The following is a 72089-nucleotide window of genomic DNA, read 5'->3' on the forward strand; positions in this document are numbered from 1 at the left end:
ATGTTTCTTCTCCTTACTCTCAAGAAGCTTGCCCTAAATTATACTGTGCTCAAAACCAGTAACATTGTGCTAATAGCAAACATAGTGTGCTATAATGTGGTGAGCCTTTGACTTGAAATCAGAAGACATGGTTTCTATGCTTTATTTTACCAATTATTAGCAGTGTGACCCTGAGCAAGTCATTTTTACAACTAAGTGTTGTGAGTACCTGGTATGACCCATCCTATTATGATTTGCATGGCTCTTCACATATTTGACCTCATTCTGTCCTCACAACAATCTCCTGAGGTAGGCAGTACAGAAATTGATATCCCATTTTAAAGATGAGAAAACTGAGAAACAGTTTAAGTGGTTTGACTATATTTATCAAATTGGTAAGTGTTAAAGCACTAGCCCTGGATTCAGGAGGACCTGAGTTCAAATCCGGCCTAAAACACTTGACACTTACTAGTTGTGTGACCATGGGCAAGTCACTTAACTCTCATTGCCCCACAAAAAAAAATTGAAAAAAAATTGGTAAGTAGAAAATTTTATATGAGGACAGTAGAATGTATGTTCTCTAAAGTTAGGAATGGCCTTATTTTTGTCTTTCTATCCCTAGAACCTAGTAGAGGGCCTTGAATAAATGTTTAGTGAATTTGATTTAATGGCTTGGAACCTAGTTCTTCTGTATCCAAATTCAGTGTTACCTAAATCATATCATAGTGAGTCTCATATCTTGCACTTGACCCCAATCCACTTGGCCAATTTGACTTAACCTGTACCTCTACTTAAAGGTCCTCACTGCTTCTTTCCTTTCTGTTTGCACTGCCCAGAGTTAAATTCTTCTCCTTTATTTTGCTATTAGCAGCCTCTTACGCTCTATTGTTTTACTATCCTAACAGCTCTGATATTTGAATTCTTTAAAAGGAAACTCATAATTCAACCCCAAGAAGCCTTCCTTGTCTGTAGGGATTATATCAAGCACATTACCATCATATCTCACTCTGGGTCAATCCATCCATTTGGATACTAAGTGCTATGTTCCTACCATTGCAGTTATCTTTAAACATGGATACATCATATGTTATGACTAAAGATCACAATAAATATTCTTTTAATGGTTAAATGAACACCAAACTGCTTATCAGGAAAGAACCACTACAAAATTTATAAATAAGGATTATAATTGTACTTCTATGTTGAAGAAGGACCGTTTTGTTAACTTAAGTAAGAAATAGCCTATACTTTGCCTACAGAAGGTGTAGGTATCAGTGTTGCCTAGGTCTTTGCTTGAAAAAATCAAATGTACTTATAAATATTCAAATTTATTATCACTTACATATGGGTGTGAATGTCTTTAATTAAGGCAAAACATTTTACAGTTAAAGAGAGAAATTATCTTGAAAACAGAAGCACAGAAATAACCCCAATTAATAATATTGCTAATTGATCTTTCTAACTCTGAGAATTAGTCAACCATCATGACAGATTTAAATTATCCTGGCTCACAAGGAAAAGCAATTCTGCGAATAATCAAAAATGGCAGATGATATAAAAATTGTATTTGGTTAAGGAATGCCTCCATGTTTACCTTTCTCATGATATTTTCCTTAAATTAATTGAGGAAATTGTAAGTCATAGTACAAAAGAACACTGGTCTGCCATGAAAAAAACTGGGCTCTGACCCCGGCTAGCCACATAACTGTAGGCGAATCACTTCTCTCCTGGCTTCCTGATCTTTATGTATTAAATGAATAAGTGTGCATTATGCACTGGAGCAGAAGAGAGGTGATTGGACATGTATTTTTTGTTTTTTGTAGTCTACCCTCTATCAGTCTATTCTTTGAGGACAGAGACAGCACCTACTACAACAAAGATAATCACGATGGTCTGTATTTGCACATATTCTCTATAGCTTACAAAGCATTTTTCTTGACAATATCCTTGTAAGGTAGGTACGATAGCCAACATGACCAAACACATGAATGAAACAGCCCCTCATCTCAGGGGGTTTATGTTCTCAATGAAGAATATTTTAATAAAGATAATAATTAACAATTACTGAACACTTCATTTCCCAAAGTATCTCACATAACATTATTTCCTTTGTTCATCATAAATGCTGTTGAGGGGTATTAATATTATTATGTATGAGGAAGTTATGTGGAGGCAATAGAGGTTAAGTGACTTGTCCAGAGTCACACAGTTAGTAAGGTTAGAACTTAGATCCCTCTAACTCCTGGGCTGGTGCTCTATCTACTGTATTACCCGGCTTCCCCCTCTCTCTTTCTTTAGAACTCAGTTCAAGCACCATCTTCACCAGGAAAGTCCTTCCTGATCTCCCCAAGTCCTACTGTCCTCTCTCCAAAACTGTCTTTTACTTAACCCTGTTGTATTTTCACTTTATTCTTAAACCGTATTTATTTATATATGCACTTTTTTTTCTCCCGAATTACAATATATATGAGTTTGTGGCAAACGGAATTTGTATCACTCTTTGTACTTGTATCCCTAGAGCCTAGAAAGGTGCCTGGCAAATAGGAGGCATTGAAGAAATACCTTTTGGTGTATTGATTGACTAGGAAATTGCTTGGGGGCACTGAGAGATTAACTGACTTACCAAAAGTCATTTAGCCCATATATGAATGAGGCAGGAATTGAACCCAGGTCTTCCAGCCTGTAAGACTGGTTCTCTACTACAGGTAAGTTCTGATTAATCCAAATAATAAATAAAACAGTTGCACTATTTTGTGTTGTGCATTTCCATTGGGCTGGAACCAATTATTGAAGTTTATATAACTCTAACTTTGAAAAGTGTCAATTTGAATAACAGGCAAACACTTCATGGGATTCATTATTTACACTAATCAGGAGCTGGTTTTGCTTCATGTTGCTTCTTCAGATGAAGATGCTGAGGCTCAGAGGTGAATTACTTGAGTCACACACCTGTGAAGTGTTGCAGGTGGCCCTAGGATCCAGGTATTCAGATGCCCAGGCCAATGCTCTTGGTATTTAATACACTGCCTCGCCTGACACCAAACATAGTTGAGGCAGTGTGGCTTGGTGGAGGGAGCACTGGACTTGGATTCAAGAAGACTTTGGACTAATCTTGTCTCCGCTACTTCCTAGCTATGGGATCCATAGTCAATCACTTATACCTTCCTTCTGGGCCTTGAGTTTCTTCATCTTTAAAATTAGAGTCTAGGAGTCAGTGACCTCCAGTGTTCATTCTAGCCCTGAATCTATAATCCTAGTGCTTTTCATTTATAGAAAGTTGTTTAATTATATATTATTGCCCACCAATTTTTTCCCTCAACTTCTCTATCATTGTTTTAATTACAACTTTCCACTTGATTGTGAACCTTTTCTATGAGGTTAATATCTTGGTCAGGCTGACTTATGTGCAGGAAGATTAGGTGACTGTTTTAAATGTGGTATGACTTTAAAATAAAAGGGAAGGCCCCTCACCTTAAAAAGACCTCTGCATATTGCTCCTGTCTGAAATTCCATCAGTTGGTGATTCATTCTTGGTGTTAAGGTTTGTCCCTCTTAAAATGTCAGCATCCCTGCTAATGGAGCACATTCAACTGTTGTCTGTAAATTGAATTAAAAGTCAGGGTTCCTAAGCCTAACTCTCAGTTTTCTCCTCTGTAAAATGGGTTTGGGAGGTTTAGAGTAGATCAGGGATTTGCATCCAGGGGTCAGTGAAAGTTAAAAAAAAAATTGATAATGATGTTTCAAAACAATTAGTTTCCCTTGTAATTCTAATGTTTTATGTTATACCTATAAGGGCATTATTCTAAGAAGGGGTCTATAGACTTTCCTGGAGTGCCAAAGGGGCTCATGACACAAAAAAGTTTCCAAATTACTGGATTTGATGGTGTCTAAGATATATTCCTGTCCCATCATCCTATGTTCTAAGATCCTTTCCAGTGTTAAAATTCATATTCTGTATATTAACATTGTATGATCCTTAGGTGATATTTTGATGGTAGAATAGAGGTTTAGAGCATGACACTTAACCCTTCAAAAGATGTCAAGACACCTTTCTACTTCCCTTGGGGTGATATCTTCAGAGACAGGGTCAGGGGCTGTTAAGGATACAATATGGCAATGTGTTAAAGAGATCTGGGGGAAACTAGGTGGCATAGTGTATAAAGAAAGCACCGGGGGCAGCTAGGTGGCGCAGTGGATAGAGCACCAGCCCTGAAGTCAGGAGTACCTGAGTTCAAATCTGGCCTCAGACACTTGACACTTACTGACTGTGTGACCTGGACAAGTCACTTAACTCCCATTGCCAAGAGAGAGAGAGAGAGAGAGAGAGAGATCTGGATTATGAATCAAGATGAATACTACATTTTGGTCCAGAATTCCTCACTAACCTCCTATGTGTCTTTTGGCAAATTATCTCCCCACTCAGTATCTGTTGCCCCATTTTAAAAATAAGAAAGTTGGACTAAGTGATTTCTAGGGTCCCTTCTGCCTCTAACATTTGATGAGTCTATGGCAGGGGTCCTTAACAATTTTCCATGTTATCTCCTCCTCTGGCAGTCCAGTGAAACCTGTGGTCCCTTCACAGAAGAATACTCTTAAATGTACGATATAAAATACATAGGTTCACAAAGGCAACCAATTGTATTCAAATAAAGTGATCAAAATATGTATTTTTAAAAGTCCATGGAACTCAAGTTAAGAACTCCTCCTGGTCTGTTAGACAAATTCTGATGACAACATGTCTGTGGCCCAGTATGATCACTTGATTTAAAGGAGTTTCAAAGAAGAGTTTCTCTCTTAACCTTCTTCCTAGGTATGAAGAATGAATGATTCTTCAAGCATCATATTTGAAAAATCATGAAATCTCTGAGTCAGAAGGGACCTCAGAGGCCAGCTAATCCATTCTGGCCTTGAATAAGATTCCCATCTAAACCAGGGCTTCTTAAACTTTTTCCACGCATAACCCCTTTTTGCCTGAGAAATTTTTACACAACCCTGAGCATATAGGTATATAAAATAGGTATATATAACCTTGTACTGTTGCCAAATTATTCTTGATCCCTACATTCAGTTATGACACCCCATGTGGGGTTGAGACTCACAGTTTAAGGAGCTTTGATCTATATCACAGCTAGATACTAACCTGGCCTCTACCTACAGACTTTCATTGAAGTAGTGGTAAGAGGGAGGAGGACCCACTATTCTGAATAGTGGCCTATTCCACTTCAGGAGAGTGCTAATATTTAAGATGTTTTTCCTAACATTTATCCTAATGTCTGCCTCTCGATAATTCCACTCAGGGATCCTAGCTGTGGCCTCCAGGACCAAGCAGGACAAATCTAATCCTTCCTCTGTATGACATACTAGAAGCCATCTATCACACCCCTCCTGCTTCTTCTTGTCTCCAGGCTGAAGGTCCCTAGTCCTTTCTGCCGGGCTTCCTGTGCAGATGTGGGATTCATTCAGCCCCTAGCCACTTTATCCTAATTGTGCCCATAGAGGGGAGCATGGAAAGGATTCTACTTCCTGCCCCCAATGGTGAATGGCAATGGCTGCCAAAGGTCATGTTGAAGTGCAGATTAAAAAGCACTTCAACTCTCATTTGAGGAGAGGGAGCAAGGGGCCCTCTCACTGCATCGAAATCATACAAGGGAGGTTTAATGACCTCTGCTCTGCTGCTTGTGAAAGGGGGGCGGGGGAAAGCAATTTACTTGTGTCTGTTTCAGGGGGAAAATAGCCTTGAGCTAAAGTTATTGATGCTGGGTATTTGTGTAGGGTTGTAAGACAGATTAGGACATCAGCAAATAAGGTCAGAGGAGCAGAGTGTATTACTGGTAAAAATGGGTGGCATAAATAGGACAGAGCTTTCTGTAACTGCATATGAACCTTGAAGCCAGTGGATTATTTTTTAATGGCTCTGGTGCAAAATGAATCATTTTCCATAAGTCCCTAAAGCTGTGGAAGATTTTTTTGTCATATTGATATTATTGCCCTCTTCTTTATCTTCATCATCATCCTTATCATCCTCGTCTTCCTCGTCCTCCCTATCTCACATTTCCATAGCACTTTATTATAAAAAGTTATTTGACATCTATTACTTTGGTTCATTCTCACAGCAGTCTTATGAGGGAGGTAGTCCAAGGATCTTTCTGCCCATTTTACAGATGAGGGATCTAAAGCTTATGGAGCAAAAGTGACTTGTTCGAGGCCAACACTAGAACCCAGTTCTCCTGACACCAAATCTGTTGTTCTTTCCATTACACCATCCATGCTTCCCAAAATGTGTATAAAATAGATGATAAAGAAAATGCAGGAAATTTGACCAGAGTTATATTTGTGGCAATGTAGCATGGAGAAAAGAATAGTGTTCCTGACTTTGCTGTTTACTACCTTTGTAACAAGATACTTTACTTTCTCAAACAAGGACATTGAACTAGAGCAGAGGTATCAAACTCAAATGGAAATGGCCAATAAACCATATATAAAGATCCCTGGGGGCTGTATGTTGACTGAGACTAGCATAGAGTAACATTATCTATGTTTTATTATATTTTATTTATTTTGTTAACTACTTCCTGGTTACATTTTTATCTGGTTCAAGGGCAGAGTCTCTGACAGCTCTGAACCAGATGACTTTGAAGGTCCTTTCCATTGATCTGTGGTTCTATAATGAACAGGAGTACCCAAAAAGTGTACCCCCAAAAAAAGGTATAAATATAAGAGTACTAAGTCAGGTGATCTAAGTTCTGGGTCTCAGTTTCCCTATTTGTAAAAATGAGGGATATTAGACTAAATGATGCCCAAGGTCTCTTCCTGACTTTTTATTCTGTTATCTGTTAACTGGGATATGTATACAAACTTATAGGTTTGAGATTCTAAAATCAATGGTGAGGTTCCTCTCCATGTACCTAGATGGATCATTCTTGGTTGTAGGCCATTTTATACACCTCCACAGAAACCCAGACAGTAATAGAATAGCTCAATGAAAAAGTCCAAGGGTCCTCATCACAGAGTGCCTATATGGACATTTACCAGTTGGTATTCCCTTTGCCAACCTGGATCTCATTATAAACCCCATTGCCTACATGGGAATAATGTTAATGGGTCTGTCCCATGGCCTGTCTAGCCTACAATGGTGTCTCAGTAAGACCTGGTAGAGAGAACCAGAGATTTAAAGTTAGGAAATCTGCATTAAGATTTCAGTTCTGACATGGACTAGCAATGCAACCTTTGAAAAGTCCATTCACTTTTCTGAGTCTCAGTTTACTCATCTGTGAAATGGAGATGATAGTACTAACTACTACCTACCTTACAAGGTTGTTGAGTAGAAAATGCTTTAAAGGGCTAAAGAAACCTGATCTATCCTTATAAAAGACCAAGGGACAATAGGAACTAGTCAGGTACATGTCTACATTTTACCATTCCCTTTCCTCACTTTAAAAGTGTCATATCAGCTGATGAGTGTTTGTGTGTGTGTGTGTGTGTGTGTGTGTGTGTGAGAGAGAGAGAGAGAGAGAGAGAGAGAGAGAGAGAGAGAGAGAATAATTGTCTAAGAAGGTTTAAAATAAACTATTATACAGGGTCCAGAGGCAGAGAAGCCATATTATGTGATGCAAAGAACAAAGCTGTGACCTCATTTTTATTTCCTTTATCATCAAGAGACTCTGGTATTCAGGGTTTTGTAAAAGTCTCAGTGTAGTTTTAACCTTTAATGGCTTAAATGCATACATATATAATCACATACATCATATACAGATATATCTACCCATATCTATATAGACATATAAATAGATATGTACATATCTGTATATCTGCATATATACTTTTATAATTAGCTATATTATATATGCTTATATATAAGAAATTTCAGGTATATATGAAAATATATTATAAAATTCTATGTGCATATACATATACACACAAGATTTTATATATCCTATATGTGAAGTTGCAGGTTGTGGCATTATATATACACACTTTTATACATCTCTACTACACTTCAGTCCCCTCTACCAAGACCTCCAAGAGACTCAGAGCTTCTTATCACGCAATGCCTATATGGCCCATGGCCAAGCACTTACTAGTCTATATAATACACTAGACTACATTTCTCACACACACGTGCATGTATGTATTGATATAGAGATATGGAAAAAAGATAGAAATAGAGATGGAGATAGAGATAGAAATAGAGATAGATATAGATATAGATATAGATATAGAGATAGAGATAGAGATAGAGATAGGGATAGATAGAGATAGAGATAGAGATAGAGATAGAGATAGAGATAGAGATAGAGATAGAGATAGAGATAGAGATAGAGATAGAGATAGAGATAGAGATAGAGATAGAGATAGGGATAGGGATAGGGATAGGGATAGAGATAGAGATAGAGATAGAGATAGAGATAGAGATAGAGATAGAGATAGAGATAGAGATAGGGATAGAGATAGGGATAGAGATAGGGATAGAGAGAGAGATAGAGAGAGAGATAGAGAGAGAGAGAGAGAGAGAGGTGTATTTGTTTGTATGTTTATATGTGTAAGTATATAGATAGAGATTTATCTATCACACACATACACATGTTTTATTTCACCCATCTATAATTCTTAATTATTATCCCATTTTTGTCCTCCGTTTTGTGGCTAACCTTGGAAACATAGTCTACAATAGGTATCTCCATTTCCTCTCCTCTCACTCTCTTAACTTCCTACAGTCTGACTCCTAACCTCATCATTTAATTGAAACAACTCTTTCCAAAGTTACTAGTAATTTCTCAATTGCCAACTCTAATGGCCTTTTCCCAGTTCTCATCCTTTGTAACCTCTCTCTAGCCTTCAAGACTGTCAATCACCCTCTTTTCCTTAAAATTCTCTTCTCTCTAAGGCTTTCGTTATTATTCTTTCCTCAGTTTTCTCCTACCTGTTAGAACACTCCTTAGTTTCCTTTGTTGGATCTTTATCCAGGTCATACCTGCTAAACATGGTTGTCCCTGAAGTCTCTGTAGGGGGCCCTCATTTGATGATCTCATCAGCTTCCATGGGTTCTGTTATCATCACATGCAAATGATTCTCAAATCTATTCATCTAGCCTTAATTTCTGTCCTGACCTTCAGATTTGAATCTGCAAATGCATAATGAATATGGCAAACTGGATGCCCTGTAGTCACCTTAAACTCAACATGTTCAAAGCTGAACTCATCTACTTTCCCTCTTCTTCCCCCAAATCCCCTCTTCTTAATTCCCCTGTTACCAAGAGTACTACCATCCTCTTCCCAGTCATCCAACCCTCAATTTAGCCATAATCTTCATCTCCCAGCTCTCTTTCCCTTCCCCCTATCTAATCAGTTGCCAAGTCCTGTTGACTTTACCTTCATGGCATCTGTTGTATAAGCCACTTTCTCTTAGGCTGCTATCACCCTTGTGCTGGCCCTCATAATCTCATACCTGGACTGATTTGATAACCTTCCAGTTGGTCTCTCTGCCTCAAGTCTCTCCCACTCCAGTCCAACCTTCTTCCTAAAGTGAAAGTCTGACCATCTTATGCTTCCTATTCATTAAATTCCAGTAGTTCCCTAATATTTACAAGATCAAATATAAAGTCCACTTTTGGGTTTTTAAAATCCTCTAAATCCTTGCCTCTTCCTATCTTTTCAGATTTCTTATACCCCTTCATGGACTCTCTGACCCAATGATACTGCCACTCCCACCCCCAAGCCCCATTACTTGCACAAGATACTCCATCTACAAACTCTGTTCATTTTCACAGCTTCTCTTCTATGCCTGGAATTCTCTCCTTCCTCATCTCTATCTCCTGGCTTCCCTGACTTCTTTCAGATCAGAGGTAACATCTATAAGAAAGACTTTCCCTGGTGGCACAGTGGATAAAGTACCAGTCCTGGATTCAGGAAGACCTGAGTTCAAATCTGGCCTCAGAAACTTGACACTTACTAGCTGGGTGACCTGGGGCAAGTCACTTAACCCCCTTTGCCCTACAAAAAACAAAAACAAACAAACCAAAAAGAAAGACTTTCCCAATACTCCTTAATGCTATTGCTTTCCCTCTGAGATCATCTCCAATCTGTCCTATTTTTTGTTTGTACATATCTCTTTCCAAGTTGTGTACCCCATTAGACTGTGAGCTCCTTGAGGACAGGGGCTTTATTTTATTTTTCTTTCTATCCCCAAGGCTCACATGCAGTAGAGCCTTACAGGCTTGTATTGGTCTGATCAGCCACAGCCAGACACATGATACCTTGACTCCAACATAGTGATGTCAATTTGGTCCTCTTCCAGACCAAAGGACAATAACTACCATGCCTGGGGCTTAGCATGGTATCTTGGCATATAGTAGTAAATGTTTAGTAAATGTTTGACAACTTCAGTATTAGCATCTCTTTGTTTATAATGAGCAAACTGAGACTTAAAGAGTTAAATGACTTGGTAGGCATGGAGCCTTTTCCCTTGACTACAAAACTAGCAGAAAGCACCCAAGACAAAGTCAGGGTATCTGTGATTCAGTTCTAGATCTATTACATATCAACCTTGCGACCATCAATCCTTCTCTAGGCTTCATGGGGGAAAAGAATTCTTTTACAGCCTGTCTCCAAGGATTGAGATTATTGAGTTTTTTGAAAATCTTCATGTGCCTTATAATGTCCATCTTTCTGCTTGGGTCATTTTCTTTGGCTGTTCCCCATGCTTGGGACTCTCTCCCTCCTCATTTTCACATTCATGTTCCCTATCTTCTTTTAGGTCTAGTTCAAATCCCACCTTCCACAAGAAGCATGTCAGGGACCCTTTATTTCAAGTCCCCTTACTCTGCTGATTATTTCTCATCTATCATGCATGTGTCTTGTTTATACATAATTGTGTGTTTGTTGTCTCCCCCATTATACTGAGAGCTCCTCTCCAGGGCAGAGCCGTTTTTGTTTGTTTTTGTTTTGTTGCTGCTGTTGTTTTGTTTTTGCCTTTCTTTGTATCCCCAGTGCTAACCTAGTGCCTGAAACAAATGCTGGTTGATAGACTGAGGAATTTGAGCTGGATGATCCCTGACGTCCCTTGCAACTGTAATATGCCGTGCTGTGATGTCACTTTCAACTTTGGTGTTCTTGATTGTAAGGCTCCCCACCAACTCCAACATTCTCTCCTCTAAGATACTATTTCACCATTATCACATCTTGATTCCTCCAGTTGCCAGTGTTCTTCTTGATTCCAAATTTATTTTGTGTCCACTCTGTATATATGTCTATCTACTTATTGGTATACTCGTTGGCTCTCTCAACAGAATGAAGGCTCCTTGAAATATAGAATGCTTTTATTTTTGTGTTCATATACCCAAAGCTTAACACAGTGCCTGGCACATGGCAATCACAATGCCAGTTGAATGAATCAAATCTCTCATGCTTGGTTGTAATGTTCTTTTCAGTTCTGATATTCTAGATTATAAAAGCTCCTTCCAGATATACTATTTAATGAAAATGATTATTTTTTAAAAATAATAATTTAATTAAGCTGTTTCTTTTCCCTGCTTCTCAACCCACCCCTCCCTCATCCTTAATCTCACTCAATTCTACTTGGTCCTGTCTAAGCATGGTATTATATTATTACTAGTACTCTTGCTAATCACTACTGTTTATATTTGGATAACAAAGCAAACACTGTCATAGCCCTGTGAAATAGGTAATCCATGTGTAATTAAAGCCTGATTGAAAAGTAAGGCTCAGAGAGTTGTCACTTGCCCAAGGTCATAGAATCACTAGTTTAGCTCACACATATCTCCTAACATGGGTAGTCAATATAATATAGAAGAATGAGTGCTGAATTTGGAATTACAGAGCCCAAGTTGAAATTCTGGCTCTGCTATTTACTGTGGGACCTTGTACATGTCTCCTTACCTCTGCAGAATTCAGTTTCTTTGTAAAGTCAAGGGGAGGGGTCAGATAAAATGACTTCTAAGGCCCCTTCCAGCTATGTATCTATGATGTGGTTCAGTACCGTGTCTTCTTGATTCTATAGGTTTGGGTCTCTGTCTAAATTAACTTATAGTACACTGAAAGAGAAGAGTATGGTTAATTGTATATGAGAATAGAGTTTTTAAAGAGACTTACTTCTGAATGCATTGAAGAGCTTTATTGCTTCTGAGATGATTCTGTCCTTTCTCTAGCTGTTAATATACCTTTTCCCAACCTCAGATCAAATTTCAGCCTGTTGCCCATATCCTTTCTTCCTCATCCTATTTTTTAATTATCACTCATACTCTCTGACAAGCCAGGGAGCTTGCCCACAAACCTCACAAGGAATCGGGCTTCTGGGTAGCACCTATTTGTCTGAACTATTTCTTGAAACATGGTGTAAATGAAATACCAGGCTCCAGGGGGAGAACTCTGGTGAGAGCCTTTGGGCTCTCCAACAAATGCCAGGCATGATGGCCATTTCCTCTTTGACTCAGAGCCTGTCATTGGCAGCTCTGAATACTGTTAACATCATCTTTTTTCTTTATTACTTATCAGGCAAAGACTGACCAGAGTGTGGACCAAGCCAGGGAGTTTCACCAAGTAGGATAAGACTAGGAAATCAGGCAAAATTTTTTTCAGGTAGGTTGATTCAAAGGAGACTAGATAAGAGCAAGAAAACCACAGAGTGTTAAAGTTAGAAAGAACTGCAGAAATAATTGAATTCATATCCTCCCTTTCTTGACCATAATACAATTCTGGAAACTGAGGCTCAAAGTAATTCAATGATTTGCCCAAGTTTGCAGTGGTGGCAGGTGGGAACCATTAGTCTACCAAGATGGGGCTCCCTCCACTATTCCATGCTTACAACTGAAGGGAAGGAGCAAGACTCTTTTTAGCCTGCCATCTTGGTTAAGGAACATCTTTTGATCCAATCAATTGTTCATTTGGGCTATTTAGTGCTTCCATTAGCTGTCCTGCTACCAATGCCATGTTTTTCTCCCTTGTACCATCTCCCTTTGCATCTGAACTCCAAAAGCCATGTCCCATCCCCTGGGGCAGTCCATTTTAGAGCTCCTTTCCTGAAACTAAATGGCCCCTAGACCCTCTTTCATACTCTATTGAGCACTTAAGCTGAGATATCTGCCAATCACTCTTTTCTGCCTTCCCTACACCCTTCCATCTCTTCCTCTGGGCAATTTGCAAACCATGAAGATCTTTAGGAATGGGAGTTATTATTATACCCTCCACTTACCAAAAAAAAAAAAAAAAAAAAAGATAACAACAAGCTAGTGACTCCCCAGGCACAAGATAGCTTTCAGAAAATACACTGTTTTTTTAAATTGTGAAACCAGGGATCTAGAAACCCCTTTTTGAAGGGACATCCTGGGTCATGACCGACTCAGAGTCATCATGTCAGAGTGGAAAGACCGACAAAAACTTTCCATTGTTGACTGTCTAGAGTGTGACTGCAATCACGACTCTACAAACTCAGGCTACAGGGGAACCCAAGCAAGAGCTGAGTGTAAGAACACCACGCTCCATTTTTAAAGAGGAGGAAAGAAGTTGCAGGGATGCTGTGTGGGGGACAGAGTCCTGGGTTTAGACCTAGGAAGAGTGCAAGTCATTAGGATGACCCTTTGGCTTCATAGCTAAGGGATTACAGATGCCAGCCTTGGACCAAAGGGTATTGGGGACATTTGCTATCTGTGTGACCATGACGAAGTCACTCTCTGAAACTTGTGTGTCTCATATATAAATGAAGGAGTGAAGCAAGATGCCCTGGGAGGTCCCTTTCAGCTCTAGATCTCTGCTCCTATGATCTATGATCTATGATCTCTAGGGGCCTATCAAGCACCCAGAATTGAATTTAACAAATGTTAAGCCCTTCTTATGTAAAAATCACTGCACTAACAAAGATAACAAATTTAAACCAGCCCCCTGCCTTCATTGGGCTTACCATGTAGTAGAAGAATCAATTTAGGTTTTTAAAATGAATTTTATTAATATATATATTTTTTGGTTTTAGATCATCTGCATTTCCCAATACAACTCTTCTTCCCCTCTCTCAAAGAGCCATTTTATAACGCAGAATGTTTTTTAAGGAAAAAAGAAAAGTTCAAAATTAATATAGCCTTGTAAAATCTAGCATTGTCTGAAGTGATTTAGATCCACACTCCTCCACTTCTGGCAAGAGGGAAGGGAGCTGGGGCATCTAGGTGGCACAGTGGATAGCCCTAGAGTCAGGAGGGCTTTAGTTCAAATGTATACTCAGACATTGATGAACTGTGTCACCCTGGGCAAATCACTTAACCCTGATGACCCCCCCCCTCCAAAAAAAGGGAGATATTTTTGCACAACTACTGGTGGAGAAGGGTTAACATGACCATTATACTTTTGTAGGGTTCAGTGTCCATTGTTTTGTTTTCCTTGCTCTTTCCTTTGGCATTGCCTTGGGATCCATTGTTTGGTTCACTTTGCATTAGATTCTTTTTTTGTTTTTGGTTTTTTTGGTGAGGCAATTGGGGTTAAGTGACTTGCCCAGGGTCACACAGCTAGTAAGTGTCAAGTGTCTGAGGCCGGATTTGAACTCAGGTCCTCCTGAATCCAGGGCTGGTGCTCTATCCACTGTGCCACCTAGCTGCCCCTGAATTAGATTCTAAAAATTAGAAGGGCCACTTTAAATGAATCAGAACAGAAAAGATAGGGAGGAAGAGTTAAGAAAATCCTTCTAAGTCAGTATCCAGAAACACTGTGGTGTGATCAGGGTGACATCAGTCAGGACAGACAGCCTGAATCCCCCATTTAGAATTCTTATGGAGTAAAGAGATAGGTGAATCTTTCTCATCCATAGAATCCAGGATAAAAACTAGATATTGTCCTAATCTACAGTCAATGGATAAAGAAAGATTGTTTCAGTGGGCAGGGTAGAAGAGGGTGATAGCTGTCAAAGAGGTTCTGAAAGGAAATCTAAGAGTTAGGCAACTGGACTCCAGAAGGTCTCTGGGACCTGCAACTTTGTGGTTCTTGAGACCTAGAACAAAGAACTAAGACTAACATGGGAAAGTTGCCAAAATGACAAATCCAAAACTGATGTAAAAAAAAAAATCTCCTAACATTCAGAAGGCAGCAGTGGGGGAAAAATAGTGAGTTTGGAGCCTGAGGACCTGAAGTCAAGTTGCTTGTTACCTGTGGAATTCTGGCAAATCATTTAACTTCTCTGGGCTTTCGTTTTCTATCTGCTGAGATAGGGTTTAAAGTAGGTGACAGGCGGTACATTTGGTGCTAAATTTGTGATCTTATGATCCTATGCAAAAGTGGAATGAGCTACAGGGAGACAAAATAGGGGGAATTTGGACTCTTCACCCTCTCCCCCCCCCCAGGTGTATGACCAGGGGTCAAGGATGGCATACAGGGAATACTTATTTACCTACAAACTAGCCAAGATGCCTCTGAGGTCCCTTCTATCCCTGAGATTATGACTATTGATTTTATACAAAAACTGAGAAAACAACATCAAGTGAAGGAAGGGGGTCATTTCTACATCGACAGATGATCCTCAGAGCAGTATAGCCCACTCTCATTGCTGCTGAGCTCTAGTCTTGCAGCAACTAATAAATGACTTTTTTTTTTGTTTCTATTTATTTATTTGTTAATTAATTAATTCATCCATTTATTTACTTATTTGTCTAGCTATATATTCATTTGTTTATTTATTTATTTGTTTGTTTTAGTGGGGCAGTGAGGGTTAAGTGACTTGCCCAGGGTCACACAGCTAGTAAACATCAAGTGTCTGAGGCCAGATTTGAAATCCTCCTCCTGAATCCAAGACTGGTGCTTCATCCACTGTGCCACCTAGGTACCCCTCTAACAGAAGACTTGGATCTCTCTAACTGTATGTCCCATAGGCATCCCAAACCTCAATCATCATCATCATCATCAACCTGTCTGAAACAGAACTCATTTTCTTTCCTCCCAAATCCTCCCATCTTCTGAACTTCCCTATTACTGTGAAGGATACTACCATTCTCCCCATCACCCAGGCTTGTAACCTTGGTGTCATTCTCAACTCACCCTCACTCCCACAATACATCTACCTTCTTGCCAAATCTTGTCCTTTCTACTGTAAGAACAATATTCCCATATACTCCCTCCTTGGCACTCAGCCACCACCCTGGTTTGGGTGCTCGCCACCTCTGGAAGGGACTACTGCAGTGGTCATCTAATTGGTCACCCTGTTTCAAGTGTTCCCACACTCCAATCCATCCTCCATTCAGTTGCCAAAACCATTTGCCTAAAGCTTTAGAAGATGACCCTTCCACTCCTCCCTCAACTCAATTAACTCCAATGTCTCCCTATTATCTCAAGGATTAAATGTTTAAAGTATTCAATTGGGAATACTTTATCTTCATCATCAAGCCCCTTCCTGTCTCCCATAAACTCTGTGATCAGGCCAAACTGACCTACCTCCTGGTCCTTATATGGGACACTCCATCCCCCATCTCTGTTCCTGTGAACTGACTGCCTCTCATACCTGGAATGCTCTCTCTTCCTCTGCCTCTTAACTTCCCTGGCTCCTTTCAAGCTTTCGCTGAAATCTTGCCTTCTGCAGGAGGCCCATCATTGTCTCCACAGCTGTGAGTGCTTTTTCTTGGAGGTTACCCCCCTCCCCACCTTCTCTGTGTATATCTTGTATGTACCTAGCAATATACCTATTGCTTCCCACATTAGACCATGGTGAGCAGCACTTGTTTTTACCTTTCTTTATAACCCCAGGCTTAGTGTAATGCCTGGTACCAGGTAAGCACTTAATAAATGCTTTTTAATTGATTGTTTGATTTAAACAAAGACGGGGTGAACCAACACCAAGTTCAACAGTAGCAATGTGCTGCTTTCTTAACTGTTTGATCTAGAATAGAATGAAAACAGATGGAAATTTTATTTAATTTCTTTTCAGTTCCTGGTAGAAGCAACTTTGTGGATGGAGAGCTGGAGATGGAGTTCAGAAATCAGGATGGTCTGGGTTCAAATATGGACTGGATCAAAAGTCCTTTCACCTCGGTGGAGTTATCAAAAGATCATCTGTCTTGGTGGTGCCTATCTTTGTGGGTGTGACAGTTTCTGGTGCCAAAAAAAAAAAAAAAGTCGTGAGGCAAATTATATTTTGAAAGTACTTGAGGATCCCAGCATTTTAAAAGGATGCTAAGCTAAATAAAGTGAAGGCTCCTTTTGAAATGCAAATCACCACCTCAGTCCCTTCTAAATGGAAACTTCTGTACTTATCAAATTCTAATCAGTATCAGGGAATTAAGAGGATGCCTGAGTTAGTAAAAAAGAGCACTAGACTAGGAGTCTGGAGACCTAGGTTTGCTTAATTATTCTGCTACCTATTAGCTATGTGACCGTGGATAAATCATTTAACAGTCTCTGAGTCTTGGTTTCCTCATGTATAAAATAACTCACAATTATACAAGGTGTCAGACAGCTAGGTGGTGTAGCAGATAGAGAGCTGGGCCTGGAGCACAGAAGACTTATCTTCCTCAGTTCAAATCTGGTCTCAGACAGTTACTAGCTGTGTGATCCTGGGCAAGTCACTTAACCTTTTTTGCCTCAGTTTCCTCATCTGTAAAATGAACTGGAAAAGGAAATGGCAAAATCACTCTAGCTAGAAAAGCCCAAGTGGGGTCACGCAAGAGTTGGCACACGACTGAAAATTACTAAACAACAAGAGCACACAAGGTATTGCCAAAGTCAGTGTAGTGAGACACCCTGTATAGTAATGTTTTTGTTTTTATCCAGGCCTATGATTTTAACAGTGTAAGAAATGCCTTATATGGAAACTCAGCCTACCAAAGAAGATAAGCAGCCCATTTGTAAAATAATCTGATCACTGGGGTGGCTAGGTAGCGCAGTGGATAAAGCACCAGCCCTGGATTCAGGAGTACCTGAGTTCAAATCTGGCTTTAGACACTTTACACTTACTAGCTGTGTGACCCTGGGCAAGTCACTTAACCCCCATTGCCCTGCAAAAAAAAAAAAATAATAATAATCTGATCACTGATTAAGAGCTAAAAGGGACCTTAGAAAACATAAAATACAACTCACACTTTTTACAGATAAGGAAACTGAGGCCTAGGGGCAGCTAGATGGTGAAGTGGATAGAGCACCAGCCCTGGAGTCTGGAGTACCTGAGTTCAAATCCGGTCTCAGACACCTAACACTTACTAGCTGTGTGACCCTGGGCAAGTCTCTTAACCCCAATTGCCTCACTGAAAAAAAAAAAAGAAAGGAAACTGAGGCCTAGAGAGGTTAAATGACTTGCCTAAGAGCACAGAGGTAGTGAGTAGCAGGGTTTAGATTTCAATTTTTTAGATTTGAAATTTTTAGATTTGAATCCAGATATTCTAATTATAAAAGTCCAGAGCACTTTCTACCATGTCACATTACAATCTTAAGGTAGAATGTGTCAGAGCTAGGCCTTGAAAACATCTGGACTATAATGCTGTCCCTCATCTTCCATGCCATGTGATATGTCTCTATGATAAGAGATAACATTCACACAGCAATTTGTAGATTGTAAGATGCTTCATATACCTGGTTTCATTTGATTTTCTACCCCCTCTCAAATAACAACTCTATGAGACAGATGCTGCAAATACTATTATCTTCATTTACAGAGGAGGAAACTGAGGTTCAGGGAGATGAAGTCATTTCTTCATAGTCACACAGTTAACTAGTAGCATAGCCAGAATTTGGACCTAGGTATCCCTGACTTCAAGTCCAACATTTAAGGTTTACAAAGTATTTGGCTCACAAAACTGTAAGGGAGGTAATAATTTGCCCAGCGTTACTTGGCTAATAAGAGTCAGAGCTAGGAATTTCAGGTGATCTTTGTATTATACCAGGCAACTGAACTAGACCAGGACTTCTTAAACTTTTTCACTCATGACTCCTTTTCACCACAGAAATTTTATGTGACCTTGGATATACAGTTACATAAAACAGGTATACATAACCTTTTACTGTTGCCAAATTTTTTGAGACCCCCACATTCAGTTACACAACCCCATATGGGGCCCACAGTATAAGAAGCCTTGAATTAGACAAGTTCTAAAGTCCCACAGAAATCTGACTATAAGTCTATGATTCTATAACCACAATACTTCCTCAATGAAGATTTTCCTCTATCATCATTTTGTATAAGGCAGAATTTAACAGTAAATTAGTTTACTGATTCACCTAATCTTTATTTATAATGGGATATGTTCAGACTCTGGAAGACCTCATTTTGAGTCCTACTTCTGCTTTCCCCACACCATGCAGCACGTTTTGGGGGCACATCATAAATATTTATCATCCATCTAAACTTTAGAAGCTGAAGAACCTCTAATCCAGCTTTTTCCTCAACTAATTAGATGGTAATAATAATCATCCTCATTCTATCATATTACCCCTACCAACCCCCAATCTCAAAATCCTCTCTTTCTCAACTATCATTCCTTCTTCACCTGATTCTCCAGTGACCATCTTCAGTTCCTTAACCATCTTGTTCCTTCCCTTTCAGACATTCTTGTTAATGTCCTTCTTGAAAGGTGATGCCCAGAACTGAATTTCATATTGTAGATAAGCTTTGGCCAGGGCAGAGTATAGTAGAACTGTCACCTTCTTCTATCAGCTCCATAGAAATAAAGCTGAATTTATGAAGATCTTGGGGCATAGTGTGTGGAACAAAATGCTTTAGGGTGACAACCACATAAAGAGCCATCCTATCTCCCATCTGGGAGAGAGAGGTCTACAATGTTTCCCCAAGATGACTTAGAACAGGGAGCTTTTATTTTGTTTCCATAAGTTGGCTCACCAACTATTATGTCCAGGCATGGAGTTAAAAAATTAATGTTGAGGCAATGTGGTACTGTGGAAAGAGCACCATACTAGAAATTGAGACTTGTGGTCTAATGTTTTCTTTGTTATTAAGAAGCTGTGGGGGGCAGATAGGTGGCACAGTGGACAAAACACCGTCCCTGGATTCAGGAGGGTCTGAGTTCAAATCCAGCCTCAGACACCTGACACTTACTAGCTGTGTGACCCTGGGCAAGTCATTTAACCCTCATTGCCCCATAAAATTTTTTTAAAAATTAAAAATGAAAATGAAATTAAGAGGCTGTGTAACTTTGGTCAAGACATTTTACTTCTCTGTGACTCATCTTTCTCATCTGTTAAATGGAACCATAATATCTACACTGATTGTCTTAGAGGCTTGCTGTCAGGGTAAAACAAGTTATCTGAAAGCACTTGATATTATGTTCAACACCATATAAATAATTTTTTCCTTAGTTCATCCCAATGAAGTAACATAGATCCTTTCACATAGTAGAATAATATCTTGAATTAATGAAAAAATAATCACTGATTGTTGATGAGAAGACATTGAAAAGAAAGTTGGACTTTGAGTCAGAGGATTTGGGTTTGCATCTTGGCTCTTGGACTTACTACCTGTGTGATGTTAGAAAAATGCCTTAACCTTTCTGTGTCTCACTTTATTTATAGAGTGAAGGGCTTGGACTAGAAATTTCTTTCTAGCTTTAAATCTGTGATTCTATTTCCCATTTGAGGTTGATTGCTATGCAATAAAATTAATTTGTGTCAATTAAAAATATTTATCAAATTCCTACTATATATAAAACATTGAAGTAAGTCTACAGTCTATCATGATACTAATTAAATTCTAGCAGAAATTCCACGCTATACCCATTTCTTCATTTAACTAGAAGAATATATGATATGTGTTGTAAGTAAGAAAAATATTATATCTTTGATGCTGATATTCTACCAGTGATGTGGTATGGAGAAGGGAATAAGCATTTATATAGTATCTACTAAGTGCCAAACTCACACAAGGCAAGTGCTCACATGGAAGACTGAAGAAATGATAGAAGAACACTCTCAAGGTTTCTCTGATGAACTTTGGAATTGATTGTGAGACATGGGAGACACTGGCAAAGGACTGTCCAGCATGACACACCCTCATCAAAGAAGGTGTTGTGCTCTATGAGCAAAGCAGAATTTTGGTAGCTCAAAAGAAAAACGAGATGCACAATTTAGGGACATCTCCACACCAAATGTTCGCGTGGATTATTTGTGCCTGACCTGTGACAGAACCTTTTGAGCTTGTACTGGTCTAATCATTCACAGTCGGACACATTATACATTGACCCCACATAGTTATATCATGTCGGTCCCCTCTGAGAACAAAGGACAACAATCAACCAAGTTCCAGGCACAGAGCATAGAGCTTTTTACAAATATTATCTGATTGAATCCTCAGAAAAACCCTACCAAGTATTGATGCTATTATCTTATGGATCCAAATAATGGAATAATCTGATCTCAGGAGAATACAAACAGCAGGCGATTGATGAATCTGAAGAAGGATAAAAAGATGCGTGGGGCCCAAGGAGGTTGCCAGAAGTCACCATTGCTAACTTACAGGGAAGAAGTGGGATAAATAGCAAATGAGTTTATCTTAGGTAAAGCGTTTTACAAAACATAAAGCTATTTTATAAAGGCTAGCTGTTAAAAACATCAAGAATATCATGGGACTGGACAAGGAGGTAGGTTTGCTGTAGTGAGGAGATAATAAGAGACAGATGGCTAGTCTGAGCATTACCCTGGTATCTGCATATCTGTACAAGAATCAGAGGATGGTTTTCAGTAGATCAGATGGATGTTCTGTGGAGGACAAGAATAAGAATTGCTCAGGATGAGAAGGCATGGAGGAGCTATGATCTAATCATGACAGTGGATGACCATACGGATGAAATCAGGGCTCCATCATAACTTCAAAGTAAGTTAGGGCCCAAACCAGGAAATCAGACAATAACAAGAAAGGGAAAAACCCAGCAATTTTAGGGATCAACGTTCTTCATATGCTTTGTGTATATGTTTATAGGCGTCAAGGTCAACCACTGCATCTCAGTTCATGGACATTTTCCTGACTTTTGTTTTTCTAGTAAACATCGGTGACTCTGGAAGGGTGAGGCTGATGACTGTACATCTCTGCCTTATTGGCCAATCCACACACAAGCCAAGACATCACCCTGTGATGTCATTGGTCCTCTTGGAAAATGAAGAACGAACACTATATGTGTATGGAAATGATAATCATGTCAACTTAAGTAAGACCTCCATGCAAATTCATTTTATATGGCAAAATTCAAACATAGATGTAAGAATCCAAACACATTATCATCTACTAATAGGCACTTCTTACTTTAATGAAGGTAGGAGACATTTGTTAAAACAAACCACTGATTAGATTTGACAATAAAAATGAAAATGGGGTCCAAATTATGGGCTTTGCTAATTGTTCTTCCTGGTTGCAGCCATTAGTCTTCATTTTGCCTTTAGCTGTGACAGATATAATCTGTGATGGTCAGCTATTTGCTTTTATTTCAGGAATAATGTATCTGTTTCTTGCTTTAGAACGAGAGCAATAAACTGTTTCCTGGGAATTGCTGGCATTATTCTTAATTTGTTTCTTACACTTAACTACATTAGGGAAGATTTAGGTTAGATATAAAGCAACAATGGTTGTTTTTTTTAACTGGCAAACCAAAGGAGGTTTATGGAATCTCTACCTCCATAATCCTTTAAAAACAGTAGATTCTCATCTGCCTGGAACTGATTAGGCCTGTCCTGAATGATGGCTTGTGTCTTTATGATGTATTCCAACTTGGACCCTGAATGCTGATGTTTTATAGTCTAAGGTCCCTTCTAGTTTTAACATTCTATGTTCAAAGTTTCCTTCTAAGTTGACAAGCATTTATTAAGTGCCTACTGTGAGAAAATTATTAATAATGGAGTGTTTGGGGGACTCAGAGACTCTCTCCCCCCTCCCTCCCCCCCACACAGGAACTCTGGCTGGTTTTGCAGGGCCAGTCCAGAGTCAGGAGAATTTCGAAAGAAATGTAGATTGACCTTGCTGACTCCCTAAAGGAATAGATTTGAATGATGCTAGCTAGACAATTAGCTTGAAGCAGTGTGTTAGGGGTTGCCTCTCCTCTGGACTGCAGGGAGCTTAGGCTCTCTTGGCATGGGCTTCTAGAGGAGCAGCCACGTGGCCCACTCTATCCTCTATCCTACGTAGGGCTTCTGAACTTTTGGAGACATGTGCTCTCTATTTACTAATATTTAATATGCTTTAATAAATGCTTAATACCCCAAACTGGTGCTATAGCCTCTAATTTCTAAGTAACAATATATTAAAAACCCCAGGTAAATTCCGTAAAACTTGGGACAGAGGTAGGAACCCTCATAAAATTTCAAATGATACACTACTATGTGCTGGTTACTGTTCTTAGGTTTTGGGGATACAAAGAAAGGCAAGAGCCAGGCCCTTATCTCATTTTAATGGGGCAGCTAGGTGACACAGTGGATAAAGCACTGGCCCTGGATTCAGGAGGACCTGAGTTCAAATCCAGCCTCAGACACTTGACACTTACTAGCTATGTGACCCTGGGCAAGTTACTTAACCCTCATTGCCCCACCAAAAAAAAAAAAAAAGAATGAAATGAATGAATCATTTTAATGGGGAAGAGACAACATTTATAATTCAAATTTATTGGTTTGCTGGACTTGAGGGTGGTCCATAAGCAGTATGTGCTGAAGTCAGAGGTCAGAGGACAGACCCTTTGAGGGGAAAGGCTTTCAGGTAGGTCTGGTTTTAGGTGAGTTAATTTCCTTTAGGGAGTCAGCAAGGTCAATCTACATTTCTTTTGAAATTCTCCTGACTCTGGGCTGGCCCAGCAAAACCAGCCAGAGTTCCTGTTTGTGTGCATGTTGGGTGGGGAGGGGGGGTGAGTCTCTGAGTCCCCCAAACACCCCATTATTAATAATTTTCTCACAGTAGGTACTTAATAAATGCTTGTTAACTTAGAAGGAACTTTTGAGGGGCAGCTAGGTGGTGCAGTAGATAAAGCTCCAGCCCTGGATTCAGGAGGATGTGAGGTCAAATCTGGCCTCAGACACTTGACACTTACTAGCTGTGTGACCCAGGGAAGTCCCTTAACCCTCATTGCCCTGAAAAAAAAAAAAAAAGGAACGCTAGGTGGCGCAGTGGATAAAGCACCGGCCCTGGAGTCAGGAGTACCTGAGTTCAAATCCAGCCTCAGACACTTAACACTTACTAGCTGTGTGACCCTGAGCAAGTCACTTAACCCCAATTGCCTCACTAAAAAAACAAAAAACAACAAAAAACAACAAAAAACAAGAAGGAACCTTTGAACATAGAATGTTAATGTTTTTGCCCAAATTAGGATTTTAACTGATGCTTGAAGAAGCCAGGATGCACAGAGCAGGAAAAAGAGAATGACAGGCCTGAGAGACAGACAGTAAAAATGCATGTTGTTGAGTGATGGGGTATCTTTGTGAGGAACACCAAGGAGGCCTGTGTCACTGGATTGCAAAGTACATGACTGTGAGTAAAGTATAAGAAGGTTGGAAAGGATGGAAGCAGCCAGGTCATAAAAGGCTTTATACAAAAAATGTTATATCTGATCCTGAAGGTGGAAGGGAGCTACTGGGATTTATTGGATGGAGGGAGAGGGCTATGACATGTGCTTTAGGAAGATCACTTTGCTAGCCAAATAGAATCTGAACTGAGGTGAGGAGAGAGTTCAGGCAGTCAGAAAGAGTAATCAAGCGAATCTCAGCTCTCACATTCTCAGTCAATACGTCCCTTCCAGCTCCAAAATTCTTTGCTCCTATAATTTGGTGACATTTGAAATTTCCTTTCTTGGAATGGAATTCTATGGGATTTTCCTCTAGTTTCTGTTTCTACCCTCACCCCCACCCCCACCCCAGGAAATCTACAATAGCAGAAATAGCTGAGTAATATAGGACAAAATAATTCTTATAGAATGTAAAAGTTCTTGGAAATAATTCTAGGATTTTAAATTGTTATGACTTGAAGTTACAAATCACCTTATTTACATAATTTCATTTAATAGAATTTAGAGCTGGAAGGGATCTTAGAAATTGTCTAGTCAAATTCCTTCATTTTGTCAGCAATCTAAAGTAATGTGCCCAAAGTCATATGCCTTGTAAGAAGCAGGTCCCGGATTAGAACCGTTTTTTTTTTTCTGATTCCATATCTCACATTTTTTTTCTATTATACCAAGCCACTCTTCTTAAATAGATGGTTATAGCCAATATGATTTATCCCCTAGTGTTGACCTTTTGTTGATGAGCCTTTCCACCCTTAACTAGGCTGTTCATTGGACAAGAGACACATAGTCCATAGCTGAAGCACTTCCATCTTGGCAGAAACCTTCAGGATTTATGTTTTGTTGACAGAGCATTTTGAGACCCCAGTATCACCTCCACCCTATTGTGAGGCATAAACAATTTATCTTTACCAACCATATTTTATAAATTATATGATTACTGTTAGACTTATCAGCCCAAAGGACAAATACATGACTAATGGCAGGGAGGTATAGTAGGAAGAATACTGTTCCAAAAAAGGAGAAGATTAGGGCAATATCTTATTACTTGCCATATCTGTTACCTTGGAAAGTCAATTTCCTGGAGACCTAATTCCCCTAATTCCCCCATCCTTAAAGAAAGAATAATAAAACCTATGCATCATACAATCAAAGGCTATGGCCAAAGATCCAATCAGGATGGATTTGAAAGTGCTTTGTAAACAGTAAGAGAAAGGGATTTGAGTTTATGGAGATAATCAAGTGTTAGTGTCATCTGAATAAGGAGTGGCTAAGGTACTGATTGCTAAGGAATAGGAAGAACTGGGGAGTAGGATGTGGGGAACAGCATAGGAGTATTGGGCAGGAAACACTTCACTGAATGGGAAAGCTTCATGGATGATTTGGAATTTCACAAGGCTCTTGAGAGAAAGAGAGAGAAGACTTGCTTAGGTTGGCAGGGAATGGATTCTAAGTATTTGAAGGTTTCATTGTGAGTGGGAAATTGGAAAAAGGAAGCAGCCTCATTCAGAGCTTGCTACACTGATGGCTGGTTTTTGCATTATGTTATATTTAGTCACAAAGAGACACACAAAACCTAGAATTTTATTTTTAAACCTGTAGAACAATGGGATGAATTGTGTCCTACATACAGGTGCCAAACACTCAGTATATGAACATTGAACATTACATTCTCAGCTCAGACATAAACTATCTTGCAGGTCTTTGGTTAAGTCATTTCACAACCCCGGGCCTCAGTTTCTCCATCTGTAAAATTGGAAAGAGTAGTGGCATGACAATAATGGGTTCAGGACTGGATTTAGCTTCAGGAAGAGCTATGCTAGAGTCCTTATTAACTAGGAATAAGGACTATGAGGAAAGCACTTAACCTCTCCAAGCCCCAGGAAACTCTTTAAGGTTGGAAATTAACAAGTAAAAACAAAAACATTAAGAGTGATGGGACTAGTTTAATAGGAAGCTTTCATTCCACTGAGGAACAAAAGGGAAAGAGAGACAGAGACACAGACAGAAAGAGATAGAGACAAAGTCAGAAACAGAGACCTAGACAGAGAGAGACAGAGAGAGACAGAGACAGAGACAGACACAGACACAGAGACAGACACAGAAACACAGACACAGAGACAGAGACGGAGACAGAGACAGAGAAAGATATAGAGATGTGTGTATATACAGAATAAATATAGAATGAAAATAGTAATTCTGGGAGGGAGGGCAGTAACAGCTAGAGAGATGGGATTAGAAAAAGGCTTAATGTAGAAGGTAACTTGTATAGGTAGAGCAAGTATTGTTAAAATGAAAATCAGGGAGGTTGGATGACTTGCCTGTGTTTACCACCTAAGGAAAAAAGTCAAATTTAATTCAACCTTGGTTTCTTCTCTCTTTAATCCCATCATTCCTTGCATTACTTCAAGATATTTTTTTGTTCCCCTAGGACCAACTGAACTATGGAGGAAGAGGCAGGGAGGTGAGTCAGTGAATAGAGCACTGGGCCTAAAGTTAGGAAGACTTGAGTTTAAATCGGGCCTCAGACACTTACTAGCAGTGTGACCCTGGGCAAGCAAGTCCTCTGTTTGCCTTAACCCATTAGAAAAGGAAATGGTGAACACTCCATTACTTTGCCAAGAAAACCCTGAGGAGTACACAGTCCACAGGGTCCTGAAGAATTGGAGATGAAAAACACTATACTGTGGATGGTGTGCTCTGTTAGGGATTGTGAAAGATAAAAACAAGGCTCAAATATTAAAATGGAATAGAATATCGTATATTGGAAGGGACCTTGGCCTCTTTCCTATACTATTCAAAGCCTTTCATACTCAGGAAGGGCGAAAAGTAAAGAAACTTTGAAAGCTTGTACACATTGAAAATAGAGGTCGGTCGCGGCGGCGGATCGCGAGGAACCGGAGGAGCTGGGGCTGGAGCCTGGGCCGGGCCGGAAGGCTGAGACCGAGGTGCAGCAAGAGCAGTGGCGGCAGCGGCGGCGCCAGCGCCAGCGCCAGCAGGAGGCCCCGAGATGTCGAGCAAGAAGAAGAAATACAACGCGCTCTTCCCGCCGGCCAGAATCAAGAAGATCATGCAGACAGACGAGGAGATTGGCAAGGTGGCAGCCGCGGGACCTGTAATCATCTCCCGGGCATTAGAACTGTTTTTGGAATCGCTGCTCAAGAAAGCCTGTCAAGTGACCCAATCTCGCAATGCCAAGACCATGACCATCTCCCACCTGAAACAGTGTATTGAATTGGAGCAGCGGTTTGATTTCTTGAAGGACCTGGTGGCGGCTGTGCCTGACATGCAAGGAGATGAGGAAGACAGTTACCTGGATGGAGAAAAAGGAACCCGAAGGGGCCGGAAGCCTGGGAGTAGCCGGAAAAATGGTGGTGCTGGGGGAAAGGGGAAAGATAAGAAGCAGTCTGGGACGGACTCGGAGCAGGAGGATGATTCTGAAGACACAGAGACAGACTTGGAGGAAGAGATGCCACAGGCCCCACCCCAATCTAGCGGGCCTACGGCCCAGTTCCAGACACTTTGAGACTCATTGCTCTAGAGCTGTACCAGCAAAGGCTGATTGGCTACTAATAGGAATATTGTATAAGCAATGCAAGCCTTAGGTAAGTGCTTTAGAGGGGAATCCTCTGGCCCTTTCCGACTCTGAGAGTCTATGAGTTCATGATTCTTTTTGCATTTCAGTTTGCAGGGAAGGTCTCAAGAAAGCTAGTGTGTTATTTTCATATATGCTTTCTTTCTTACTGACCCCCACCTTTGAATTTTAATAACAGAGCCTGAGTCACTAAAAGGTTTTCATTCAGGCTCAGTGACTTCAAAAGCCCATGACCCTGGCTAAGTCACTTAACTTTTTTGATCCTGCTTCCCCATTTGCAAAATGAGGATAAAAATATTAACAAGGCCCAATTCACAGGATGGTTGTTCAGATCGGACTTTGGGAGTTGCAAAAGGCCATAGAAATGTGAGTTACCATTATAAATTCATTATGTGAAAGGTTGCAAATCCAAACATTTTCTTCTCTGAACGCTTTCCTGAAGGTTAATGAAATACATGTTTTTCAAATCCCTGTGGTTAGTGTTAATTAGAAATAAACATACACCTTCAGCTTTGATCTCTCCTAATGAGAAAGCCAGATAACTTAACTTTAAAGCCCTTATTTCTCCTCAGCTCCCAGTCGGGGCCAAGGAATCTGAAAACAATTCCTTTTCTTCTATAAAGAGTCAATAGGGGATAGCTAGGTGACAGTGGATAAAGGACCAGCCCTGGATTCAGGAGGGCCTGAGTTCAAATTACGCCTCAGACACTTGGCACTTACTAGCTGTGTGACCCTGAGCAAGTCACTTAACCCTCATTGACCGAGAAAAAGAAAAGTCAATAGCAAGCAGGAAACAGAGGTAGGAAGAAGGAAATACAATTTATTTAGCACCTACTGTGTGCTGTGCCTTGTGTTAAGAGCTTTCTAAATGTTTACTCATTTGGTCCTCACAAGAATTCTAGGAGGTAAGTACTATTATTATACCCATTTTACAGTTAAGGAAATGGAGGCAGACATTTGCCTTGGGTCACTGTGAGGAAAATACTTTATTGTTTATTAATATTAACCCAGCTTATATTAATTATTAATTATATTAATTAATTAATATATTAATCCAGCTTTATGCAACTTGAAATTGTCTAAGCCAAATCTTGCCACAAACAGCTAGTCAGAGTCTGAGACAAAGTTTGGACTCTGGATTCCTTGCCCCAAGCCCAGCTCTCTACCTGCTGCCCCACCTAGCTAACTCTAAACAGGGAAAGAAGAGGACTATCTGTGAATCACTGCACTACCAGTATTTGATAGAGCGAGGGGGGAGTTCCCTTTCAATCTCTCTTGTTTACTAGATCACTTTTTTATTCGGTGATATTGAGCAAGTTCCCTGTTCTTTGTGGATATCAGGGTCTTCTTCTGAAAAAATGAGGGACTTAGACTAGCTCCTACAATTCTTTCTAGCTCTAAATTCTTGGACTCTTAAGCAAGGGCAATGCATTTAAGTGTGTTGGCTCTGATACCTTGAATCCCACAATGACAAGGAGAATGGCTGAAATCATTTCAGAGTCACTAAATTACCTTTTTTTTAAAATGTGGAAAACAGAGAAGGGTTTGAAGTATGGAAGGCAGCAAGGCAGTGCAGTGGATAGAGCCTTGGGCATGGAGTCAAGAAAACTTGAGTTCAAATCCAGCCTCAGACACTTACTAGGTGTGTGACCCTGGGCAAGTCACTTAACCCTGTTTGCCTCAGTTTCTTCATCTGTAAAATGATATAGAGAAGGAAATAGCAAATCGTTCTGGTATCTTTCCCAAGAAAATCTCAAATGGAGTCATGAAAAGTCAGGTATGACTGAAATAATAACTGAAGTATGGAGATTGATAAACCTAGTGCCTGTAACATATTAATACCAATCATTTACAAAACTCCACTCATTTATAATTGCTTTTAAGAGTCTTTAGGGGGAAAAAAAGCTGAAGTTCCAAGGGATGGAAATGTTCCACTCTAGGGAAAAGATAATATATGGTCTGGTATTATGTCAGCAAGACCTGAGTTCAAATCCCATATCTGTCCCATACTAGCTATATAACCCTGGGCGGGTTACATAACTTCTGAGAACTCCAAGAGAAGTTCATATGCTGCAAAATAATTGTCATTGGAATTGGTAGGAGGACTTTATTTACTGGAAATTCCTGACATCGTTCCAGGCCAAAGAAAAAAAAAAGAAAGAGGTGAGAGGGAGAGTGAAAGAGACAGAGACAAAGAGACAGAGAGACAGAGACAGAGAGATAGAGACAGAGAGACAGGGAAAGATAGAGAGACAGAGGGAGACAGACAGAAGGAGAGAGAAGAGAGAAGAGAAGAAGAAGGAAAAGGAGGAGGAGGAAAAGAAGGAGAAAGAAGAGGAGGAGGAAGAAAGAGGGAGGGAAGAAAAAATGTAAGGAAGGAGTGAGGATAGAGGGGAAAAAAGGAAAAAAAACAATAAACAAACGCTTGGGATGATTACAATGTGTACTGTGATAGGTCCTCTTTTCTGAAAGAGAAAATTAGTACATTTTGTTTCTTTGAAAAGTAAGGGGGAAAAGTAAGGGAAAGAGGTTATACATTTCCTTCCTTCATATGTAGGAAAAGATTAATGAAGTGGTTCTTAACTCAGGGTCCGATGAACATTTTTTGTTATAATTGCATTCACACACACACACACACACACACAAACACACATACACATATATACAGTATGTGTGTGTATATGTGTGCGAGTGGGATATATGTGTGTGGGTATGCATGTGTGTATATAAATATAAAAATATATTTGTAATTCTATGCTTTTTTGCATTTAAAAACATTATTTGAGAAGAGGTCCCTATTATTTTAGTAAAATGCCAAAGGAGCTCAGATTTCAGAAGGGAATAGATTGACTTTTACTGATACTTCTAGCAATGCTTAACTGCATTTCTAATGTGGCCAATTGATCTCTTCTATCAAAAGGTGGGCATTAGTTGTTTAGTTAGTCCATAGAGTTGATGAAAGAGGTTACAATCAGATTATATAAGGATTGGTTGAAAGAACTGAGCATTCTTAACTTGAGCAAGAGAAGAGAGGAGGATTTGGGAAGATGATGATCATTGTTTTAGGAGAACGAGGGATTAGCCCAATTCTTTTTTTTTTTTTTTGTGAGGTGTTAACGGCTAAAATTCTAGCTAAACTGTCTAAAATATCTAATGAGTGGTCGCCAATAAATTATAAGCTTTAGCAAGAGTTAGACTTTTAAGCATTTATTAAGGAGAATAAGAATTTGGTAAAGAGAGAGAAAAAGGCCTAGATTCCTATCTATTAAAGGGAGAGCACATTTCTAGCTCCCTTCTCCGCCAGCGTCCAAAGGAAAGAGGGGCGAGACTGAGCGCCAGTCTCTTCCTTCCTCCTCCCACTAGCCCGCGTCACTTCCTGACTCCTGGTCTTGCCCTCAAAGACCTTCCCTTCATGGGCAGAACTCCTCTACAGTAAGTATCCAGCAGGTGGCGTTATTCCAATCGTTACAGAGGCAATTGGGGTTAAGTGACTTGCCCAGGGTCACACAGTTAGTAAGTGTTAAGTGTCTGAGGCTGGATTTGAACTCAGGTACTCCTGACTACAGGCTGGTGCTTTATCCACTGTGCCACCTAGCTGCCCCGATTAGCCCAATTCTCTTTGGTTCCGAAGAGAGCAAATAGGTGCAATTAGTGAAGGTTATAAGGAGATAGATTTTGGCCCAGTATGTAGACCATCCTACATACACACACACACACACACACACACACACACACATATATAAAATGAATTTAAATATATATGTGTGTGTATATGTATATATACACACATATATGTATGTATATCCATACATATCTGTATCCATACACATATGCACATATACATGTACATATGTATATTTGTATTTATGGATATATACATACACATACATATATTATCTCTATATACATACACATATATTAAAAATTATTTGAAAAGAGATCTCCACTATGAAGTAGTGAGTTCTCTATCATCTGAGATCAAGGAAAGAACAGGAGGCACAGGCTGGACCAAATGGTGAACTTTCACACCCACAGGAAAAGAGGAGCTTTTCACCTTAGGTGGCTCATTCCTTTGGTGAAGCAGGAGGAGGAAAGAGGAAAGAGTTGTTTTCTCTTTCTACCCCTGGGGATGAAATTGGGGCAGAAGGCTCAAGGGCTAGTAGTTTTGAGAATTTGTGTCATCTTGGCCTTATGAGACTAGATACCAGATTCAGTGTGTTTTATATACCTGATTCCAGAGTGGAAACGAGAAGGGAACAGTGTTCATTACAAGGTAACCCCTATGCTGGGCTGTTTTAGAACTCTTCTGAAAAGCAGTCAAAAGGGGTAATACAAAGTCTTTTCACACTTTGCCTCATCACTTTTACCAGGATTTTGCTCTAGTCCTGGTTTGAGAAAAGGACTGACTACCTGTGATGTGAATTCTAAAGCTAACAGACATTCATAGTTGTGATTATCATTCTGAAAGGTGAAGAAAAAAGGCATTTATACTCTTTGCCTAATCTGTGTTTGTCAGTGTCTGCTTTCTACCAGAGAGTATGTAGGGCACAGTAAATGAAGCCTCTAGAAAGGGCTGCTTTGGCGTTTAGGTGAAATCCTAAGGTTTTCAGGCTGTAGGGAAGCAAGTTCTAAGTGTAGCCAACAGGAAGTTTTTGTACTAGTTTTTCTCCTTCTGATTGACTGGTGCCTCCAAATAGAAGCACTACCTAAGGCAGTTTCTAGACAGATGTCATGGAGCTGTTGTAGTTCCTGTTCAACTCTTCATGACCTCATTTGGGGTTTTATTGGCAGAGATACTGGAGTGATTTGCCATTTCCTTCTCCAGCTCATTTGACAGATGAGGAAACTGAGACAAACAGGGTTAAGTGACATACGGAGGGTTACACATGTAGTAAGTGTCTGAGACCACATTTGAATCCTGGAAGAGGATTCTCCCTGACTCCAGGCCAAGCACCCTATTCATTGCACCACCTATCTGCCTGATATCGCACAGAGGATGACTCTATTTTCTAAAAGCAAAATTAAGGCAGAGATCCTTATCACCTCTCTCCTGGACTACCACAGAAGCCTTTTAATTGAGCTATTGACTTCTAATCTCTTCATACTGCAATATCCCCATTGAAGTGCCCAAAGACTCTCCCTAAAACACAAGTCTTACCATGTTACTTCTATGGTTAAGAATTTTCAGTGGCTCCTTCTTCACATTTTACCTGGATTATTTTAATACTCCCAAGTGGTCTCCTTGCCTTCTGTCTCTCTCCCTTTCTAATCCAACCTTGTCATAGCCATAAAAATCATCTTCTTAATAAGCAAGTATGCTCATGGTACTCCTTTGCTTCAAGAATACCTATTTCCTATTGTGAGACAGAGGTCAGTTTTTAGGAGGGAGCTCTAATTCTGTGCAGGGCATACAATAGAGGTAGAGAATAGACTAATCAGCTTGAGGATTAAGCCTCACTTATTTGGATTTTGACTTTGCTCTCAGGGGTTTGGTCTCCAATGAGACCTTAATGTCTTCATGGTAGAGCTCATTTTAATATGGACCACCTTCTGATCATGTTAACCAATGGGATTGAATGATGCTAGCCAATTAGCTTTGATCAGTGTGTAAGAGGAAAAAGACTCAGACCATAGCGAGCACCATTCTTGGCTTGCACTCTAGGATTGGAAGGCTGTCCAGTTGGTGAAAGTTCTCTTCTTAGGCCACAGTAGGGTAGGTCTTCTGAACTCTGCCATGTGCTCTCAGACACAATATGGCACTAGGTATTTTTCTGCTTGTGTTAAATACCACACACTCAATTCTTTACTAATATTTAATATACTTTAATAATGAATGCTTACTGCCTCAGCTAGTGAAATAGGCTATAATTTATAAGTAGCAATATTTTAGAAAAACCCAGTCTAGTTCCCCAATAATTTCAATAATAAAGTCCAACCTCATGAGCTTGGTTGTTAATACCTTCCACAGTTGAGGTTCAACTTAATTTGCCAACTTTATCATTTACTCTCCCTTTCACAATCGATATTTTTGCCAAAGTGGATTGATCCCTGGCCATTCCTGAATCTTATTACATTTCCTTTTGACTCCATACATTTCCATAGACCTGCTCCTAAGCATGCTCCAACGTAGCCTTTGCCTTCTGAAATCCTTCTCTTTCCTCCAGACTCAGTTCAGATGCTCAGTTCCTTGAAGCCTTCCTGCATTTCTTCCAGATGGAAGTTGTGCACTCCTTCCCCAATCTCTTTATTTTGATTTGACTACTAATAGCTTGCATGCAATTACCCCCCTTTCCTAGCTTGCAGGCTCCTTGAGGGGAGAATTATATTATTTTCCAGCTTCAGTAGTACTGTGGGTGGTCTTTAAATAAAAGGTTCTTAATAAATATTTTTTGAAATAAGCTAAAATAAAGTGGGACTTAGTAAGAAGTGGATCCCGAATCTCAAAAAACTGTCCTAAAGATGGAAAAAGAGGAAATGAGCTTGAATCTCTTAGAGAGGAATCAAATTAGATCTGAGTAGAAATTTCCTAAGAATGAGGGCATTCATTCAACCTTGGGAGAGTGTGGAGTTGCTTGATGACTTTCAAAAATATAACACATACTCCCTTCAGCCTTTTACAATCCCACTATCCTTTCCAGATTTAGCTCCAATGTCACCTCCTATAGGAAGACTTTTTGGATTATTCTTGTCATTACTACTTTCCCTAACCCAGATTCTTTTAGGAAAAATTTGAACATGATTTATATTTATTTACCCAAAAGGCATAATTTTCTTCTTGTAAAATGTAAGCTATTTGGGGAAATGAAATATTTTGTTTTTATCATTTTCACTTCAATACCTACTATTAAATATATATCCAATAGTAAGTACTTAGATGCTTGATGAATTAAATTGTGTTTCTTTCCTAGGGCCTTACACATAGTGGTTGTTTAATCAACTTTTGGACTTTTTAATCATGTTTATATCCATCTAGATCATTTGCTCCCCAGAGGCCGGCCTGTATCTGTACACAGTACCAAATACGCTGGTCTGTCCATAGTAAACACTGGGTTGATTGAGCAAAGGAACACCAATTTCTGCTATTTTAGCACCTAATCAGCTTGTTGGAATCTTATTCCAGAGAAATGCCTTCAAAGTTCTCTCAAAATTCAGAAATAGATACCATTACTAACATCAGGTCATTGAACAATGTACCTGGAAGATCCCAGAAATCATTTGGTTAAGTGGTTCTTAAATTGGGATCCTTTAAAAAACAAACAAACTATATTTCAACTTAATCGGTTTCCTATTTTATGAATTTAAAAACATTATCTTAAGAAGGGATCTGTAAAATGGCCAATTAGCCACGCCATCACACGTCTATGCCCCAAGAATACCAAGTCCCCAGGAATGGGCTGTGGTGGCTCAGTATATATGCTGGGCTTGGAGTCAGGAAGATCCAACTTCCTGAGTTCCAATCTGGCCTCAGATATTTCCTTTCTGTTTCAGGAAACCTTGTTTTAAAATTAGTGGCTTCCCAAGTCTTCCATCCAGGTAGAGATGGAGCCCTTTCAGCAAATGAACCTACTTTTCAACACTGGTCTTGGAGGAAGTAGAGGACAGAAGTGGAGAGCTGACACTCTTGACCCAAAGCAGGAATGAGACCCTACTCTTCTACCTAATAGCAGAGTTTGGATAACTTCATGGTCCTCAGGCTCCCTTCTTGTAACGATCTAAGCAGCAAAGGACAGGGCACTTAGTAGGGTCCCACAGACTTCACCAGGCTGCTAGATGTGTTCATGGCACAAAAGGGGCTGAGGATCCCCGATCTATTCCAATACTCTCATTTTACAGTCAGTCAACTTTTATTTTATGAAGTGCCTACTATGTTCCAGGCACTGTGATTGGGTGCAGGGGAGACAAATAAAGGCCCCAAATCAAGCAAACAAAAACAGTCCCTACTATCAAGCAGGTCCATTTGGGGAGACAATGTGCAAAGAACCATGTACAAACAAGATATATACATGATAAAATGGGGGCAGTGTCAGAGGAAATGCACTATTATTATGGAGAATTGGGAAATTCTTCTTTCAGAAAGTGGGAATATAGCTGAAGATTGAAAAAAAAAAACCTCAAAACAAATCAACAACAGAGAAGGTAGGGGCTGTAGATGAGGAGAAAGAGAATTCCAGAGGTGGGGGACAGCCAGTGAAAATGTACAAGGAATGATAAGGAAGCAGGTGTCACTGGATCATAGGGTAGATGAAAGGGACTAAGGTGGCTCAGTGGATAGAGTGTTGAGCCTGGAGTTAGGAAAACTTCAGTTGAAATCTGATCTCAGACACTTACTAGCTGTGTGACCTTGGGCAAGTCCCTTAACCTCTGTTTGCCCTAATCTACTGGAGAAGGAAATGACAAACTGCTCCTGTCATCTCTGAATGACAAAGATGCAAGAAGCCGGGAAGAGTAAGAAGGAGCCTGGATGAAGGTCTTTAAAAAAAAAAAAAAAAGATTTATTTGATCCTAAAGGTAATAAGATACCTAAGACAGTACTGGAAGGTTTTTTTTGGGGGGGGGGATGGGGGTGGGGAAGTTAGTGTTAAAGGACTTGCCCAGGGTCACACAGCTAGTAAGTGTCAAGTGTCTGAGGCCAGATTTGAACTCAGGTCCTCCTGAATCTAGGGCCGGTGCTTTATCTACTGTACCACCTAGCTACCCCCATCTACTGGAGTTTTTGAAGAGAGTGATATAGTCAGATCTGCTTTTTCAGGAAACTGAGACCTAGAGAGAGGGAGGTCGTAGAGATAAAAGAGCTGGGTCTTAAGCCTAGAGCTTTTAGGCCAAAGTCAAAGATCTTTCTGCTATACTTTGCTGCTCCTTGATGGTGAAAATCAATATTTTTCCCTTATGGGAAGTTGAGATAGAAATGAAGCAAGAAGATGAGTATATTAAGGAGAGATTTGAGAATCACATAGATTTCTTACCATGTGACAAAATACATTAATTTCATATACATTGGACATTGCTTCTCCTTTCTTTTTACCTTCCGCATTGCCCCCCCCCCCCCAACTAACTCACCTGAGGAAAAGTGAGTATTCTTTAATCCCTGCCCTGGAATCTGTTATTATTTTAGCAAATTTGCAACTGATCACCCATTTTGACATGATAATATAAAGTCTATGGTTTCTTGGAATGTCTATTTAGAATAGAGTCAATCAGGAAGATGCAAAGATTTGTTTCTTAGATGGAATTCTAAAGCACTTATGAATAATGGGGGGGAAAAACAAAGAAGCACCAGGTGCCCTCTACATATGCTTGTCACCAGATGTTGTTACCACAAATACAAGTAGTCCCTACTTTCTAATTCAAGAGTTTGCTGAGGATGATGTATTCATAGTCAGTGCTGGCTGCACATGTGCTGTGGCCTTAATTTGCCCTGACAGTGGCAGGATCCAGTAAATTGAGCAGGTAAAGACAAGAAATGAGTTCTATAAGGAACCTGGTTAAAATGAACAGAGAAATGGGATGGATGGAAGGCAATGAAAAAGGGAGGACCATCAGATCAGTAAGTCAAAAATACAAGTGGCAAGAGAAAAAAAAAAGTCAGAAAACAACAGCAGGGTTGGAAGAGACCTTCAAGATTGTCTAGTTGAAGTCCGTTTTTAAAATAAGGAAGTGGATGTTCTCTTAATGTACTCTCCAATCTTTATATTCGATATTCCATGTTCTTTCTGACTCTTACATTCCAAGATCTCTATACTAGCCTGTTATTTTATAAAGTCTTTTCAAACTCTAAAAAATTATTTATCTACCCTATTCCCCAGAATGTACCCTTCATCCCAGTCAACCTGGTCTCTTCATTTTCCCATAACATACCTTGTTCTGTATAAGTGAAATAATTTTTGCAAATTCCCATATAATTAAAAAAAAATTTGGACCTGTTATTTCATCAGTGAAGGGAACTTATGGGTGGTTAGGTGGCACAGTAGATAAGAGTGCTGGCCTCAATACTAACTAGGTGACCCTGGGCAAGGTGCTTAACCCCATTTGCCTCAGTTTTCTCATCTGTAAAATGAGCTAGAAAAGGAAACATCGAACCACTGCAGTATCTTTGCCAAGAAAACTCCAAATGGGTCACCAAGAGTCAGACACAACTGAAGACAACTTGACAACAAGGGAACTTATAATGAAGAAATTCCCTTAACCCATGTAGATAACTTAATAGTCTTAGAGAGATTCCTGTGGGGCAGGGGGACTGTGTGTGGGGGGACTGACATTAAATAGATTGTCCAGGCTAACACAGTCTATGGTCATAGGAAGGACTTAAACCCATATCTTTCTGACATAGCGGCATCTTTTCTATCCATTATGCTATGTTCCCTCTCACATAGTGCATAATAATGATTATTATAAGCATAACTCACATTGATAATACTTTAAAGTTTGAAGAATGCTTTTCTTTTAATAATCTTGTGAAGTAGATAGGGCAAGTATGATCAAACCCATAGATAGTGGGCTTTTTGAGGACAGAGATTACCTTTTTCTTTCTTTTGTATCCCAAACATTTAGCACAGTGTCTGACACATTTATTGTTCAGTTGCTTAAGAGTTGTCCAACTCTTTGTGACCCCATTTGGGGTATTCTTGGTAAAGATCCTGGAGGGGTTTGCCATTTCCTTCTCCAGCACATTTTATAGATGAGGAAAACAGGGTGAACTGACTTGCCCAGGGTCACACAGCTGGTAAGTGTCTGAGGCCAGATTGGAACTCAGGAAGATGAGTCTTCCTGACTGGATCCAGGCCTGGCACTCTATCCACTGAACCATCTCATTGTCTGTGTGCCTGATGAATAGAAGCTGCTTAATAAATATTGATAGCTTGATATTACATTTGAGAAAACTGATATTCAGAGTGATAAAATGACTTTTTGAGAACTATGTTGTTTGTAAGTGGTAGAGCTAGAGGGGCAGCTAGGTGGCATAGTGGATAGAGCAGTGGCCCTGAAGTTAGAAGGACCTGAGTTCAAATCCGACCTCAGACACTTACCAGCTGTGTGGCTGTGTGACCCATGGCAAGTCACTTCACCCCAGTTGCCTTAAATATCCAGGTCATTTTCCAGTCTTCCTGATATATGTCTTGCCATTGGACCCGGATCCTCTGGAGGAGACAGTGAGGTTGGTGACCTTGGCACAGCCCTTCCTCACTTAAAAAAATCCAATTCACTGCAAGTCATGACATCACCACCATGTCCTCTTTGAGAATGAAGGACAGACAACAACAAATCAGAGCTGGAGCTACATGTTCTGGGAAAATGAAGAAACCAGGTAGACTGAGGATAAAGTGTACATTCTGGGTAATAGGGTGAAGAAATAATTTATTAGAGTTTGAAAAGACTTTATAAAATAACAGGCTAGTTAGAGAACTTGAAATGTTAGAGCCAGAAAGAATATAGAATGTTGAATATAAAGATTGGGGGGTACATTAAGAGACCATTTAGCCTGATATCCTCAACAGCACTAATGGTGGAAGAAACTAAGGCCCAGAGAGGTGAAAGGGTGGGATTGAGGTAAGAAGTTTCAATGTGTACATATGTATACTTCTAGAATATCACGTACTAGAAGTACATGGTACTTCCAGTTTAGAGTATTATTATAATTATTAAGCAATAACAAACTATTACTATACTTTATAATAATCATTATTAAAATTAAATGTAAATTAATTATTATAATAACATTTAATTATAATAATATATCATCATCAATAATATGGTTATCATAAATAAATAAAATACTACTCCTACTAATTATTATACATTAAACTCTAAATTGGAACTCAAAAATAAATAATACTCTAAACTTATGTCTTGCTATGTATTATAAAACAATTTTTCTCCTAAAAACATTGGCATAGGTAGTACAAGTATTATTGTCTTCATTTAGAAAAAAAAGTGAGAAGTGGGGTTTTAAGAGATTAAAATTAACTTTTCCTTCCTAGGTCATACAACTTGTGATGGTACACTCATTCAGTGTCCCACAATTCTTAGTCTCGTTTTAAGTTTTCATAAAGCTCAAAATGCTTATTTCTCCCAATTCTTTGCTTTCATTACTATTAAACCCTCACAGGTCTCTTATATCACAAGACCCTTCTTGAGATAGATGTGTTGTGGGAAGAGGGGAGTTAATGGGGTTCTAGTGAAAACACACAGAATTTGGAGTTATGGCATCCTCACTTGAATCCTGGATTTATTATTGAGTCCCCATGGAACTTTGGTCAATTTGCATAAACTTTCTGGTCCTCAGTTTTCTTATCTGTAAAATGAGGAAGTAGACCAAGATCCCTTCTAGTTCAAAATCCATGGGCTTATTATCCTCTATTAAATGATCTCCAAGAGCCCTCTCTGATTTGAATTCTATGATCCCACTTCTAGGTAGGTATTATAGCAGATAGTCTTAAACTTGGAGAGTTCAAATCCTGCCCCAGATAGTTCCTAGCTCCATGACTCTGGGCAATTCACTTAACCTCTCCCAGCTTTGCCCTTCTCATCTAGGAAATGGGGGAATAATAATATCTCATACCTCTCATGGTTATTGTGAGGATTAAATGAAATGACATGTAAAGTATTTTGTAAACTTTAAATTAATATATAAATTCTAGTTCTCCTCCTCCTCCTCCTTCTTCTTTCTTCTGACATTCCCTCCATCTTTAATAGTCTGGATTGTGTGAATTTCTATTGGAATCTCATTACCCAAGTGGCAGGGGGTGGGGTGGATTAGAGGAAAAATCTCTTACAGATTTCTCCATATATATGGCTGATGTGTATACACACACACACACACACACACACACACACACACACACACAGAAATGGGAACAACAGACTTTGAAAGCTGTGCTGCTCTACTCTTAGCAGGTCTCATTTGGCCCTCTCTCTTTTCTTATTCTTCCAAAATAGGACAATAGCCTGGCATTCAAACACCCACAGAAAAGTCTTGCTTCCCTTAGGTTTCTGGTTGTGTTGAAGAAAGTGTAAATGTGGGAGAAAAGCTGGTGTTATTGCCAGAGTCTATTTCTATACTTTAAAGGTTTAACTGTTTTTGCTACGACATCATTGCAACAGGTCATCAGAAATCTAGAAAGCTAAACAGAAGCAAAGACCCTCCTTTAACAGAATGATAATTTGAGAATGCAAGCAAACTAAATGAGAAAATCTTGTAGCAGTGGCAAGAGGTCAGGACAAAGGAATGAGACAGGAATCACAGAACTCTAGGATTTACATTACATATTCTACACACCCCATTTTATAGCTGAGCAAAACAGAAGGCTAGGGAGATAGTGTCTGAGTTCACACAAATAATAAGCATCAGAGAGGGTATATGAACCTAGCTCTTTCCCAGGTGAAGCAAAGTGTTTTTTTCTACTGCAATTACAATCCAGTAGGAAAGCAAGATTCTGAACTCAGTAGAGACCTTTCTTTCTAAGCATATCCCAACCAAAGCCTTGCATTTGTTCTTTGAAAATGGGGCATGAGGTGAAACAATGTTAAAGGGGGTAGGTAGTTCCACAAGAACAATGCTATGAATGGGTGAATAACTAAGGTGACACACACAGAGCTAGAACCACTAGAGTTAAAATGACTTGTGAATCAGCAATAGGCTAGAAAATAAATGCAGATGTGTGGTTCAGTACATAAGATGCTACATGTGGAATCAGGAAGATCTGGGTTCAAATCCTACCTTACTCACTTAGCTGTGTCACCCTGGACAAATAACTTCATTTCTTTTGGTCTCAGTTTCCTCATCTATAAAATGGGGTGATGAATAGCCCCTGCCTCTCAAGGTTTTCATGAGGGTCAAAAGAAATACACAAAAAAGTGATTTGGAAAACCTTATAAATATGTATGTTTCAGTGAATGGAATTCTATGGCATTGTGGTGAGATTATTTCAAAATTATTGATAGCAGAAAAACATTAAATCAAGGCAGTATTATCCAAGATATGTCCATACATGCTTCTTGTTAGTAGTACATGAACTAATTTTAGAGTAAAAAGAGATTAGAGAAAGATTAAGTGATGACAATAGTAACAATAACAACTAATAAGTATAGAGGGCTTTAAGGCTGGCCAGGTGCCTTATAGATATTACTTCGTTTGACACTCACAACAACCCTGGGAATTTGGTTATTCCCATTTTACAGATGAGAAATAATGATGATGCTACTGTTGCTGATCTCACACATCTATTGATGCTTTAAGATCATGGTACATTTAGGATAATAGGCTTAAAAATTTAGCAATGGGACCTTAGAGGACATCTATTTGATGCTCTTATGTTACAAATGGGGAAACAGGTTGAATGAGATGTGATGATTTACCCAAGGTCAGACAGGCAGCTAAAGAAGCATTGTTTGAACCAAAGTCTTTGGACTCCAAATCTAGCAGTCTTTCCACTCTGTTCCTACCCTTAGTTCATGTATTCAATCCTCACATCAACTATATAGGGTAGGTAAGGAATTTCTTATACTCCCCATCTTACATATGCTAGAAGTGAGATACTGTGAGGGGAAGGGATTTGCTTAATGGTAAACACTCCTGTCTTGCAGAGGACAGAGAACATGGATGCTTGACAATTGAAGCCAGATAGTGAGCGTTTCTTTTGCAATCCTAGCCAGTCAGTCAATCACTCAGCACATATCAATTAAGTACTTACTATGTGCCAGATAAATGGCCCAAACCTAGGGAGACAAAGACAAAGGTCAAAAAAAGTCATTGGGTCATAGATCTAGAGGTAGAAGGGACCTTACAGACCCCTGGTCCAACGACACCATTTTGAAAATAAGAGGTTAAATGACTTATTCAGGATCACATTGGTATTGACATAACTGGGATTTGACCCCAAGTCCTCTGATTGCAAAATCCAATTATTCATTCCATTGTACCATGCTGCCTCAGCAGATGCGGCTATTTCTGATCATCTTCTTGGGTTCTACTAATTAGCAGCTTTTGAACAAAAGAGGAATCAGAGAAGAAGCTATAAAAAGTTGTAATTATTCCACTGATACTGGCTGGCTGACCATAGAAATGTGAGATGGATTTCTCCCTTTTTCCTAAGAGTCATGGCTGAGGCCCAGATGAAATATGAGGTATGTATAAATAGGATTCTGGTCATTTCTTTAGGGAAGGACTGAAAGTCAATTCTATAGAAATTCTTATAGCTGGTGGAAATTTTCAAAGTGTGAGGAGATCAAGGGCAAGTTGGTTGGATCACTGAAGCCTGAGACTTCAAAACATAATATGATCCTAGCGCAGTGGATAAAGCACTGGCTCTGGATTTAGGAGAACCTGAGTTCAAATCTGGCCTCAGACACTTGACACTTACTAGCTGTGTGACCCTGAGCAAGTCACTTAACTCTCATTGCCCAGCCAACAAAACAAAACAAAACAAACAAAACCCAACAACATAATATGCTCCAATTCTTTCATTTTACAAATGGGGAAACTAAGGCCTCAAGAGATCATAAGATCTTTCCAATGTTGTTGTTTTTTTATAAATTGTCCTCATGGTTCTTCTTACTTTAGTGTGAATCAGTTCATATGACTTCTAAAGATTTAAGAACTCTGAGTAAGGCAATGGCTAATCATATTTCAATACCAATAATGAACTATATTACCACTCTTCTGAAAGAAAGTTGATGGATTCTAGATGCAGAAAGAGACATGAAATTGGTAAGAATTAGTTTTGTTTGCCTATACCTCTTTGTTACAAAGGTTTTCTTTTTCTTTTTTTTTTAAATTGAGGAGAGGGAGACCAAAAAATCATACTTTTTTTGTTCAATGAAAAATAAAATACAATGAAAACAAAAAGATCAGAGAGTTGTAGGTCTAGATCTTGAAAGGATCTCAGAGGTCATCATGCTCATACAGACACCAAGTGGTAAAGCCTAGATTTAAAGCTATGTCTTCTTAAAGCTATGAGGGTTAAGTGACTTGCCCAGGGTCACACAGCTAGTAAGTGTCAAGTGTCTGAGGTCGGATTTGAACCCAGGTAATCCTGAATCCAGGGCCGGTGCTTTATCCAGTACACCACGTAGCTGCCCCAGCTGCATCTTCTTTTGCTCCAAATACTATGCTAACCAAGAAATCTGGGATGAAGATCTAATAGGTATTAGTACAAAGTTGAAAAAAATTGGTAAATTCTGGGGGAAAAAAAAGCACATTGAAATGTGATTGCTGAGCTACTGCCAAAGACCATTGGAAGACTAAAATTGTGGAGAAGTGGTGAGTATGTAGCTGAGGCAGAATTTGAAGCCATATTCTTTGACTCCAGAACTAGTATTCTTTCCACTGTACTGCTAAGCTTTGGTTTTATATATATATAAATCCATCCCTATTTCCCCCACATACAAAGAGTATAAAATATGCTCTATAAGGGATAGAATTGCTATCTCTTGTATTTTCTGGCAAAAAGATATAAAATATACAGATGCAAAAAGCCAATTTTCTCGTACACAGTAGGTGCTTCATATATGCTTATGGTATTTGATTAGATTTAATGGAGTAGAAACATCATAAAAGACTTATAAAAAGCAATCTTATTTCAAGTGACAGAGGGATCACTCCTATCTAATAAAAATAAGGAAAGCTACCAGGAAGAGGTGGCATTTGAAGTCCTAGTTTCACAAATCTTGACTTACAGTATATGCATACTTATTGATTGCTGGACTGAGCTTCCACAGAAAGATACTTTAGAACTAGGGATAAGGTCCAGTGGGTAGATAACTTTCTATGATCAGGACCCTCTGCTTCCCTAGCTGAATACGGCCTCCCCAGAGATATAAGCTATCCCTATGCTTTCCACTCTGCCCATTCGTGAAGTTTCCTTCACACAGGCATCTTCCTAATGCCTCTGATCCAAGCCTGTCTCGGTGCTTCAGGGTTCCAACATTAGAAGGGTCTAATAAAGGAGAGAGTTGATTGATTACTTTCTTTATCACTGTTTTTTAATACCTTCTCTCTGCCTTCCAGCTTTGCCAATTCAGGATTTTGTGTGGTACAAAAATACAACTCTTGGAATAATGTATTCAAGGGTAGCAACTGTCAAAGTGGACCTTCAGTACAGTCTGGTTCATGACATAATGAATCAGGCACAAGCATCCTATTCTCACTTCTTCCAATTCACAGACTTCTATTTGTTTACCAAAAGCAGGAAGGTCATCTCTAATCTAAGCACACACATGGTATGGTGGAAAGAACATTGAACTGGGAATCAGGAGACCTGGGCTCCATGCTTTGTTGTTTACTGACTTTATGATCTTGATAAAAACACTTGCCCTTCTCTCTGAGTTTCTCCTTTTAGAAAGTGTGAAGGTTGTACTAAGTCACTTCATCTATTTGCCTACATCAATGTGATAAAATGGAAACTATGCTGGATTTGGAGTCAGAGCAACTGACTTCAGACCTGCAATTTAGCACTTCTACAAATTCAGGCTTCATCTCTTTGGCTCTTAGTTTTCCTATCTGTAAAGTGGAGAGGTTGGACTAAACGGACTGTTTCAAAGGTTCCTCTCAGCTTTAAATCTATGTCTTTATAATTCTATTTGCAAAAGGCTTTATCTGGTTTACTGCTAAGTAGAGAATAGTCATACCTCTCTCACAAGATTGTTGTAAGAAAAAAAAAAAACATTCATGGGGCAGCTAGGTGGCACAGTGGATAAGGCACCTACCTTGGATTCAGGAAGACCTGAGTTCAAATCTGACCTCAGACACTTGACATTTACTAGCTGTGTGACCCTGGGCAAGTCACTTAACCCTCATTGCCCCTCAAACAAAACAACGGAAAAAAAACCCCCAACCATATTTGTACACTGTCTAGTGCTGGGGTGGTTGGTATTATTAGCAGCATTCTATGACAGGAGAAAGGTAGTGTAGCATGTCTAGTCATTTTTCAGTGGACTCAATGGATTCTTTGTGACTCTATTTGGAGTTTTCTTAGCAAAGATATTGGTGTGGTTTGTCATTTCCTTCTCCAGCTTACTTTACCAATGAAGAAACTTAGGCAAATGAGGTTAAGTGACTTGTTTAGGGTCAGACAGCTAGTAAGTATCTGAGGTCAGATTTGAACTTAGCAAGATGAGTCCTCTTGACTCTAGGCCCACCGCTCTATGCACAATGACACCACCTCACTCCCCTAGTATAGCATAGCAGATAGGAAATTAAGTTTGGAATGAAGAAGATCTAAGTTCAAGTTCTGCTTAGGTTTATGACCTTAACCTCTCAGTGAATTAAGGCATTTCTTTAAGATTAGACGTTGTTGAGGTACTGTGTATAGCCTGTCTACATGCAAGTTCCTTATAATGATGAAATCACCAATCAGCTAGGTATGTGTTATGCATGCATGCATGCACATATGCAATTATATACACATACACACAAGCATGCATGCATGCATACACATACATACCTATGCACACACAACTATACCTATCTATATGTATATCATCTATCTATCTATATCTATATATGCATCTATATCTACATCTATTTACATCTACATATATCTACATCTACATCTATATGGCCCCAGGCAAAGAGCCTGTGACCTAGCCCAAATCTTCATTTTATAGATTGTATAATGGAAAAAAGAGTTGGCAGAGAAAAGGGTTTAAACCCCACCTCTGACACTATGTGACTAAGAGCAAGTCATTTAACTTCTTTGATTCTGTTTCTTCATATGTAAAATGGAGATAACACCTACACTAGTTCCTTCCTAGGGTTGTATTGTAAGAGCAAGTGAAATAACATATAACCTTTAAATACAATATAATATCAGTTATTATTGTGACTTAAGGGAAAAACATAACACCATAAGACAACTAACCTTCTCCAATTTACCTGGGTAGCAACTAGGAGAAAAAGACTTGAAACCTACAGTAGATCTTCAGACTCCAAAACCAGTGTTCTTTCCATTAGATCCTATTCTTCTTGCATTCATTGTGTCACACTTGAGAAGAAAACCAATATCATGTTTTTCCCTAATAACTTATCAGGGAACACTTGCTCCCTCCCCTGAAACTTTTTTCCTGAGAGTAAAAAGAAAGGACTTAGCCCAGGTGATGCCTTCTCAGACACATTATTGGTCAAGAGATTCTTTAGTCAGGTTCCATCCATGATGGCCTCCCTCTGGAAGCTGGCAAACTGAGAATATTTTCCTTATTCCTTTTCCCTGCCTACACCTCCAGGGACTAGTGAAATGTATATCCTGAGATCTCAGCTCTCCAAAGAATGCATAGACCAGCTTAGCCTCTTACAGCTTTAAACGTATGTGGGATAGCCCCAAGGAGATGCAGAAATTAATACATCTTAGACAAAGGAAAAGAAACTCAAGGTCACCATGGTTGAGTGATCTCCCAAGGTTCATAGCTTTGTCCTAAGCTTGCCAAGCTAAACAATACATATGCTTTTAGAAGAATCGTTTCCCTCTATGAAAAGGGACATTTTCAGCACATCACTAGAATCTTCTGCTCTTGTTTTCTATGTGGTCCTTATTGTGATGAAATAATGGGATTTAGAAGATACTCAAAGACCCACCTGGAGATTAAGCTATACTGATTGAATCAAGTGAGAGTGATTGACTGCTGATTAAGCCTACTTCAAGTTAATTGGATTGTAATCACACCTGGCTATCCCTTAAGAAGGTATTGTTCTCAGAAACTAGACTGTGAACTCAACTTGAGAACACCTTCAAAGACAATGGATTTGGATGACGCCAACCAATCACCTTGAAGCAGTGTGTAAGGACCGCCTCTGTTCCAGATCTATAAAAAGCTTCCACAAACAGCTTGCAAAAAGGGAGTTCCTGATTAAAGCAGGCTCCTGGAGGAGGACTTCAGGAACAACCCAACCAGGCTGGAACTCTAGACTAGACTGGAGCTGAAGCTTCTGATTTAAGGCGACCACAATTTAGATTTTAAACATCACATTATTCATTGCTTTTATAGAGGTAATATGTAGTTGACCCAAGCCACTAAACATGCGGATAAGCATTGATTTGATGCTGGGTATGGCATTTGCTTCCTACATGTTATTCAGTCATTTTAGACCTATTGGACTTTCCATTAACCCATTTGGGGTTTTCTTGGCAAAGATACTGGAGTAGTTTGCCATTTCCTTCTCTACCTCATTTTAGAGATGAGGAAACTGAAGCAAACAGGGTTAAATGACTTGTCTAGGGTCATACGGCTAAGTGTCTGAGGCCAAATTTGAACTCAGGAAGATGGGTCTTCCTGATTCCAGGGGCTGGCACATTATCCACTGAGCCACCTAGCTGCCCTTCCTATATGTACCCTTGTGTATTCAAACTATTGATACTCCTCTCCACCAAGCATTTTCTTTTTGTTACAGCTACCACTATTATCAACACATGTTTATCTAAGGAGAATAGGCTTTCCCCTTCCTAGAATAGGCAGAAGGCCAAATCAAGTTAGCATCTAACTGTTAGACTGGACTGAGAGAAGAGAACATTGAACTTGTTTGTGGCTCATCCATATTTCTCCTCAATTCTTTCTTTTTAAAATTATGATCATTTATTTATTTTACTGGATTTTCTTGGCCAGAAGTGCTAGGCAGGTAGTACCCTCAATATACCTCAAAACCTTTAGAGAAATGGGAAAGGTACCCTTTCCTTCCAAGGCTCAGATGTAGGTGTTGCATTTCTTCATCCCAGGAGGGCTAGAGGTATACTGAGGGAACCATGCATAGATCTACAGATCATCTTCCTCTCTTTGTCTTTTATAGATATATGTATCCTTGATTGTTCGTAAAACCATTAAGGGAAACTAGTAAGCTCTCTGATGCATGAAAACATTTTTTTATTTTTCCTCTTTGTAAATTTCGCAGCCCCTAAAACAGTGCTGCATTCCTATAAAGTGCTTGTTAAAAAGCTGATTAAAATACAAGCACTGAATCTATATGATTCCTTCTCCATAACTGATAACCTATTGCCATATAAAATTGGCTGTCTAATCAATTGACCAAGTATTGAGTGCTTAGTATAGAATTCAAAAAGTCTTTATTGTGTGTCTTAAGGGCAAGAACTTTTTTTTCTTCTTTTCTGTTGCATAGCACAGTGCCAGGAATATAGTAGGTACTTATTAAATCTTAGTTGATTGTCCTTGAATTCTCAGTGCCTAGCACAGTGACTGAGTTATACATACACACACACATATACATATGTATATATACATGTATTATGTACATGCATACATAACATACATATTCATGTATGTAAATACATACATGTACATAGATTTATATACACATAAAAGAAACTTATTGAATGTTTGTTTCTTGATTCCTTGTTTGATGTATTAAAGATACAGGGTATAAATATTATCCCCACAACCTAGAATATTCTTCTCTTTCAGTTCCATCTCTTTTGTTTTTTTGTTTGTTTTTTTTCTTTCAGTAAGGCAATTGGGGTTAAGTGACTTGCCCAGGGTCACACAGCTAGTAAGTGTTAAGTGTCTAAGGCCGGATTTGAACTCAGGTACTCCTGACTCTAGGGCCGGTGCTTTATCCACTGTGCCACCTAGCTGCCCCCTCAGTTCCATCTCTTTTAAATCTTAGCTCCCTTCTTGACTCTGCTCAAGTGCTATCTCCTTTATAAGGTTTATCCTAATCCCCCCCTTCCTGTTGCCAATGCTCTACTACCCCTGAAATTTCATTGTATTCACTTGGCATATATTTTGAATATTCTTATTTATGTACATGTTGTTACCACTATTGCGACCCCTCCCCCGTTAGAATGTAAGCGCCTTGAGGGCAGAGAATGTCTCATTTTTTACTTTGTATTCCTGGTGCTTTGAACAGTGAGTGGCACATAGTAGTTGCTTAATAAATGTTTGTTAATTAAATTGAATTGAATACAAAGAGAAAACTAGACAAAGTCTCTGCCTCATGGAATTCATGTTTCAGGAGACGAGACGAGACGTGTCTTTGAGTGACTATTGTAAGGGGCTAAAATTCTGGCCATGATGTCTAAAATCTAATGAGTGGTTGCCTTAAATTAGAAACTTTAGCAAGAGTTTAGACATTCAAGTATTTACTAAAAGTGCATCAGAAGTTGGTGAGGAGAGAGAGAGAGGTAAAAATCTAATTATCTCTAACTATCTAACAGACCCCAGCATCTGACCTGCCAAGCTGAGGTCAGGAACCCCAAAAGACCCAATACTCCCAGCACCACTTGTGAAACAGGAAAAAGGGCTGTCCACACACACACAGCTCCAAGCTAATTGGCTGGTAACTTTGATTGACAGGACCCATGAACAAACATCACTTCCTGACACCAAACAGACCTTCAAAACCCCAGAAAAGGTCACTTCCTGAAGCTAAACTCACATGGTTTCTTTTCAAGCCAGAGCTCACTATATCTCCCTCCCAGGAGGGGGTATCATTCCAATTCTCACACTATGATTACAAAGAAGAAGGTCATGTAAAGTACTAAAGGAAATTGGAAGGGAGAATGGTCACTTCCATTTAGAGACAAAAACGGGGGTGAGCATCTTGGTTTGGGAGAAGAATTTGTAAGAAAATAATTATTAATAATGAATTTCTTGGGGGGACCCAGAGATCAGTTTCAATCCTCCTCCCTGTCACAAAGTCCAATTCTTGAGGAAGTGCAAATCTTGTCTGAGACAAACCCAAGAGAACAAAAAGAATGGAGATTGATTCTTTTGTCTAGCTCAGTGAATGGAAGGGATTAAACTACACCTAGAATAATGGACTTTGCCTTGAGCACCTTGGGGGAGAGTCTTTTTGCACACTTCCTCCTTATGCCATGTAGAGATCATTTTAATATGGACCACCCTCAAGTCATGTCAACCAATGGAATTGAATGATGCTAACCAATTAGCTTTGATCAATGTATAATGACCCACCTCTATCAAAGAGGCCGCAGGAGGCTTCAGCTCCTTTGGCTCCCTGGACCTGCTCCTTTGGTTTGGAATGCTGTCTCTTGGTGCCTGATCTCCCTCTTAAAACTATGTGGTTATGTAGGCCTGAAGGCCTGAGATTATGAGAAGTTAGGGAGACATGCGGTCAATACTTTACTGATTCTTTGCTGGTATATATGATATTAATTAATAATAAATGCTTGGGGTGGCTAGGTGGCACAGTGGATAAAGCACTGGCCCTGGATTCAGGAGTACCTGAGTTCAAATCCAGCCTCAGACATTTGATACTTGCTAGCTGTGGTGACCCTGGGCAAGACACTTAACCCCCATTGCCCCGCAAAAACCAAAAAAAACCAAAAAATGCTTATTGCCAAAACAGGTGCAATAGCCACTAATATAAATCACAATGAATAATTTTAGAAAACACAAATTAAAGCAGGTAGAAATTGGGAAGCAGGGAGTGAGTACTTTCTAGGCTTTGAGGATGGCCTGAGCAAAGCCTGGCTATGGGAGAGAGTAGGATGAGAATGTGGGATGGGGCTTAAGGCTATATTCTATAAGAGAAGTGAAAAATACTATCTCTGCCTTCAAATGCAAAATATCAATCATCTTCCACCAAAATATATATTATACTAATATCATTATTCTAATATACTATTATAATAATATATAAATATCCATATTAGTGGAAAATATTTGATATTTTGCATTTGAGGGAAGAGATAATACACATGAATGAGCTATTCTTCAAGAAGGCTGCAAAATGGAAAAACAACTGAATTAAGAGATCAAACCATCTGTATTCTAACCTTATGCTATTACAAACTTATGTCACTCTCAGCAAGTCATTGACTCTGTAGGCCTCAGTTTCTTCATCTGCAACATGAAGTAGTTGGACTCAATGATCTGTCTTTGTGACCCATCCAAGATTCTAGGGAACCTGTAAAGTTTTGTGGAAGAGATATCAAGATTAATAGGAAAACTGAGATGGGAGAGGTTAAAGTACTATAAACTACAGTGTTCAAGGAAACTGTCCTGGTGTTGGGAGTCTGCCTGCTTAGGTATATCATAATTTTCAAGTGACTATTTATAATACAGAGTATAGGAAAGTGCTCTTCTTTACCCCACCCCAGACCAACTTCTATCAAAAAAAAAAATCTTGTAAAAGGAAACAACAATGTATCATGACTGGACTGAGGAGGCAGCTTTCTGTTGTTAACAAGGTAGGACTTTTTAGATTCAAAAATTGCCTTTCCTGATAATAATCAGTGTGGTATTTGGTGTCAGAGTGTTTGGGTTCAAACCCTGCCTTGAAAAGTTGTAACTGCTATGACTTTGGGCAAATCACTTCTATTTACTTCATCTGTAAAATGGGAGAGTTGAACTAAATGACCTCTAAGCTCCCTTTTAGCTTTAAATCTATGATACTTTGGTCTCAAGAGAGTAGCAGCCCCAGTGATCCTCAGATGTGACCTAGAACTTGGAAGACAGGAGGTATGATTTTACTTTCCAACCTTCAAGGGGAAAAAAAGAGGGAACTGGAAGAAAAGTGATAAGGCACACATAAATATACACAGATCATCTACTCTTCTTTTCATTTTTTGTCTTTCTTCTTGACAACCAACCACCTGACTGATGGAGTTCCCAGACCCAGCACCCCCATCTTCCTTTTTCTGGGAGGCGGAGTGGCCTCATGTCATATATGCTTTACAGGGACCAGGTAATATTGATTAATGATCTGTTTCCATCTCTTTCCAGATGTGTGTATATTGGGAGCTTTAAGGTTTTCGTTAAGAATCATTTTCCTAGTTTACAGGAGTAATTTCTTATTTTGTAGGAGTGAGTTTTAATAGACTTGCTTGTTAGTACTGATCCAGAAATATCTCCTGAAATGGATGTGCTTGCAAATCCTTATTAAATCTCTTTACCTCCTTCCAGGGTACAGTTGTCTGCTTATTCAGCAGGGTTCAGCTTATCAGAGTGCCCATTGGTCACTTATTTAAAAGATCCCAAGAGTCCTTGAACACCCACATCCCATCTCTAAGCAGCACCTTTAACAATGGATAGCTGGGAATTGGGTTGGACCTAGAGGAAAGGATAAGTTAATATATAACTGACATTTGTTTCTTGCTTTTCAGTTGGTAAAGTATTTTATGTGCCCTATCGGGCCTTGGCTTGTCCCATTTTACTTGGTCTCCCTGACTCAAGTCTCTTCCCACTTCAGTCCATCCTCCAGTGAGCTGTCAGATTGGTTTTCCTAAAGCAGACATCTGATCATGTCACCTCCTCCTCCACCACCCCTGCACCCTATTCAGAAAACTTCCTGGATCAAATATAAAATCCCGTTAGGCATTCAAAGGCCATCACAACCTGGCTCCTTCCTACCTCTCCTGTCTTCTTATACCTTCCCTCACCCATGTACTCTGCCATGTCCTGGGAAGCAGTGACTCTAGCCTCCTTGCTGTTCCTTACAAAACACTTTCTGTTTTTCACCTCTTTGCATTTTCATTGACGGGTCCCCATGCCCGGAATATTCTTCCTCCTCATGTCTGCCTCTTGGCTTCCCCAGCTTCTTTCAAGTCTCTGATAAAGTCCCACCTCTTCACAAAAACTTTCCCAATCCCCCCCTTAATTCCAGTGCCTCCCCTCTGTTGTTCATCTCTACTTTATCCCATCTATGGCTTTTTTGTGCATAATTGCTTTCATGTTGTCTCCTCTATTAGACTGTGAGCCCTTGAGGGCTCTTCTGTCTTTATTTATACAACCAGTGCTGAGTACAGTGCCTGGCACATAGTAGGAACTTAACAAATGCTTCTTGATTGGCATGTCCTTTCTCTTCCTTAATTCTACTTCTAGAAACATGAAGTACAATCACTTTACCTCCACCATTGTTCCTGGAAGAGGAAGTTTAAATCTATTGACTTAAAGCATCACCCCCCATCTCTGTATATTTCAGGACCATAATGGTTCACCCTGGACACCATTCCCTTACCTTTGTTATCCCTGTTAGAATGCAAATTCCTTCAGGGCCTTTTTCTTTTTTTACTTTTGTATTTGAATCTTTAGTAGTTAGCAGGGCTTGGCACAAACTAAGGGCTTAAGGAATGTTTTCATTCATTCATTCATTCATTCATTCATTCATTCATTCATTCATGTCTTCTAACATGCTGATCAGGTAGATATTATAGATATTATAAAGATATTCTCATCTCCATGTTCTAGATGAAGAGACAGACTCACTGTTCAGATCTAGAGGCAATCAAAAGGAGGCTATTCCAGCCTAAGCCAGGCTATGAAGGGGGTCAGAGCATGGCCTGGGTACAAGGTCAAGGAAAATAAGTTTTAGGACAAGACAGATACTGTCCAATTGGTGCCATATCTCAGACAAGACACATAATGATTCAGTCTCAGTTTCTTCTCCTGATCAAGGACAACAAAAGCCTCTATACTTTAAGACAAAAAGTATGAGGGAATAAAATAAACACACGTGCCAGATATCGATGATTATCATGGACATGGATGCTCATAATGACAATAACTCACCTCTCAGGAATGCTTTATAAATACAAAAAGGCATTTCTCAGCCTTCCACTCATTTGATTCTCACGACAATCTTGTGAGGTAGGTGGACAAAGATTATCCACATTCTACAGATCAGGAAAAAGAAACTTCGAGAGGGAAAGTCACAGAATTCACAGCATCATAGATTTCAAGTTGAGAGTAATTTTAGAATTCTTTGAGTCCAGCCCCAATCATTTTATTGAAGGAAACTGAGGCCCAAGCAGAGGAAGTGATGTGCTCTTGATCGCAAGGCTAATGTCTGGGATAGGATTTGGACTCAAGACTTCCTGACTTTGAGGCCAGTTCTCTAGTTACTGTACTATGCTTACCTCAAATGTTAGGATTTTAGGGATTTTATTTAGAAGGAACCTCAAAAATCATGTGAGTCTAACCCAGATGATCATCAGTGCAACCCACACACAGTTCATGGGTTGTATTTACAATATATAGGACAAGTGTTTAGCTAAATTCTGCTTAACTTTCAATTACATTTAACAAGCCTTTATTAAGCATCTACTCTGTGCCCAGCACTATGCTAGAAACTGGATTTGTAAAGACCAAAGACAGTAATCTCTTTCCTCAAGGAAGGAATTCTATTTAGGGAAATTAGGATGCATTGTACATAGAAAAATAAACACAAATACAAGGCACTAGCAAATGGTGAGGTTAGGTGAGGCTTCCTATGGGAGATGCTGCTTCAGCTGAACTTTGAGGGGATCGAGGGATTCTGGGAGGCAGAAATGAGGAAGAGTAAGGGGACTTCATGCATAGAGGACAATCTGGACAATGATGGGTAATGGGAGATGGATAGTCATATAAGCCAGATTACCTGGAACATCGAGGGTTATTATATAGTTATTTTTTAGTCATATTTGAGTCTTCATTACACCATTTGAGGTTTTGTTGGCAAAGATAATGAAGTAATTTGCCATTTCCTTCTCCAACTCATTTTATAGATATGGAAACTGAGGCAAACTGGATTAAGTTACCTGCCCAGTCACACAGGTACTTAAGTATATGGAGCCAGACTATAACTCAGGTCTTCCTGATTCCAGATCTGAAATTCTATCCACTGCACTGTCCAACTGCTGGAAATGATATGTAATAACCTAAAACCAAATTGTGAAGTGCTTTCAAAACCTAATAAAAGAGCTTGCATTTTTTTTTTCCCTAGGGGCAACAGGTAGTCACTAGAGCTATTTGAGCAGGATAGTGACTTTGTTAATTTGTGCTTTTGAAATATTACTTTGACAACTGTGTGGAAGATAGTAACAAAAATAAAGAGAGGGAGACCAATTTATAAAGTAGTCCAGGAGGGAGTGAAGAGGACCTCAATTTTATTGGTGGCTCTGTAAGTGGAGAAGACACAAGTGGGAGGTATGTTGTGGAGCCTTAACAAAAGAAGCAAGTGATGGTATGTGAGTGGTCAAAGATTCATCAAAAATGATCAAGAGCTTGCAGACCTGGGAGATTAGAAGGATAGAGCTGCCCAGAAACAGGGAAGTGGGGAAGAGGTGTGGGTTTGGTCAGTAATGTAATGAATTCTGATTTAGATACATTGAAGAATTCCTGTCCTGGAGAACACTTATTATCCCCCCAGTGGAACTACTATTGGATGATTTTAATTGTTATGATGTCTTTCTGAATGTTGAGCTGCAATAGCATTTCTTCTATCGATCTTCCCTCTCCTGCCTCCCTGGCCTGGATCTGATCCTTCACATATTACTGTCAGTCATATTGATAACACTCCTCTGTATACACTGGGTTGTGAATGACTTTCTTGATACAGAACTAAGACTGAAAATAACAATATAGTCTGATCATGGCAAGAGTCAGTGGTTCCATTACCTCCCTTGCTCTGGTTGCTAGATTTAAGAGATTACATTAGCCATTTTGCTTGCCATGACACACTACTGAATTATTGAGCTTGAAGTCCATGGAATACAGAGGTCTTTTCCCACATAAACTGTTTTCTAGCCTTGTGTTTTTTATTTTTTGAACCCAAGTGCATGACTTTACATTCATCCTATTCCCTGTCAACTTGGTAGTTTCAGAACATAACTTTAGCCATTCAGACTCTTTTAGGATTCCTATTCTGTCACGTAGTGTACTAATAACCTCTTTCAACTTTGACTTTAATAAACACATCACCTATGTTTTCACCCAAATCAGTGATGAAAGTGTTGCACAGAAGCTGGCCAAGGTGTGCAGTCACACCTTGGAGTAAGCATTGCCATTACCACTGTCACAGCCCTAGATGGAAGAGGAAGGGATCATAGTAAAGATGATTCCTAGGTAGACAGGCATACATAGTCCAGACATGCTTATAATCAGAGCCCTGGCCAATGATTACATAAGTACTAACATAACAGAGCTAGTAAGTGGACAGTTTCCTCAAGGTCATCCCCTTGGCCAATGTCAGAGTCAGAACACGAACCCAGGTCTTTTGCCCCAAGCCCAGTGCTTGTTCTTCTCCACCAAATTTCCTTTCAGGAAGGAACTAGGGAGGATTTTGGTCCATTACGGCACATCTTAAGTCAGAGTTCATTTGAGAGCAGCATCTGAGCTCTCTCCTTTAATCAGGGATTAAAATCTGGGTGAGCTAGCGGAAATAAGTGGATTTTGACAAGAAGAGGGAAAACAATCTGCCTGAACCTCACCTTCTCACATACACAAATATATTAGCTTTTCCCTGGAGATGAAATTCAGCATTTCTGTTTTTATGAGTAATTGAACAAATACTAATATATTATTTCTTTATGTTATTTGAGGCAGGGAGCCAATTTTTTTATTTAAAAAGAAATACAGAGCCATTGTAATTCTCAGGAGACCATTCTTATGTACTTGCCTAACACACTGCCTTTGGCAGACCCCAGGCAAAACAGAAGAAGCCCATCTCCTTAGCATCAACCAAATAACTCCCAACATAACTTAGCAAAGAAGGTGCTAGCAACACTGGTATTGTGTCTATGTGTCTATGTCACTAGGGCCCTCGACCCTCTTGCATTATTTTTGGTGGTTATGTCATAGTTGTATCACATTCATAGTATCACAGTATCTAGAATTGGAAGAAACAGAAGCCATCTCATCCAATCCTCTCATTTTATAGCTGAGGAAATTCATGCCTACAGAGATTAAGTGACTTATTCAAGGTCACCAAGGTAATAAACATCACAGGCAGGAGTGAAGACCAGGTCCTATGACTGAGGTCATAGGAATAAAGGCAATAATTCATAACAGAATGTAAACTTCCCAGGGACTGAGTTTACACAGCTTTTTGTTATTTCTTTGTATTTCTAGCACCTAATGTGGTTTATTTAACACAGTATATGTTCACTAAATATTTACCAAATTAAAGTGAAATATTGACAAAGGCTTGGTTTTTCAAAGATCTACAATTAAGACAGCCAGGGTATTGAGGCCTACAAGGGTGGTGAGTCTGATCAAGTAGGAAAGGGCTCAGAGGGGGCTGTCAAAAGTTCAGTTATGCTTGAATTTGTGACACCCAGTCATCATCAACCAACCCTATTGTGTTCTCTGTGCCCAAGACCTCAGGCAACTCACAGAGCAACTTGGCACAGAGGACTTCCCCAGGGACATCTGTTGTACAAGGATATACTGATACTGCAAGTGAGCATTGGAACACGCACAGTTCTGCCATAAAAAAAAAGATCACCTGGTTTTCTTGCTCTCCTTCCTAGCAATACACTTAGCTTTTTATCCAAAGTAAAAGTGCTATTTTAGGAACGCCAGCTCAGATGTTCTGGTTTTCCCTCTTTCTATCTACTGCCTGCTTGTAGCCTCAGAGTAGGTGAGACTGGTGCCCTCATCAGGACCATTGACATCAGTCACTTCTTTCCTGTTCCTGCAACACAGTCTGCCCCACTTCCCTGATTGTGCAACAGGATTGTGGAGAAATTCCTTATTTTAGAGACAGTAGAGAGAATCACAAAGGTCTTCTACTAAATTGTTATGACCTTGGGGAAATCATGCCCTTTTCCTCCTCTAAAATCTGGACTTACTGATCCATTAAACCATGAAAGAGAGAGGAAAATTCTTCTCCTTTCTCTCATGAGGATTACTTTGTTCTTTCCTATTCCTATTTTCTGTTTATGTGGGGTGGGTGTTCTTGGTGTGCTGATTTGTGACCTGTGCCCAAAGTATGACAGAGCTCTGTTATGCACATCAGTAGACTTAGTCTACCCCTGATTTAGCCACTGAATTAGTGTGTCAACTCATACAAGTCTCTTTCTCTCTCTATACCTAAGTTTCACATCTGTAAAATGAGAGGGGGTAGTTAGATGGTGCAGTGGATAGACTGTCAGGGCCTGGAGTCAGGAAGATTCATCTTCCTGGGTTCAAATTTGGCCTGAGACACTTACTAGCTATATGACCTTGGCAAGTCATTTAGTCCTGTTTGCCTGTTTCCTCATCTATAAAATGAGCTAGAGAAGGAAATGGCAAACTACTCCAGTATCTTTTCCAAGAAAACCCCAAAAAAGTCATGAAGAGTCAGATACAACTGAAAAATGACTGAACATCAAAATGGATTAAATACCGTTCAACTTCCTTTTCAGCTTTTACATTTCAATAATGTGAGAAAATTCATCCAACTACAAGAGATTTGGTTCTACCTGTGTTTCTTGTGTGGTCCCTGAGGGCAAGAGCTGTCTTTTTTTTTTCTTTTTACCCTTAATATTGCATTTCCAGTTGACATTTACAAGAAAATAAATAATAATTATAATTACAGTTTTTCTCAAGATCTCAAAATGCTTGCCTAACAAGTATTAATTAAGCCCTACAAAACCCAGCAGAGGGCAGAATTATTAGAGGTATTCCTGTCACACACACACACACTTTTTTGCTCTAAATATGTTAGAAACTTTCCCATTTAAGTAAGAATTATCTAAAACCGTTGCCAGTTTTATTCAGCTTAAAAGTGCATTGATTTTATAGTAGTACATATATGTATTCCTTTCAAAAAGATCTCATGTTAATAGTACAGCCTATATACAGATTCTAGATTTAGAGCCCAAAGGAAACTTAGAGGACATCAAGTCAAACTTCTTCATTTTAGTGTTGAGGAAACTGAGGCACAAATACATTAAATGACTTGAACATAGTTATCTGGCTAGTTACTGTCTAAGGCAGGAGGTGAGTCTATTTGTTCCTTACTCCAAGTCTAGTGGTCTTGTGGACCATTAGACCACTTCATCTCTGTCCTAAAGTAGGCTAAGCTGCCTTGAGAACTAGTGGGTTTCCCTTTAGTGGCTGAACTTGAATGAATGTTTTTGGAGCATGGTGTAGAGTGGATTTTTGTTGAGGTATGAACTGGACTAGATGACTTCTGGGATCTCTTTTAGCTTTCAAGTTTTGTGATTCTGAATCAGATTTGATTTCTGTTTCTAGCTCTAAGGCTTACTGATTGTGGACAAGTCACTTAATTTCTCTGAACCTCAGTTTTCTCATCTGTAAAATGGACACGAGTCTTACTCTACCTCAAGCTCAAGACAGAAAGTATTCTGTGAATTATATAAATATAAATTCTACATGTATATATATTTATCCATGTATATATATATGTATACACATATGTGCATATATATTTATATACCGTGTGCCCATCCATTGGTATCTACTATGAAAAATTTGTGATTTCATCTGAGTGCATCCTCCTTCCATTGATAAACACCCTCAATAGAAGACCTTCATAAGTTGCTATGGCCAAAAGAATCCATCTCCTGATAGTCAGCTCTAGTGATCTCATACATAGACAATGCTACAGAGATAAAGAGAATGAGCCATTTAAGTCACTTAAGAAGCATATCAATAGTTACAAAACTAGTAAATAAAGGAGCCAGAGATTGAACCCAGGGTTACTGATTCTAAGTCTACAGCTCTTTTCACTTGACCAAGATAGGTCTGATTAGAGGAATAATTCAAAGTATATGACCTATGAGCAGTCCGTTGATAAAATCATATGGTACACCTTTGCTTGGTAAATTTTGCAGCTCTGTGATCATAGAAAGTAATTTCCAAACCTTTACCAAAATAATCATTTTAAAGCAGAGATCCAAAATACTCAAGAATGTTCAGTGTCTTTCAGTTTCTCTTGCCTTTAGGGAAAAAAAAATACTGGCTCCCAGTCTGGCCCCTAGCCTAATTTTTCAGATTTATTTCACATTATTCCTATTTATGTACTATATGTCTTGGCCAAACTAACTTACATGATGTTCCCCAAATTCAGCATCCCATCATCTGCCTCAATGTGTTTGCATAGATTATTGTCCTTCACAAAAAAATTCACTTCCTTCTTACCTCCTCCCCTTGCTTACAATCCTTAGCTTCATTCAAAGCTCAACTCTGCTTTCTCTTCCTATTGGAAATCTTTGCCTTTTGCAAATTATCTTGAATTGACTTATCTGTTTACAAAATATATCTCCCAAAGGAGGCTAGATACTGTTTTTTTTTGTGTGTGTGTTTGTTTGTTTGTTTGTTTTTTGAGGGGGGAAGAGGGAGAAAGGAGGTAAGGGAGGGGAATGGGTAGTATTCTTAATGCCTAACACAGTGCCTTGCACATAGTACTTACTTAATAAATATTTGTTGAATCAAAGTAAGTTGGAATGAAGTCCTCTTTCTGGGCCCCAATTCCCATGGGCTGTAAAAATAAAGAAGATAAACCAGATAATCTCTAGTGCTCCTCCTAGCTCTAAGATCCAGATTCTTTTAGTTTGTCTTTTTTTTTTTTCTAACTTGACTGAAATAGGAAGGTTTCATTATCAAGATGAATATATCACAGGGCCTTGCCTTGACTTTTGGGCCAGCAATTTCATTTTGTGGCTGTTTATATAAATGGGTCCTGAGTTATTTTATGACACGCATCTTTATTATTAAAACACCTCACTCGGCCACAATCATTCAGGTAGTATAAGCGAAAATAACTCACCACATTTTGCTAGAATGACGTGGATGATTCCAGCTGCCATGTGAATTTGATATTGGCTTAAGTTTCCCTAGGACTGGTGAGGACATCCTTGAAATATAACTGACCTTTCCTTTTTTTTTTTTTTTTTGCTTAATCAGGGAGATATCTTATATTTACAGAGTGTCAGAATTCGAAGAGCCCCTGCCCAACCCCCTCATTTTATAAAAGAAGAAACTTAGACCTAGAAAGGATAGCTTGGTACCAGGAATAATCGTGATGGTGATAATGATGATGATATTTCGATACTGTTCTAAGTACCTTATAGGTGGTATCTACCACATTGCATGTTGTATAAGGGATGCATTTTGTAAGCTTTCAGACACTATAGAAATGTGATCTATTATCAGTGTTAGAGGGGGAAAAGAGTCTGAGGAATTCTTTCTACACAGAGAAATAAAGAACATCTGTAAATATAACATACTAGATTCATCTGAAGAGATCTAAGAGCTTCCTCCCCAAAAGCCACCAATCCCTGCATAATGGGTAGCCTGTCCTCTCCTTGTGGCCTGACAAACAATAAGATGTTAAGGTATGGGAACAGATGGATAGCATCTCCTTTTTTTTTCATCCTACAGACATTTAGCCAATGTCTTGGTGCAAAGCAGTATATCAAGTAAGCTGCTGTTTTCCTTGTGAGATGCTGAGATGGGTTCCAGGATGTATCCGTGCCACCAATGGCAATAGGAATTATCTATGTCAATGGTCTTTCCTACCAAAACCTAAAATTCCATCATTAGTTATTTACTTCTATGGGTTACACGACATTCTTCAAGTATGGATTCTGTTTAAAAGGCAAATATTACAAGAGCAATGGATTATGGAATCCTGGAATTTAAGAGCTGGAAGGGGTATAAGAGGTCAGATCAACCCTGTACTCAAACCATAAACTTCTACAGAATCTTTGATGAGTGGTAATTCAGCATGTGTTTGGACAGTTACAGTGATAGGAAGATGACTACATACCAATGGAGTCTAATCTGTTTTGGGGATATTGTACTAGATTTGGAGTTAGGAAGACTTAGATTCAAATTCTGCTACTGACATTGGCTATATAACCATGATGTTAGTCTAGCATATCCTTGTAGCCTCAGTTTCTTATCTGTAAAGTGGGAATAATGATACCTATAGTACCAACTAAAGTTTCTACCTTACAGGCCTCAGGATAGGCTCATATGAGAAAATGATGAGAATCAGGTGGGACAAAAGTCACAAAAATTTAAAAGCTCCTTTATTTTTGTTTTTAATTTACAATACCATAGAATCACATAGGGTATATATAGGTAATGAATTTATATTATGTGTGAAAAATCATATCTTATAATTTTTTTTTAGTGAGGCAATTAGGGTTAAGTGACTTGCCCAGGGTCACACAGCTAGTAAGTGTTAAGTATCTGAGGCCAGATTTGAACTCAGGTACTCCTGACTCCAGGGCCGGTGCTCTATCCACTGTGCCACCTAGCCGCCCCAAAATCATATCTTATAAATGGTGAAAAATAAAGAAAAATAATTTTCAAAAAGTTTTTAAAACATTAGACCCCTTTGTGACTTTTGGTCTACTCTGTATACACACATACACACATATAGTACATACACACATATGTAGATGCATGTATGTAATATATGTATGTATGTATGTATACAGAGTAGACCAAAAGTCTCTTTCATACATATTGCATATATGTGTGTATGGACTACATGCACTAGACAAGAGAAGAAGCTTAACAGCTTCCACATGCACTGACTTCAGCGCATCCTTGGCATATCTTGGTCAGATAGAATCACCAGCACAGAAGTGCTCCAACGAGCGCAACTTCTGAGCATCTACACACTACTGAAACAAAGACGGCTGCGCTGGCTCGGTCATGTGCACCTCATGCAAGATGGGAACATTCCTAAAGACCTACTCTATGGCGAGTTAGCCCCAGGCCAAAGACCTGCTGGACGCCCCCAGCTTTGCTGCAGAGATGTATGCAAGTGAGACTTGAGGGCTCTGGGAATAGACGCCAGCAGCTGGGAGGAGATGGCCAAAGACTGCGCCTGATGGAGTTTAGTACTCAGGAGCATCTTGCATGTAGCTGAGATGGGCCTCTAAGCTCTGGAGGAAGAAAAACGAATGAGATGCAGGAACCGACGGGCAACAGAGAGTACAGTTTTCCGATGTCCTCGTTGCAGCAGGAGCTGCGGTTCTCATATCGGACTGCACAGCCACACTGTGGACTGTGGCTCTTCAAGGTGCTGATCCGTGGTCGTCCACGACTGGCAGAAGCCTACTATATGTGTGTGTATGTACACACAAATACACACACACACACACACACACACACACACACAAAGGACAAACAAAAACAACATACTATATACCATACTATATATATATGTGTGTGTGTGTGTGTGTATATATGTATATGTGTGTATATATATATATACACACACACACATACATACACACACTGTAGCTATATATACTATACCATATTATAGTATTTATTATAGTATTACATTATAATATATACTATATATAGAATATGCATACATACATGCACAAAACATATATGCATCCCAATGTATATGTACAGATGTGTAAACTTTTAAAGTTTTATATAGATATCATTTATTATCATCATTATCTTAAACTGATATCTGTTTTCTTACAATTTAGACCCACTGATATTCATTTTCCCTTCTGGAGCCAAACTAAATAACCCTAATTTATTTTTACCATCATATCCCAGATATCTGAAGATAGATTTTTGTTTTGCCCAAGGCTTCTCTTTTTCAGGTTAAATATCACCAATCCTTCCAAGTGTTTGAATAGCATAGTCTTGTGATCTACCACCACTTCCTGGTCACCCTTTCCTGGACTTCCAAAGTACTTACATAAGAGTTTAAATAGAACCTAGGAAAGTCACTAGGGAAAGGCACGGCTAATTACGCTCATAAAAAAAAAATAAGTTTTAGTGATGTTTTGAGTTTTTCTATTACAGTCATTTTTAGCTATATCCTCCAACTAATGAGCCCTCCCTTGTAACAAAGAAAAAAAGTTAAGCAATACCAACTAACTAACATAGGGAGGGACCAAGTCTGGCAACATGCAACATTGCACGTCTGTTGTTTTCCAAAGAAGGCAGGTTAATTTGCGCATCCTTCTTTGTAAGAAATGATGACTGGGGAGTACGGAAAAAAAAAAAAAAGTGGGAAGGCAGCAACAATGTAACATGAAGTAAGCAGAACCATATGAGCAAAATATACATAATTACTATAATAATGTAAATTAAGTACCATTAAAACAAAGTCAAATACTGAGTAACTCTAATCATTGATCTTGGCTGCAGAGAAAAGATACAGTAATAAGTCTTTGTCCTTTGAGTAGAGAGGTTGGGAGAGTGGGAAAGGAGGGGCCAAAGCAGAGAAGTAATCATCTCATTTTCTTTTTTTTTTCTTTTCCTTGTATTTTATTCTCTAGTTAGACTGGATTCCACAAAAAACCCTAAATTTTCTCATCACTATATTTGCTCAAACTGTTCCCTCTGCCAGCAAGAACTTTCATTCCCTTCTTGGTGCAATTCATAACCATACACAACTCAAATGCCTTCTCTTACATGAAGTCTTCCACTTCCCTTTGTTAATAAATATATTTCTTCCTTGAACCTTACTAAACTCTTTTCTTTGACTCTCTTTGAGGTATTTACTATGTAATATTTTGCATTATGGTCATCTATGTTTAATTCTTAAATTGTTATTAGCCTCTAAATTCCATGACAGCTAAACTTGGAATCAAGAGGATCCGGGTTCAGATTCCTTCTCTAACTCCAGATCTGTAATTGTGGACAAGTCAGTGGAGCAGTGGATAAAGCTGGCCCTAGAGTCAGAAGGACCTGAATTCAATTCCACCCTCAGCTGTGCAACCCAGGTCAAGTCACTTAACCCTGTTTGCCTCAGTTTATTCATCTATGGAAAGAGCTGGAAAAGGAAATGGCAAATCACTGCAGAATCTCTGCACACACAGAGTTTGACACAACTGAAATGATGCAATAATAATGACAATAAATTCTACTTAACAAAGGGCTGTGGAACTGTACATATCCTTTGACCTAGCAAAACCACTATTAGGTCTTTATCCCAAAAAGATCATAAAAAAGGGAAAAGGACCCACATGTACAAAAATATTTATAGCTGCTCTTTTTGTGGTGGCAAAGAATTGGAAATTGAGGGGATGCCCATCAATCCATCAATGGCTAAAAAAGTTGTGGTATATGAATGTAATGGAATAATATTGTGCTGTAAGAAATGATGAGCAGCCAGATTTTCAGAGAGACTTGGAAAGACTTACATGAACTGATATTGAGTGAAATAAGCAGAAATGGGAGAACATTGTACACAGTATTAACATTGTATGAGGATAAACTGTGATAGACTTAACTCTTCTCAGCAATACAATGATCCAAGATAATTCCAAAGGATTCATGATGGAAAATGTTCTCCACATCCAGAAAAAAGAACTATGGAATCTGGATGCTGATTAAACCATACTGTTTTTACTTTTTTTGTTTTCCTTTTTTCTTTGTTGAGGTTTTCCCTTTTGTTCTGAATCTTCTTTCAAAACATGACTAATGCAGAAATATGCTTAATGTGATTGTACATATATAACCTATATCGGATTTCTTGCTGTCTTGGAGAGGGGGGAGGAAGGGGAGGGAGGCAGAAAAATTTGGAACTAGAAATCTTATAAAAACAAATATTGTCTACATGTAACTAGAAAATAACAGAATATAATAATATAATAAAAGTAAAAAACAACAGAGTAGGTCATTAATAAATGTTTGTTGAACTGAATTTACATTTATCAGCAGTCATCCTTGAAGCATTTAATCATATCACAGTGCTTTGAGATACATTATTAAATACTATATGCTATCTTGATGCTTAAAAGCAGCACAGCATTATGAATAGAGAACCAATCTAAAGCCAAGAATACTTATTGTTCAGGTCTCACTTCTAACAGACGGACTGGTGGCCCTGGACAAGTCACTTTTCCTCTCGTGCTCTAGTCTAGTCAACTCTCTGAGACACTAAGTTGCAAAAAGATGCCAGCCTGCATTGGCAGAGAGAATTTCTTTACCTAAGAACTTTCTACATAAAGCCAAAGAACCAGTCTCTATTCCCCATATTGGTACCACGAATTACATTTTGGATTAATAGGTATTATTGGGCACTGGAGGATTGATTTAAGTAAAAACATGTTAACTGAGAAATCAGGACTGGACCCTAATGTATAGTCCATAGAGAAGGCATACTTTTGGTCATCCAAAAAGTATGCATATAGTAGGGAGATAAGGCAAACGTTTTGTGGTTGAATTGTTTCAGTTGTGTCAGAATCTTTGTGACCCCTTTTGGGGGTTTCTTGGCAAAGATAGTGGAGTGGTTTGTCATTTCCTTCTCTAGCTCATTTTATAGATGAGCAAACTGAGGCAAACAGGATTAAGAGACTTGCCCAGGGTCACGTAGCCAGTAAGTGTCTGAAAATCCAAATTTGAACTCAGGTCTTCCTAACTCCAGGCCCAGTGCTCTATCCACTGAAGCACCTAGCCAGGCTCTAGGCAAATATCTCCCTACTAGACTGGAAGATCCATAAAATCAAGGACTGTGTCATTTAAGTTTTGTATCTCTCTCAGCTCTCAGAAAGGTACTCTATACATAGTGAGTCCTTAGTAAATAGAAATTAGTTTGAACAGGTAGAAAGATACTTTAAGTTAACATTTATTAATCTCCTACCCTGGGTATGAATGTGTGCTAGGCAATGAAGCTGCAAGTACAAAGATTAAAAAACAAAATAATAACAGCATAGTCCTGATCTCAAGGAGTTTACAATCTATTGGGGGAGAGAGAAAGCCAATATATCTAAAATTACAATACAGTCACAAATACTTAGGAGAGTACAAAGTGGCAGGAGAAATCTGAGGAAGAAATGTTGATTTCATTCCAAGTGGGGATATCAAACATACCCTTATCTTTGCAATCTTTGAGGCTGGTACCAAGGACAACTCTAATGTAAGTCACTTGGGAGGGAGGGGGAGATGTGCACTTCCTAATTATCACCCTCCACTTGTCTCACTCACCAGGTCCCAGAGGGCAAGGCATCAGTGGAGCATGCAGGATGCAGCCAGATAAAAAGAAGAGATCCATATGCAGAGAGTTACAATGAACTACAAAGTCTTATCCAGGTCAGATCTTCTCTCTGCTGACAAGTATCTGAGTTTGCAGCAACCCTGTGAGGTGGGTATGCAGGTATCCTTATTTCTATTTTACAGATAAGGAAAGTGAATCTCAAAGAGGTTATGTGACTTGACCGCAGTCACAGACATTAGTCAATGTCAGAGGTGGGATTCAAAACCAGGTCTCCTTTACTGAGTCCAGTGCTCTCTCCATTCTGCTGTGCTGACATTGAAATGGTACTGTGAGGTTTGCAAAGCATATTTCTCTTATCTCATTTGATTTGTATGATGATCCCATGGGGTAGATACTTTTTCAGGTGAGGAAACTGAGGTTCAGAGGAGTTTAGGAATCTGTGATCATTTAGCTCACAAGACTAGTCTCTTCTGATTCTATCCACTGTGTCAAACTGCCTCTCTATGGGCCTGGTTTTTAAAAACAATGTTACAAACATAAGCGGTTATCCAGGATTTTCAAGAAATGTAAAATATGAAAGATTTGGGACATACTGAAACCTATGAGTTGATAGTCTATACAGAAGCATAGCAGCTTCCATTCTCCATTTCTCCAAGGGCTAACAGAACACCATTGAAGGATATGTCAGTCAAGGAATCAAAGACAGTCCTGAAATATTAACACTAGCAGGCGACATAGAGATCTTAGAGAACAACTGGTGTCAAATTCAAAAGGAAACAGATCCCTATTTGGGCCATAGTGACTTAGAAAATCATGAATTAACATTATTTATGTTGCATGATATTTCTATTTATTTTTGTTAAACACCAGTTACTTTTTAATCTGGTTCTACCTTACTCTGGAGTCTTGCCAGCCTCTTGTTTGGGCCTGAGGGCTACAATTTTGACACCTCTGAGAGAACAAACATGTCATTTTAAAGATAAGAAAATATTCTGAGGGCTGGGAAATGACTTGCCCAAGGTCTCACAGCTAGATAGTGCCAATTTCACAACTGTTACATTACTTAGACTGTATCAGATGTCTGCCAACAATTCAAGATCAGAAAAATAAATATAGGGTTTCCATTTGTTTGCAATTCTGTTCTTAAATAATTTGCTTTATTTATTTCAATAATGGCTGCAGCTTCCTGAGGGGTTGTGAGGGGAACCAAATGGTGTTCATTCAGTCTGACAAAATAAATCAATGTGGGCGTGTTTATGCTGTTGTTCAAAGGCTAAATGTGGAAATTTTTTTTAAAATGACTTTTGGGTGTTCTAAGAAGTTTAAATAAGCACCGTGTTGGCTTGAGAATGCAAATGTCTGTCCAGGCTGAGTTCAGTGATGTGCTGGCCAATGAGACACATGCATATTTGTTGTGAACCATAATAAATGGAAGGATTAACAGATCAAGTTAAGTAATGAGGTACAATCCCACCTTGCCTCATCTTCCTTATTTCTAGTGCCCACCCCACTCTGTTGAATCTCTCTGATTTATTTATATCCCTCATTAGATTGTGGGCTACTTGAGAACAGATATAGTCTTTTATCTTTATTTGTTTACTTAGGTCAACTTTTGCCACAATGTCTGGAACAAAGTAGTAGCTTAATAAATGTTTACTTATTCTTAACTATAACATTTTTTTAATGCAGTATTTTCAGTACTTGGGTGGGGGAAAGAAGAGAGGAAATTCTCTTTAACCAATGCATTGGCTGAAACCTACAGTCTTTTTTTGTTTATTTGTTTTGTTTTGTTTTTTCGGGGCAATGTGGGTTAAGTGACTTGCCCAGGGTCACACAGCTAGTAAGTGTCAAGTGTCTGAGGCCGAATTTGAACTCAGGTACTCCTGAATCCAGGGCCGGTGCTTTATCCACTGCACCACCTAGCCGCCCCCTAAAACCTACAGTCTTAAAAAGATGTTTGGGACACTACTAGAAAAAGACAATACACATTTATTAAGTGCTTACTAAGTTCCAAGCACTGCATTAATCACTGTGCATACAAAGAGGTTACATAGTCACAGACCCAGTATGTGTCAAAAATGGGACCTTAACACTACTCTTCTAGATTCCAAGACTGGCTCTGTGTCTCTTATGCCTCTACTGCCTCTTTGCTCATATTGTATGATGGATAGCACACATAAAACTATGACTCAGAAGGAGAGTGAATTTTTTTTTACCTAAAAAATTCTTTAATCTATTGTCTCATTTGAGTTTCAACAAATCCCTATGATATTGATAGTTCAAGGACTATAACCCTCATTTTGCCAATGAGAAAATTGACATTCAGAGACAGGAGACTTGCCCAAGGTTACACATCTAGCAAATGGCTTAACTGTGACCCAAAGCCAGGTTTTCTGATCTCAGGTACTATAGTATTTCCTTTCTCTGCATCAATAGTTCTTAGCACAGTGCCTACCATGTTTTTTGTCATTCAGTCATTTCAGTCATACCCAACTAGAAATTACCCTATCTGAGGTTTTCTTGGCAGAGATACTGGAGTGATTTGCCATTTCCTTCTCCAGCTCATTTTACAGATGAGGAAACCGAGGCAAACAAGGTGAAGTGGCTTGCCCATGGTCTCACAGCTAGTGTCTGAGGCTGGATGTGAACTCATTAAGATGAGTCTTCTTGACTCCAGGCCCAGTGCTCTATGCACTGTGATGCCACCTAGCTGGTCTGCCTAGCACATACTAAAGTGCTTAATAAATACTTGTAGACTGACCCAGGTTCAGTGCTCTTTCCACTATCCCTGTATTTTATCTTCTATTTCTCAACATCAAATATGTCTAGCCAGTAAAGGTAGGAAATGCATTGTGGGTGGCACCTTTATTCTTCTTGATGCATTCCTTGAGAGAACACCCAAGGAGAAGCAATCATGGTAGTCTGCTTTCTTGCCCATTCACTTTCCCAACCCATCCTCTGGAGTGAGTGCTAATAAGAATAATTAATAATTAGTCATGTCCATCCGTGTAGCACTCTAGCATTATAAAGCACTTTACACACATTATCTCATTGGAGCCTTGCAATGTGTCAGTGAGATAGGGATGGGATCATCATCTTCTCTTTCCAGCTACGGAAAATGAAACTTCAAGAGATTGGCACTTAGTCAGCAAGGTAAGTGGTGGCTCTGTGCCAAATGCTGGGATCTAAAGAACGGATAGGATTGGGCATGCTTTATGAAGTGCTTTCACACGCATTACATGATTTAGCAAAATAATATCAGGAATTCATACACGACGTTCAATGTTTATCAAGACTTTTACAGACATTATTTTATTTCAGCCTTAAAACAACCCTATGAGGTAGGCATGGTTGGTATTTTCCATATTCATCCTGCAAATGAGGAAGATGAGGTTCTGAGAAGTGGAGTGAAATGACAGACCTGGCAATAAATCTAGGTCTTCTGACTTCAAATTAAGTACTTTTTCCATGTTTCTGCATTGGGGAAGGAGGGACAGAAGGCAGGGAGAGAGGAAGAGGGGAGGGAGAAAGGAAGGAAGGAAGGAAGGAAGAAAGGAAAGAAAGAAGGAAGGGACTTAATTGAGCACTTACTATATGTCAGGCCCTGTGCTAAGTATTTTATGGGGGCAACTAACTAAAATAGAAGCAGATGCCTGTTGACTAGAGATAGACTTAGCAAATGATAAATTCACATGATCTATGTAGCATTGTATCTTTATTTTATTAAACAGTTCCCAATTATTTATTTAATCATTCATCTATTTATTTTTTCATTTATCCATTCATTAATTCATTTATTTATTTGCATGACAATGAGGGTTAAGTGACTTACTCAGGGTCACACAGCTAGTAAGTGTCAAGTGTCTGAGGCTGGATTTGAACTCAGATCCTCCTGAATCCAGGGCTGGTGCTCTATCCACTGTGCCACCTAGCTGGTCCGCCACCCAATTACATTTTAATCTGGTTCCCAGGCTTAGGAAGTTTGCTGCTGTTTGCTAGCCAGAGGTTTGCCAGCTCTTCTTTACAAATATTATCTCCTTAGATCCTTATAACAAGCTTCGGAGGAAGGTGCTTTATATTATCCCCATTTTACAGCTGAGGAAATTGAGGCAGACAGAGGTTAAGTGACTTAGGATCCAAGGCAGATACCAAACTCAGGTCTTATTGGCTCCAGGTCCAGAGCTCTGTGCACTATGGCGCCACCTAGCAGCCCTCACTGGAGCCTTATAAGGTAAGAGATAAGAATTGCAAAGTGCTTAGCACAGAGTCTGTCATATTAGTGTTTTTATAAATGTTAGCTATTATTAACATTTTGATATTCCTTTTACAGGCAAGTCAAATGAGGCTTAGGGGATTAGTGCAGTGAACAAGACCTGCATGTGGGGTTAGAGCACATGAATTCAACTTCTGGCTCTAGGAGTTATTTCATGTGTGATCTTGGGTAAATCATGAAGCCTCTGTGA

The 72089-nt window shown here is 39.2% G+C and overlaps 1 protein-coding gene across 1 annotated transcript; it reads left to right on the forward strand.

Moving 5' to 3' along the window:
* Positions 1–27429: 27429 nt before the first annotated feature.
* On the forward strand, positions 27430–27959 carry LOC122747932 (dr1-associated corepressor-like). Its single transcript, XM_043993707.1, has one exon. The coding sequence runs from the start codon at positions 27444–27446 to the stop codon at positions 27957–27959; it is 516 nt and encodes a 171-aa protein (XP_043849642.1). The 5' UTR covers positions 27430–27443.
* Positions 27960–72089: the final 44130 nt, after the last annotated feature.

Source organism: Dromiciops gliroides, chromosome 3, assembly GCF_019393635.1.
Source record: "Dromiciops gliroides isolate mDroGli1 chromosome 3, mDroGli1.pri, whole genome shotgun sequence".
Lineage (NCBI taxonomy): Eukaryota > Metazoa > Chordata > Mammalia > Microbiotheria > Microbiotheriidae > Dromiciops > Dromiciops gliroides.

What these genes read in the sequence shown, in the direction of transcription:
- LOC122747932 (XM_043993707.1), top strand. Translation starts at nt 27,444, where the DNA reads ATGTCGAGCAAGAAGAAGAAATACAACGCGCTCTTCCCGCCGGCCAGA.